This window comes from Vicia villosa, linkage group LG7 (assembly GCF_029867415.1).
Source record: "Vicia villosa cultivar HV-30 ecotype Madison, WI linkage group LG7, Vvil1.0, whole genome shotgun sequence".
In the NCBI taxonomy this organism is placed as follows: domain Eukaryota; kingdom Viridiplantae; phylum Streptophyta; class Magnoliopsida; order Fabales; family Fabaceae; genus Vicia; species Vicia villosa.
In genome coordinates, this window is record NC_081186.1 from 118,057,455 (window position 1) to 118,129,543 (window position 72,089).

General features: G+C 35.6%; 3 protein-coding genes across 7 annotated transcripts; 2 read left to right on the forward strand and 1 right to left on the reverse strand.

Annotated features, from left to right (window-relative positions):
• The first annotated feature begins 3,684 nt into the window (after window positions 1-3,684).
• On the forward strand, window positions 3,685-6,219 carry LOC131618402 (cytochrome P450 704C1-like). The gene is made up of 5 exons (XM_058889632.1): window positions 3,685-4,302; window positions 4,392-4,676; window positions 4,761-5,102; window positions 5,237-5,437; window positions 5,539-6,219. Exons 1-5 carry the CDS (start codon window positions 3,781-3,783, stop codon window positions 5,719-5,721), a joined length of 1,533 nt encoding a protein of 510 aa, XP_058745615.1. The 5' UTR covers window positions 3,685-3,780; the 3' UTR covers window positions 5,722-6,219.
• A 7,777-nt stretch (window positions 6,220-13,996) lies between these two features.
• On the forward strand, window positions 13,997-56,484 carry LOC131616703 (BEACH domain-containing protein C2-like). 5 transcript variants are annotated; one of them, XM_058888118.1, is made up of 32 exons: window positions 14,002-14,235; window positions 14,589-16,673; window positions 25,039-25,811; window positions 27,074-27,775; window positions 27,978-28,112; window positions 29,217-29,321; window positions 29,576-29,689; window positions 29,827-29,903; window positions 30,832-30,913; window positions 32,033-32,377; window positions 32,749-33,314; window positions 35,640-35,724; window positions 35,844-36,038; window positions 36,435-36,980; window positions 37,064-37,207; window positions 37,602-38,051; window positions 38,719-38,861; window positions 40,442-40,511; window positions 40,670-40,753; window positions 40,824-40,880; window positions 41,344-41,412; window positions 41,514-41,600; window positions 41,683-41,799; window positions 49,372-49,521; window positions 50,729-50,813; window positions 50,918-51,038; window positions 51,217-51,313; window positions 52,578-52,691; window positions 53,280-53,646; window positions 54,402-55,150; window positions 55,698-55,820; window positions 56,119-56,484. In XM_058888118.1, the coding sequence occupies exons 2-32, from the start codon at window positions 14,645-14,647 to the stop codon at window positions 56,161-56,163; spliced, it is 8,826 nt and encodes a 2,941-aa protein (XP_058744101.1). In that variant the 5' UTR covers window positions 14,002-14,235; window positions 14,589-14,644; the 3' UTR covers window positions 56,164-56,484. The 5 variants fall into 5 exon arrangements, 2 of the variants coding, with proteins under 2 accessions (XP_058744102.1, XP_058744101.1); XR_009288195.1 differs by lacking the exons at window positions 54,402-55,150; window positions 55,698-55,820; window positions 56,119-56,484 and having other exon boundaries at window positions 13,997-14,235; window positions 52,573-52,691; window positions 53,280-53,297; XR_009288196.1 differs by lacking the exons at window positions 51,217-51,313; window positions 52,578-52,691; window positions 53,280-53,646; ... (1 more) ...; window positions 55,698-55,820; window positions 56,119-56,484 and adding an exon at window positions 49,705-49,850 and having other exon boundaries at window positions 13,997-14,235; window positions 50,918-50,934.
• Window positions 56,485-56,560: 76 nt separating this feature from the next.
• LOC131616704 (cytochrome P450 704C1-like) lies at window positions 56,561-58,905 on the reverse strand. Its single transcript, XM_058888120.1, has 6 exons — window positions 58,467-58,905; window positions 57,964-58,179; window positions 57,582-57,872; window positions 57,149-57,469; window positions 56,874-57,077; window positions 56,561-56,781 (listed from the first exon to the last, which is right to left on the reverse strand). Exons 1-6 carry the CDS (start codon window positions 58,788-58,790, stop codon window positions 56,599-56,601), a joined length of 1,539 nt encoding a protein of 512 aa, XP_058744103.1. The 5' UTR covers window positions 58,791-58,905; the 3' UTR covers window positions 56,561-56,598.
• Window positions 58,906-72,089: the final 13,184 nt, after the last annotated feature.

Below are 72,089 nucleotides of genomic sequence, written 5' to 3' on the forward strand. Positions count from 1 at the left end.
CTACAGGTTTCGAGAAGGACATGGCAGCCATCCCACAACCTGGGTGGTTTACCTATAGAAACCCTAATGACTATATCTTTTCTAAACAAGGTTTTCTATATAAAACTAGGTTACAAAGGTTTCTATTTATAACCTATTCCCAATTGGACTTGGGCTTACAAATCGCAACACTCCCTGCTGTTACAAATCTACAGAAATCTTCTGCTACAATCAAGGTCTTTTTAATCATGAGTTTCCTAATTTATCTCCTAAATTAAAAACTGCTGAATCTTCAATCTTCTGATCTGATTCTTCAATATTCTTTTGACCTTTAAATTTGCGCCACATAGGATTACAAAATATTCTAAGAATATCCTGTATTTGTTGAGTAACAAACTGAATCTTCCTTCCAGTTCTGCAGGCGCGATGTCATGACATTCCATATAACATCTTGCATGTACCTGTTTTGTTCTTTTAATATTTGTAAGATTACACTTTGTATTATGTTTTACTGCTATTATGTTTTAGCCAAACATAGATGCCAATCAGCCAATAAAAGCACTAACATAATTCATAAGCTAAAACTAGAGAAATATTGTATGCCATGTAACAAGGTTTCAAAATATCAAAAATTAATTCAGAGTTTAAAATATATAATGACAATACGTTGGATTATGATCTATTCCATCATGTTATCTCTACATCCTTATCGCTTTTGACAACTCAACATTTTATAACAGCTTCGAGAATGTTCTCAAATTTGGATTTTGCTTCAGATGTTACGACTTCAACCAACATCTTTTGAAACTTGAGTCTATTGGGAATTAACAGTCGAGCATTTTCATGACACCACTCATTATATAAATTTATACCACACAATAAATAACAAATGGAATCCAAAGATTGAGCACTTATTGCGCTCATCTATAAAACATTATTAATCAACTAAAAAATCATAAAACTAACATAATTCACCTGAGAACTTAGTGATATTCAAATATTTAAGATTTAGATGACTCGTGTATGTAAATGGAGTTATAATCCTTTTACTATATTATATCGCACAACAAGTGGTTCACCACATTCAGATCATGCCATTTTGAATATGTTTATTCATAAGGTAAAACTAGAGAAATATTGTAATTCATGCTTCGGTTTCTCCCCATCTATCCTAAATGAATATCTGGGAAAGGGTAAACTCATAAAGCTAATTGTATCCCATCCCTCAAGACTATAGCACAAGAAATAATAGGAAATATTCATGATAATTGACTTGCTAAAGTTCTTTGTCAGCATCAAGTATACATATGAAATATGTTATACTCAACAAAATATGAGTGTCTAATGGGGGAATCTACCAACCATGCTTCAGGTATCCCTCCATCTCTTGCTAGTCTGATATATCAGATAGGAACAAATGTTGCATTTGATTTTCGTGAGTATGTCTTTGAACAAATTCTAAAATAGGTTGAATCTTTTGCTATAAAGCTGCCTATTACTCTCCTTTCCTTGATTACTAGTATAATGTTAAACAAAAACCAGATATTTTAACTGCTGAATATATTGTTGGAATTGCTCCTAGCCCTCTAAATTTCAGTTACAAATTGTTTGCAGAAAAACATGTCTCGGACATTGTTCTCCCCAATCTTCAAAACTTTGGTGAAGCATATTTTTTCAACAAGTTCCAATCTTCCTGAGGTCCCTCCCATGTCGGAAGTAGCTAGAGGACACATGTCGAATGAGCTTATGCGGATGTCCAAGACTCTACAAGAGATAATTGCTACGTCAACAACAAGGAAAAATAAGGTTGATGGTCTCATTCAAATAATGAATACCAAAATTTTTGTGGCTTTCACCTCTCAAGCTCTAGGTCTAGATATTGAGATGGTTGCTGAGACATCGGGTGTAGATGATGAACATGTCAGTGGTGAAGATGGTGAAAGAAATGGTGAAGATGTGGAGTACGAATATGTCTCAGATGGTGACTTGGAGTAACATATTATATTTTATATTTTGAATTTATTCTGCCAGTTGTGCATTATACTTGTCATACCGTTAGCTGCAAATTCGACGCTCTCCAAAAAAGGAAAATATTCAGAAGACAAAGGATTGAATATTAACTTCGACGAAAAGAGGTACATTTCGACAAGGTCATATGGCAAACAATTAGCCATCCTGATGAGTTTACTGTGTTATCTGAGACTTAGAAATATTTTTTAGTCATTGAACGTAAAGTTCGACAAGGATGAATTTCAAAATACGCAAATGGCGGGATTTTTGGCCTTGTCTGCTCCTTGAAAAAGACACGTGGAGGCTTGTAAGAGACAAAGCACATGCAAATGCGAAACGTGTCATCTTCGGAGTAGAATACCGTTGTAGTCGAATTAGTCTATATAGGGGTCTTAGTAAATAGATTTATGTGTGTTCAACTTTGTACAAATACTAAAATACATTCAAAGTATCTAGCGTATTGAGAAAAGAGTCACTATGAGAACGTACGTTTGAAACACCATTATTTTCAGTTATAAATCAGTTATTTACTTTTAAAGTCTTTTACAGTCTTTATCTTTTCTGTCAAAAACCCTTTGTTTTTCTTGTTTAAACTTTATCCTTTTCGACCTTTACTTTCAGGCACAAGCCTTTACAGTTTACACCCATTTATTCCTTTTTCTTTTAAGATTAGTTTTACATTTAGGCCTAAAAAATCTAAATTCATTGAAACATAACACATATGTCTTTTGGATCAATCTAATGGATCCTGCGAGTAGCCGAAATATTTAAATTCAGAAGACTAACGCTTATTTACCAAAATCAAAAATAAACACAAATATATTATCACAACATTGTGTCTAAACATCTTGTTATCCAAAGAACTGCATTTCATACCTTTTGAGAGATCTCTAATATTTTACAAATTTAAAGATTGAACCTCGAGCGAGATCAAATGAAATTGGCTGTAAAATGTGAAGGGCAACTTCAAATCAAAAGGGAAAATAGGGGTAAAGGAAGGCATACTCGAGAAGTGCGAAATAGGTAACTAAAGAACAAGCACGTTCGAAATATCAATATCAACTACCTCAAAAATGTATGAAAAAGTTTTTAGGAAGTTAAATTAGTCTTGCCTAATCATACACATGTGTCAAGCATGCAGACAACATTATTTAGTATAAATAAAGAGACTAGATCCCATAGCAAAAGGAGTTTTTTTTTTTTTTTTTTTTTTTTATAAAAAAAGAAACACTAATCATAAACATGTGAATATCAGTTCTATCAAGTTTCATGCATAAGAGACCATGGATATGAAGTACACAACTCAATCTTAATTGTCGTAATTCAGTTCATTTTTTTATTAGTAGTGATTTCAAAGCTTTTTTTCGAATAAAAATATTAGTACACTAATATTTCGTCATTACCAAAGATTCAATATTTAAGAGTTTTAATATTTAACGTGTTAAATTCCAAGAGGAGGACATGAAAATTAAGAGAACTTGGTATACTGCAAATAGATTATTCATTTTTCTAATGATGTATAATGAAAATAAACGTGAGTTACTAGGAAGTAGCATAGCAAATCCCAACTTTACTTTTCATTCATCATAGGAGAATCCTGTTTATTAACAATATTATTAGTTGCAAGAAAATTACATTAACAATATTTAATATAGGCTATTTGTCTTCAGCATATGGATGGTCCAAACATTCCTTGGAGCATGCTATTGTTAATTTGTTATAGAACTAACAAACCACAATTTCTATGATCACAAAATTCTTCTCTTCTAAAGAACTAAAACACAAGAAAAAATGGATGTTTTGTACACCATGTTGACTTTCATATCCTTCTCTTTTCTAGCTTTTTTCCTAGCCATTTCTTACATCATGATGACAATCTTCAAAGGAAAATCCATAGGGGATCCTAAATATGCACCTGTTAAAGGCACAGTCTTCAACCAACTTTTCTACTTTAAGAGACTCCATGATTACCATGCTAAAATGGCAAAAACTCATCCAACTATGAGGCTTCTTGCTCCATATCAAAGTGAGCTGTACACAATAGATGTGAGAAATATTGAACATGTATTGAAAACAAATTTCGATAAATATTCTAAAGGTAAGTATAATCAAGATATTGTGACTGATCTTTTGGGTGAGGGGATTTTTGTTGTTGATGGTGAAAAATGGAAGCAGCAGAGAAAAGTTGCTAGCTATGAATTCTCCACAAGAGTTCTTAGAGATTTTAGTTGTTCCGTGTTTAGAAAGAATGCTGCGAAATTAGTTAAAGTTATATCAAAATTTTCTCAAGAGGGTCTTCATTTTGATATGCAAGTGAGTAGATATATAAATTTTCTAAAATTTATGTTGAAGTTGTTTTGTTATTATATGATGTATATCCATTTTGTTCTTCTTTTCGATAGGACTTACAAATGAGATGTGCTTTGGACTCGATATTCAAAGTTGGGTTTGGAACAGAACTGAATTGCTTAGAGGAATCAAACAAAGAGGGAATTGAATTCATGAAAGCCTTTGATGAATCAAATGCTATAATTTACTGGCGCTACGTTGATCCTTTTTGGAGCCTTAAGAGGTTTCTAAACATTGGTGGTGAAGCGAAGCTTAAGCGCAATGTGAAATTGATAGATGAATTTGTGAATGGAGTCATAAAGACTAAAAAGGAACAATTGACTCTTCAGCAAGATTCTGTAAGTTGATCAGTTCCTTCTGGTTCTTGCTTTAACAGTTTCTACAATTAATGATATGAGTGATTTTTTTGTTTTGTTTTTCAGAATGTTAAAGAAGATATACTATCAAGGTTTTTAATGGAAAGCAAGAAAGGCGAAACAAATATAAGTGATAAGTATTTGAGGGATATAATTCTAAACTTTATGATAGCTGGAAAAGACACAACTGCGAACACGCTTTCGTGGTTCTTCTACATGCTATGCAAGAACCCTCTTGTTGAGCAAAAGATTGTTCAAGAAATAAAAGATGTGATTTGTTGTAGTGATGGAAGTGAAGTCAAGATAGATGAGTTTGTTGAGAATTTAACAGATGCAGTAGTTGATAAAATGCATTATCTTCATGCAGCTTTGACAGAAACATTGAGATTGTACCCTGTAGTGCCTGTGGTATGTACCTTGTATAGATTTGCTCATAATATTTTTTCCTTACTTGACAAATTTTTTATATTAGGATGGTTATTATGATCAGATGTTACTTGAATACTTAGATTTTGATAGTCTTCCCATGACTATTTTTGAAGGATGGAAGAACTGCAGATGCTCCTGATGTTCTTCCCACTGGACACAAACTCGAAAAGGGTGACGGTGTGTACTACTTGGCATATGCTATGGGTCGAATGACTTCAATTTGGGGGGAGGACGTGGAGGAATTTCGGCCTGAAAGATGGATTAATGAAGGAATTTTCCAACCGGAATCACCATTCAAATTTGTAGCATTTCATGTAATTAGTATATTTGTTTCCTTTCATTTTGCTTGCTTTAAAAGAATTGATATTACTTACGACCATTGCAGGTGGTCTAAAGTTTTCAAATTTGATTGTAGGGTGGACCTCGTATGTGTTTAGGGAAGGACTTTGCATACAGACAGATGAAAATAGTGGCAATGGCTCTTTTGCATTTCTTCAGATTTAAATTGGAAAATGGGACACAAAATGTGACATATAAGGTCATGTTTACTCTTCACTTGGACAAGGGTCTCCCTCTCAATGCAATTCCAAGATCATGATGACTAGTGAGTGAGATCACATGTGAAGTAAAACAAATCACTATGCATAGCAGTTTCTAAATTTTTATTTCTAAGAGATGTTCTATATAGATCATTGACCCTGCCATGATGTTAATATCTTTCGTTGTCTAATGTAAGTAGATTTTTCTATGGACATTTTATCAATTGCAAGGAATTGCAACATAAATGTTTTGGTATTCTTCTTTCTGAGTAGGTCAGCCTTCAATACAATTAACATACACGTCTAACATACACGCCTATTTGCCGTACGAAATCCAAAACTAAGGTCGTGCGTGTGTCTGGTTTTTTTATGAGTGTTCTAGAAGTTTCGCCAAAATCTCATACAAACGACTTCACTTGAGACTCGTATAGGCGATTTCATCAAATACATGCTGCAAATAATAGACCATTGTTTATTGTAAAAATCTTCAATTTCAACAAATAAATTTGATATGCCAATCTAAAATTTGAACTAGATCTTATTAGGTAGTTAGTTGATCGATGCACCATTGTTTGTTTATTTGTTGTATGGAAGTCACATAATTTGTAACCACTTCGAACAAATTGCCTTAAAACTTCTTTCCAGACACTGGCATGGAGGGTTTGATGGATTTTTTTTTTAATTTATAACCTCGTTCAACCATTTCAAGATACTTGGCCTTGTATTCAAAACCTTGAGGTTAAGCTTCTGCTATTTTTCGAGGAAGTTTAAATTTGAATATGGGATGTTATATTTTAGATACAATATGCCTTATAAAGCATAAATTATTTTATGTGTTTCATAATTGTCATTTTAAAATGCTATGTGTTCTGGACCGTTTGCACGACACAAGATAGAGCGGCATAATGATATAATAGAAACAGTCAAGTGCGCAGAACAAGTACATCCCTTCCTCCCTAAACATATGCTATTCATTCCACGAGAGACTTACCGACCGTTCAGATCTATCTTATGGTTGACTGGGATCCACGTGTCACTCCACGCTTTCAGTCAGCCATTTCTCCAATTTAAGAGAGAAAACGCGTCATTTTTTAGTTATTAAAATCAATTCTCATTTACACATCACTTTTTACTCTCTTACGAACTTGAGTGTATGAGTGTTAACCTTGCAGGTTGATAAGTGCAAAAATGTCGTTATTTTCATTATTGTTTCGTAGCACTTATTGATTCATTTGTATTGTATTCTTTGAATAAATTTCCCGTTTTTTTACATATTTTGTAATAGTTTACATATTATATATAATCGAGTTATTTGTGTAAATGATGTAACGTTTGATAGTTTTTATGTCTATTTGTATGTATTCATGCATGGTTGGAGCAATGAGTAATAAAGACCAAAGATTAAGCTTCAAGAATGCAATATTTAGCAATTCATCAAACAATAAGACTCAAAATAAGGATGATAAAAATCATCAATTTGGTTGTCATTTAGTCATTGTTAGTTAGAGCATTGGATAAGCTTTCCAACGCTTCGAACCGGACGCAAATCGAAGTTACGGTTCTCAGGTTATTGCAAAAACAAAATCTGTTTTTTTTTCATGACAGTAAAGTGCGCTAAGCGAGCTTTGCTATCGCTAAGCGAGATTCACGGGTTTCAAATTGTATAAATAGAGTTCCAAACACATTTTTTAGGACATGGGTTAGGTATTTTTGAATTCCAACACTATCATAACCATTTTTGAGTAGGGAAAGCTTGAAAACAACAATGAAGCTTTCATCTTGTTGATCCGGAATCAGATTGCTCATCAATTGGAGTTGAAAAACCGGGAGATTTGTGATTCTCCTTCTTTTATCTCTATGTATTATCTATTTGTTGGGTTTTTTTGTAAGTTTACTTTGAACCTATGTATATTTGTTACTCTATTGTTGTATAAAGTTTGCTTTACAAATCTTTGTCGGTGTTTTCTTGATCTTTTTGCTTAAGTGTTTTGGATTTGTGTTGTTATAGACATATAGCTCATGAATCTTGATTAGGGGGATATCTGTTAGCTTTAGATTCTAGAGATAGGTTTGAGATTAACATCCACATAATATTAGAGTTTAATGCCTCTATGTTGTTCGACCGGTTGAGACATCGTCGAAAAAACAATATGGTTGAACTCCCGTTGGTGTTTTAGAAATGGACATTGATGTGAGGGATATGTGGTGATTCTGACGAGTATTGTAAGTTGAGTGCAACTGAGTGATATGTTTAAGTTTGTGACGAGTAGTTTACATTTGTGCCGAATTAGTTTCTCCTCTCGAAAGTGCATTTATTTTCTGTTTATAATTTAATTTTCCACACTTTACTTTAAAACCCATTTAACTCGAACTCAAGAACTAAGAATCCGTCGAACGACAATTCTTTCCAACCAATCCCCATGGAGACGATAAATTCTCAGAATAATCTTTCCAAATCTTTTGTTGCTTGGCCTCTACCGCTTCAACACATGTCATGCCTCTCTCCACTGCATCAGAGGTTCATCATGTTAATCCTACATCATGTTAATCTGAAGAACATTATTGTGCAAGGCTACTTAAAACTGAATAGAGCCTACAACATGTTAATCCGAAGAACATTGTTGTGCAAGAAGCCTCCTCCCAAACAAATCAAACACTCGTTCAATAACCAACCTCTACTAGAGCAGTGACGATACAAAAAGAAGCGTCAAGGTCACCAAATCTCTGCCACCACCAAACACACCATAATCCTTCCCACTGAAACCCTTGAGTGGGTGCAAATACAAGGAATAGTATGCATTATCATCTGGTGTGAATGAAAATCCGACAGGATTGCATGGAGCAATATTTGTCAGATGTTTGTCGAAGTGGCGTCTATCAATATGATTAACCTCACATAAAATAGCTTTAGCCTGCTTCTATATTCTCCACAATACCATCATTTTTCTAGATGGTAATCCTTTGATGCATTGAACATGGCACAACCCCTATTCCATGGATCCATTCTCGACCCAACAATAGATTATAGTTAGCCTTCGATTCGAGAACCATGAACATGGTTGGCCTGGTGATTGTGCCAACTGTCAAATCGACCTGGATCACTGCTAATGGTGTGCCCATATTTCCTTCATAGTTGTATAATACCATGTTGTGAGCCTTTGTATCCATATCAGAATTCCCTATCTTTTTTAACATAAAATGTGGTTTCAATTGATTTGCTTATCACCATATTTTCGACCTTACCTCTGATGAAAAGAGGTTTCAAGTGATTCTTAATGGCTTCGTCAAGCCTTTCAAAGAAGGCGTTCTATTCTTCAACACAACCATTGTTCATGACATAGTCACAAACTAGCATGTGCCTGGCCATTTCAACGCTAGTGTTAACTTCTGGTTCTTCGACCTCAGTCACTAAATCATATTCTCTTGGGAGGACAGACACCACTTTGCAAGTAATGTCTAAAGATGGCTCTGACGCGATGTACAAATTTTCTGTCAACTAGTCATCTTTTGTCCATTGCTTTTCGAGCTTGTCTTCAAACTGCTTTGTGTGAAAGAGCTTCCTCCAAACATTTTTCTTTTCAAAATTCTTCTACTTATTCAAAGGCATGCTGCTACCGGATTCTGCGACCATTTTTGCCTTGGCCTCTCTCTGTTTTTCTCATTCTCTGCTCTCTGCGCCACTATAATCTAGTCATAGAATTTTTTCCCTTATAATTCTCTGACCTATAAGCCAACTACTTCGATGCCTGAAATTTGTTCCTGTAGGCTTTTGATAAGCCTCTATTTACTTCAAAATTCTGCCATTTTCCTTGGTCTCTTTCGCATTTCTCAGCAGGTCTCACCCACTTTCCCATAGGGGCGCCAGAAGTGGGTTTAAAGGTTGCTGGTTAGTTGCCACGAAGCCCTTGTCCTCCATGTTCTTGCCTCCTTGGTATTCCCTTTTTATTGAAGGTAAACCTACTGTTACTGTTTCTCTTATTCCTTATGTCTTTAGCCCATCGAAAGCCCTCAATATTCTCAACGCCGTTCTTATCGAACACCGAGCTGCACCTAGGGCACATCATTACTTCAGATATCTTCCTTTGGAACTTGTGAATAAATTCCACCAGGCTTTTGTCTTGCTTGGGAAATACCATTTTGTTATATTCCTCTTGTCTTTCGGCCTGCTCATTGATCTCCATTTCAGTTTTTTGGGATAACTAGACCATGTTCACCCCTAGACTAGCATCATCAGTAATGCATAAACATTGCAATTTCACCACATCACACTGTCAATTTGCATGAAACCTTCAGTAGTTTCAGTTGTTGTCATCATTTGAGTGGAATCCTTAGTGATTCCCTTGTTGGTGTCTCCAATTACTCCCTGGACGAAACCCTCGGTGGTTTCCTTGACGAAGCCTTCAACAACTTCGACCATTGCAAATTTGTTGGTGTAGTCTTCAGTAACTTCCACCATATTGACCATAAATGGATCAGAATAGTAGGCATCTTCCTCTTGGAGAGGATCAACATCAATTCTCATATGAGACTTTGATTTGTCTCCGAACTTGATCCTACCGTTCTTATTTCCACCCTAAACAAGATCAGTGAAAAGAAAACATTGAGAGGTTTTATGGCCTAAAAAGTTATGATACTTACAAAAAACCATCTTTTTCCTTTGTTCAAGAGGAGGAATTTTAGCACCAGGAGGTACTATCATCTGACCATTTTTGACTAATAAATCAAAAATTCGTCACACTTGGTGACGTCGAAAGTATAAGTTTTATTAGGGAAACGATCACCCTTATCTGGTTCGACTGGGTTTTTCCCATTCGAAGGTGTTAAGACTTTGCAAGAATAAGGTGATCCTTGTTTCGGTTCAAAGAGATAAGTTTCGCTTTCGTAGAAATCCAAAGGATCATTACACATCTCTTGATCGTCTTCGTCAAATTCGACATAGGCTATTCTTTCCTTTCTATTATTCTTATTCGCCCTAGCTTTTTCACTTTTCAGGCATTATATCTGTCGAACCCTATCAGTAAACTGGGCCATGTCCCTCAAGTGTTGACTTCTTCCTATTGGAATAGTCAAGGCCCCAACGGCCATTTCGACCAACTCATGCTCAGGAATTTACGTAAAACATCTGGCCTTAAGAAAACAAAATATATTTAAGTAATTATCTATTGGCTCAGTGAATTTTTCGTTTGGCACTTGCCAATTCCTCAAGAGTGATTTTTGTTTGTGCCATGTAGAATTGTTCATGGAACAGTCTTTCCATTTGAGCCCAATTATGTATCAAACTTGCTGGCAATATGGTAAACCATGTAAATGCATTTTTTGTAAGGGAACTTGGAAAATATTTTATCTTATTGTTCTCGTTATTGGCCATTTCGCTTGCCTCTATTAGGTATTTGGCCACATGTTCGATAGTGGACTCGGTAGTGTCCCCAGATTATTTAGTAAACTTGGAGACTTTCCATATAGGGGGTGCGTTTGATTATAAAATATACTCATTCAACGATAATGTATAACTTGGCCTGTGAAGACCCACATTCACATCATTTCGCGCCATGATTCTTTCGACCATGGCTGCTAGATTATTATCTGCTGCCACATCATCACATCGAATCTGATGTATAACTTCATCAACGTTTTGGTTCCTATTCACCATCACTACCCTTGGTTCTCTTTCCCTTGGAATCTGTGGCTCATGCCTAAGATGTTCGACTCTCGGTTGTTCGATTGTCATTCCTTGATTCCCCACATTCGCCTGGGATGGATTTCTTTGATTTTGTTGGACTTGGTTAATAGTGGGGTCTTCTTCGAGGACTACCCCTTGATTTTCTATCATCCATTCCCTCTGAGGATGTTGAGGGGGCTGTGGTACACCAAATAAATTGGCAATGCGCGCCATTTGTGCTATTATTTTTTGGTTTGCTTGAGTAGTGTTTTGGATCAAGGGTTTGAATATCGTACCCATTGTTTAGGCAAGAATCTGAGCCATTTCATGGTTACTTTCATCCATTTGTTGCCTTATGACTGCTGCAGAGTTATTGGTCAAATTGGATTGAAAATCCCATCCCTAAGGGTTGGCTAATTTGACCTAAATTGTTAACAGCACACCCAAAACCTTGTAATGGCGAAGTTATGTTCACTATCGGTTCTGCGAGTGTTGATGTGGCATTGTGCAAACCAGCCATAAACGAAGTTGGCATGCCATAAGGCTGTTCACGACCACCTAACGACATAGAGAATCCAAAAGGCATCTAAAGGCTCCGTGAAGCGTTCCCTACTGGCAGGGGGACACTGGTGGACCCTATGGCCCCATATAAGTCAAAATAGGTCCACTTTGGGAAATCAACTATACTGGTGTCTAACTTGCCGTGGTTGATATCAGTTCAGATATGGGCGCTGAAACCGTAGTTCCCCCTGTCGAAGATGACGAGGGTGGTACTCTATCATTGTTTGATGGATTTTGATTACTTGGCTGACTTTGATTCGCCATTCTCTTAATGTATCTTCTCTTTGACATTTCTCTGTTGTTTGTGGCTATTCTACCACTTCTTAGTCTCATGCAACCGAGTTTAACAGATAATGAAGAATTTTATACAATAATTTTCACAAAAAACAATATACTAATAAAAAAATCACTGTCCCACTGGGGGTGGCAATTTGGTTAGCGTGAAAATTGGTAAACAACCTATGGTCTCCAACAAAATGGTTAACTTACATGATCAACCAGTGAATCCTAGGACATGTGCTTATTTGTTTAGATTATATTTTCTTGGGTGTTGAACATTTCAACAGCATTCGTAGTTTAAAGATTGTTCGTTTAGAATGATATAACTTGGATAAATGTAAAGGAAAGACAATAAAGAGCACTTTTAAACGTAAACTGCAATCAAAGGTAACTTCTGGAAATGTAAAATAAACTGTAAATTAGAATGTAATATGATGTTTCTACACGTAAATTCTCAATGACTCTTTTCTCAATTCAGCAGATACTTTGAGTTTTGTGAGATTTTGTACAATGAATGAACACACACACACACACACACACACACACGTCTCTTTTTGAAACTGGATAAAGACAAAATACATTTATTCTATTCAAATTCAAACTGGAACTTCTCAACAAACTTTCCAGTCCAAAACCCAAAACATTTCCAAACATATTTCCTTTTTACACATCATATCAAATTAGCTTGGTGTCGAAACTCTCAGCTAACACTATGACGTCAGGTACATCAACATTGTGTTCAACATATATATATATATATATATATATATATATATATATATATATCAACTACCTTAAAACCCTTTAACATCTTCAATAAGCCTTAAAACATCTTGGTCATTATTCAGCGATCGAAGCCCACGAGAAAAGGAAAACTTAGGGCTCCAATACCAAAGACACTTTATATTCCCGTAACCTACACTTTTTTTATCATATTTTCTAGCTTCACATAGGAAATTAAGTATACATCCCAGTCCCAGTTCATTTCAGACAACGTTTCACCAATATACCATGTCATATGATGAGTTATCAATGATCTCTTATGGTGTATTCTAAGTCTGACAGTTTGAACAAGTGCAGACCTACAAAAAACATATATAAGAACAGTTGGACATAGATGATGAACCACAACTATGTGATAAAATAACAATTACACTTAAGGGACCACGTGTCAACAACAAATAAATAGTAAAAAATATAGTACATTTGGGACCACAACAAGTGGAAGCATTTACCTGGATACATACTATGATTTTTCCATTTCCAAATCTCACAGAGAACAAAGTGGATGCCAGAGGTTTAGTAATACGAAGGTGAACACAAATCTAGAAGAATAAGAAGACGAACAACAACATTGATGATAGTCGAACTACAACTCCACATTTTTTTTAATAAGCAATTTGTACCTAACAGGATTCGAACCTGAAACCTTGACACATAAACAATATATCTGCCACGTCATTAAACAATATATTTGCCACGTCATTAAAAAACACTCCCAAATTTAAAAGGGACTATATTACTCAAGATAACAAAATAAAAGAACTATAGGAACCGGTTTTTGAAAAAAAAATCATAATTAAAAAAAAATACATAATAGAGGAACTAAAGTTACATTTAAGTCAATTATATAAATAAAACTTGATGAATAATTGCTTTTATAAAAAGTTTCTTTGTAAAAATTTTTTTCGCAAAATTTAATAACACTATAAAAATCATTTTTAAAAAAGCCAAAACAAACGGGTCCTATATCTATCTTTTTTGGAGAAGTGATTTTGATTATGTTAGGTAAATTCGCCATTTGTCTAAGCTAAGAAAACACCAATTCACCCATTCACTAAACCATTGGTTACTCGATTTTTCATATTTTGACTAAGCAACACCACAGAAGCGGTAGCGGCAAATAACCAGTTAGTTATAATTTCGCCAAATTCCAATTCTACCCTCTTTCTCGCGCCTTATTCGCCTTCTCTCTCACTCTCACTCTTTCTCTCTCATTTCCATTCCAGCTTCCATCAAACCCTCTCTCAATCGAAACCAAACGTAACTCGACGCTGGATCGTTCCGAACGAAGGTATCGTGTTCAACCATTTCCTTTTCACCGTTCTTCATCTCAATTACACAATGCCGATCATTTCACGATCCTTGCGTTTTTAGAACTCTTTGTTAAAATGCTGAATCGCGCGCGTTTTTTATACGCTGAAAATTTCTCTGCTTCTGAGATGCGATTCGAGTTTTGGAGTTTTTTTTCTTCTGATTTAACTCTGTGATTGTCAACTAGTGTTGATTTGATGTTTTCATTGTTAATGTAGCTAATCACTTTGTGAAGTGCAATAGTTGTAGAGCTCGTAATTCTTTTGAAAATGTTAATATATTATAGTCTCTTGATATCCTTGATTTATTTGATTTTCGTTTTGTTACGTGTAGGTGGATTAGGATATTGTTATGAATGAATATATGTTGGTTTCCTTGGAAATTGTATAATGGAAGAAGAGGAAAAATCGAAAGAGATAAAAATATCCGGTGATGGATTGGTTAGGGATAGTCATGAAGTGATAGATAGTGTTGGAAAACAATTAGATGAGAGTAATCAGAAGGAAACTGTAAATGATAGTAGTGTCATTGGGGATAAACGGGAAGATGAGAGGGTAAGCTTACAAGGACATGAGATTGATTCTTCGATTACAGTTACGAACGACCAGTATGAGCAAGTATCCTTGAATGATCAAGAGAAGAGCAGCGGGTACGAGGAGTCAAACCATTCTTTTGGTTCAGATAATGTACAGCAGCGTATTGGTGGAAATGCAGGGGAATTTCAACATTCACCTGGGATGTACTCATCAGAGTGTAATACTTCGCCGGTTGTTGCAATGCAAAATGATCATATTTCTTACAGCCCTAGGTCAGGGGGACAATTTGGTCATACAAACAGGCAGTCTGCTTTGTCAATTGGTTTTGGTTCACCTGGTTTTTATCCTCTTTGTTCTTCACCAAAACCTAAGCAAAAAAATGCTATGCCAAATACGTCGGCAGAATTGCTGCATTTAGTTGATTCTGCAATCATGGGAAAACCTGAAGGTATGGAGAAACTGAAGAATATTGCAAGTGGTGTAGAAATTTTGGGGAGTGGTGAAGAAATGGAAAGCGTGTCTTTCTTAATTGTAGACTCACTTCTTGCAACCATGGGTGGTGTTGAATGTTTTGCAGAGGATGGAGATAATAATCCTCCTAGTGTAATGCTAAACTCCCGTGCAGCGATTGTAGCAGGTGAACTTATTCCTTGGCTTCCTTATGTAGGTGATTCTGACACTGTCATGTCTCCTAGGACACGGATGGTAAGGGGACTACTGGCCATATTACGGGCTTGCACAAGAAACAGGGCAATGTGCTCAATGGCTGGTCTGTTAGGTGTACTGTTAAAAACAGCAGACAAGATTTTTACTGTGGATGTTGGTTTAAATGGGCAAATAAGGTGGGATGGATCTCCTTTATGCCGATGCATACAATACTTGGCTGGGCATTCTCTTAGTGTTAGTGATCTACGTAGATGGTTTCAAGTCATTACAAGAACCCTTACCACAATCTGGGCTTCACGCTTAATGCTTGCAATGGAGAAAGCAATAAATGAAAAGGATTCAAGAGGGCCAGCTTGCACTTTTGAGTTTGATGGGGAAAGTTCGGGTTTGCTTGGTCCAGGTGAGAGTCGCTGGCCATTTATTGACGGGTATGCATTTGCAACTTGGATCTACATTGAATCATTTACTGACGCATTAAGTACTGCTACAGTTGCTGCTGCAATTGCTGCAGCGGCATCAGCCAAGTCAGGTAAATCATCCGCTGTGTCTGCTGCAGCAGCAGCTAGTGCACTTGCTGGTGAAGGTACAGCACACATGCCACGGTTATTCAGTTTTTTATCTTCCGATAATCTGGGTATAGAGGCTTATTTTCACGCTCAGTTTTTGGTTGTTGAAATTGGTAGTGGAAAGGGTAAAAGATCTGCGTTGCATTTTACTTATGCATTCAAACCACAATGTTGGTACTTCATTGGTCTTGAGCACATAAGCAATCATGGAGTAACGGGGAAAGCAGAAAATGAAGTTAGGCTATATGTAGATGGATCTCTATATGAAAGTCGTCCTTTTGAATTCCCTAAAATTTCCAAACCCCTTGCATTTTGCTGCATAGGAACTAACCCTCCTCCTACTATGGCTGGTTTGCAACGCCGTCGTCGTCAATGCCCTTTGTTTGCTGAAATGGGCCCTGTTTATATCTTCAAGGAACCAATTGGTGAAGAAAGGATGAGACGCTTGGCTTCTAGAGGAGGGGATATAGTGCCTTCTTTTGGCAATGCAGCTGGGCTACCATGGCTTGCAACAAATACCCAAATGCAGCACAAGGCAGAGGAAAGTGCTCTATTAGATGCAGAAATTGGAGGTTTCATACACCTACTCTATCATCCTAGTTTGCTTAGTGGGCGTTTCTGTCCAGACGCTTCACCTTCTGGTGCCACAGGTCAGATAATTTATGGGTATTGAATTTATAAATAGACAAAATTTTATGCTACTGATTAATCTATGTAATTTTTTATATTTAAAGATTCCTGATGCAGTTAAATAATCTTCCAAAGTTTTGTTTGTATATTTACACGCTGCTACTGAATTTTTTTTTACAACTTTTTAAGTTTTAATATAGCTGTCTAGTGCTTATGGTATTGAATGTTCCATGCACCCTACGTCACCTAACGAGAAAAAGCTTGATTGATGAGAAAAGGCTTGATTGTTTTTTGTTGTTGTTGGGTTGAAATGTTTTTTAAGTACCTTAAGGGTTGTCGTCTGGATACTTTCGGATGCAATTCTTCTTTTTTGTTCTCTATGTGTAAACGGCAACCTTCTTCTGGTTAACTTTTACAATATATGTTTCAACAACTATTTGGGTTTTGTGAATCACATGTGGAGTTTAGATTTGGAATTGAGTTATTCGTCCATGCATTGAATTTGAAGAGTGAGTTGAATTTATGGTTTTAAGTATAAAAATGGGTAGTTACTGTTTCTAATAAAACAGTTTCTGTTGGGAATGCCATTTAACTTCATCTTTATGCAGAGAACAATGGCAACAAAAATGCAAAAGGTTTAGTAGTTAATATTAATGGAATTATCGATTTAGTAAAATTTAGGTTGTCAATCTCGAGTTTCTAGGCAAACTCGTAGAGCCTAGGTAACAATTTGAATACATTTCACATATATACTTATATCAATACCTTGAAGACAATTATAATTCAACCTTTGAACTCCATAATAAAGAAAAATATCAAATCACCGCCATTGCTTTAATTTAACTGAAACAAATACAAAATATCTGCTAGAGATTGAATTAGAGTTATGAAAACTAAAAAATATGATGCTCTATTTATAGTCAGTGAAATGTGAATACAAGTAGGAGGTAGTAGGAAATTTGGTCTGAAATGGCATGTTTTGAAAATGGGGAGGCTTACCAAGAGCAAGACTGAATGACAAGATCTATAGTATCAGAGCCTGCCAAGATCTTTTGTCTATAAATGTGTCAAAGATGTTTTATTTAGCAATACCTCGATGGTCACTCCCTGTAATGACAACATCGTCTAACATACTCAACAAGTAAATAGTAATACAAACCTGTGGCTGAATGGTGACAGAAAGTCGAATGATCTGACTCACTTTGAATCATACCAAACTGCTCAACAACATTGCTAAATCTACTAAACCAAAGTCTAGAAGACTAAGGCAATATAAATTTTTTCATAGATGACATACCAGCTCTAAAGACTCCCCCCACCATCAATTGCACCTTCCTTGGTTATTTGCGGTTCGATAAGATTGCCGTCGTTGTTCTCCGTGTACTCATTGTTTCTATGTATTAGGCGATGTCACATTCTTTTAACATACTTTTTGTTCCCCACTTTCTCAAGAAGTGGTAACACAAGGGTCTCTCTCTCAAGCATATCCAATTCACTCTTATCTTCCTTTTATTCACGAGTTACCTTGTATCATAAGCACTAGAGTCTTCCATTCCTTTTGGTTCCTCCTTTTATTATCTATCAACTTTGTGCCCATCTTGTTCCAATGGAGGAAACTATCGTTGAAGAGACCGATGATTCATCTTTTGTTTTGATCCCTAAACCTACTTCGGCTCAACATGACTAACTTGTGGGCAAGCTGATAGCTCTTGCAAAGGTAATTGTCCTACTAGAAACCCCATCCCATTTACAATTTTTTGAGTTACCATTGCCTTTCTCCATCCCATCGTGCATTTGTGTGTGCTCTTTTCTTTGTGACCATCCCCAAATTATACCGGAAGCACTTTCTCATCCAGATGGAGACAGACTATGATTGATGAGATGACCGCTTTAGACTCCTAACTAGACTAAGGCTCTCGTGCTCTCCCCTCTAGGGAAATTTATAATTGGCTGTTATGGGTATTTACAGTCAAGGTAGGCCCAAATGGTTAGATTGATCACTTGAAAGCTCGTTATGTAACTAAAGATTAAACTCAAAATTTTAGCTTGGTGGGTGGATAGTTGGGTGGATGGCTCAAATGAATAGTTTCTGATACAATATTAGGTTTTTATATTGGGCGTAACTCATCTTTACAAAATCTACTTGTAAGGGTAGGTGTGTCACTCTATAAATTCTTTTAAAATTGTTGAGATATTGATATTTATTATAGTATGATTGGTTAGTATCCTTTGAGATTATGATATGATTAGAGTCCTATTTAATTTGTATCTCTCATGTATATAAATGGTTGTTGAAACTGTTAAATGTGCTTGGGATCTCATCCCCAAAAGTTAGCTCAAAAGGTGAGGTTACCCTCACACATTTATACATTCAATAGCCCGAGAACCTAATCAATGTGAGACTCCAAACAAACTACAAACAACTTCAATACCCACCCTCATGCCTAGCATGAGCCTGAGTCCAATTCCCACATAGCAGTCCTTAGCCCGACTATGATACCATGTTAGATGTGCTTCGATTTCATCCCTAAAAGTTCGCTCAAAGGGTGAGGTTGCCCTCACACATTTTTACATTCAACAGTCCACTAAACAATGTGAGACTCTAAACAAACTACAAAACAACTTCAATTAAAGCCTTTTCATATCAATAAGGAATATTCAAATTCAAGTTGGTGTACATAACATGATTCAAAAACCTAGTTTTCTCTTTGGATTCAGCCTCAGTCAAGGCTAGCCCTAGTTTAGTTGCAGGCTGTTCCAGGGACACTATCGTCTGGACCCAAACAGTCCAGAGCCTGCCGCTGCTGCTAGAGACTTTTTCCACTTCTATTTGGACCAAAGCAGTCCAGAGCCTGTAGCTACCACGCCGCCAGACTTTTCAACTTCTGTTTGCTACAGTTGTTTACACTTGATTTTCTTGGTTCATTGTTCGCTGACTGTTCAACAAATTTCATCCCCGTCCACCTTGTCTCATTTAAGTAATTCTATAGTGTTCCTATCTCACTATGTGGATCATAAAATTTAGATTCTGGTGCTTTTGATCATGTAGTTGGTAATCCCTCTCTTATTTCTCTCTTATTTCTAATTTGTCACCTCCTAGTTTGTATTTGAGTTGTGTTGGACTCTACTCCTTCCTCCTTCTCCTTTCATGAATCCTCTAGTTTGAGGCCTGGTTCGGTTTGTGTAGTTCCTGCTTCAATGGGGTTGGGTACAGGTTCAGGTTCAATATTTGAGGTCTGGTCCGGTACAGTTTGTGCAGGTTCGGTCGTCTCTGGTGTCGTAGGTTGGTATTCTAAAAATTTCAATTGGATATATGTATGGTTGTTCCCATTGGAAGCCAACTTTCCATAGTGTGGTAGATTTTTTATTTTGGGGGAGAGTAACACCTATATCCTTTTTGGTGAGGTGAGTATCCAAGAAAGATGATGGATTTTGGGTTTAGTTTACTACGGTGAGGGTTGAGGTTATGCACTAAAGCTGAGCATCCAAATGCTTTTAAAGGAATGGAGGAAAATTTTTTTCTGGTTGGGAATGAGGTCTGAAGTGTAGAAATAGGGGATTTAAAACCAAGGATACGAGAGGACATTTTGTTTTTGAGGTGTGTTGCTTAATTTTGGTCTAGTGACTTCTAGAAGATATCTATGAATAGCCTTCATATGCTCCACTTTGAAGGGAAGGGTTGAGAGATATTGATATTTATTGTTTAGACTTATTATAATATGATTTGTTAGTATCCTTTGGGTTATGATAGGATTACACTCCTATTTAGATTATATATATATATATATATATATATATATATATATATATATATATATATATATATATATATATATATATATATATATATATATATATATATATATATATATATATATATATATAAGTTGAAACAAATGAGAGAGAAATAATTCTCTATTGTGTATTTGAGCAGTAATATCTCTCTCTTAAATAGAGGTAGAGATAAAGTCCAAAATAATTACAGGGATCCTAAATTAATTATAGGATACTAACAATAAAAGGATTGCCTAAAAATAGAAAACTAAATAAAGAAATAATATATATATGATACAAGAATATTCACAAGAATATTTGTAAGAATATTCTGCAACACTCCCCCTCAAGCTGGCTTGAAGATGTCTTCCATGGACAGCTTGCTGGTTATGTTGTCAAACGGTTTCTTGGGTAATCCTTTGGTCAAGATATCTGCTAATTGCTCTGTAGTGGGAATATAGGTGATACATATCTGTCCCCTGTCAATTTTTTCTTTGATGAAGTGTTTGTCAACTTCCACATGTTTGGTCCGGTCATGTAGGACTGGATTGTGAGCAATAGATATTGCAGACTTGTTGTCACAATACAGTTTTGTAGGTGGAGAATTGTAAAACTTCAATTCTTGTAGTAGTTTTTCCACCCACAGTACCTCACAAATTCCATGGGCCACTGCTCTAAATTCAGCTTCTGCACTACTTCTTGCTACAACTGTTTGTTTCTTGCTTCTCCAACTAACCAAATTTCCCCCAACAAAGGTACAATAACCCGATGTTGATCTTCGATCAGCTATACTTCCCGCCCAATCTGCATCAGTGTAGGCTTCTATTTGAAGATCTCCACGGTTTCTATAGAGTAGTCCTTTCCCAGGTGACCCCTTCAAATATCTTATAATTCTGAAAACAGCCTCTTGATGTTCAGGTCCTGGTGCATGCATAAACTGGCTCACCAAACTGACAGCAAAGGCTATGTCTGGACGTGTATGAGATAGGTATATTAGCCGTCCTACCAGACGTTGATATCGTCCTTTATCTATTGTATTTCCAGCTTCAGCAGGCTGTAACTTTACGTTGGGTTCCATAGGTGTATCAGCAACTTTACATCCAAGTAATCCTGTTTCCTTTAAAAGATCCAGAATGTACTTTCGTTGATTCATAAAGATGCCTTCCTTTGATCTTGCAAACTCAATTCCAAGGAAGTATTTTAAAGGGCCAAGTTCCTTGATTTCAAAGACTTTAGCAAGTCTCTCCCTCAAGTTTTTTAGTTCCATGCTATCATCACCTGTTAATATAATATCATCTACATATACAATCAAAATAGCAATTTTATTAGTTGCTGAATGTTTATAAAACAAAGTATGATCCGCTTGGCTTTGGATATAACCAATTCCTTTTACCACAGTTCCAAACCTCTCAAACCATGCTCTTGGAGACTGTTTCAACCCATACAAAGACTTCTTTAGTCTACACACCTTATTTCTTCCTAATTCTTCCTCAAATCCAGGTGGAAGACTCATAAACACTTCTTCCTCTAGTTTCCCATTTAGAAAAGCATTCTTTACATCTAATTGATGTAATGGCCAGTTGAAATTGGCAGCAAGGGATAGAAGGACACGAATGGAATTAAGTTTAGCAACTGGAGCAAAAGTTTCTTGATAGTCTACACCATAAGTTTGAGTAAATCCCTTAGCTACCAATCTAGCTTTGTATCTCTCCACACTTCCATCTGCCTTGCATTTGATGGTAAAGACCCACTTACATCCTACCTTCCTTTTATCATGTGGTAGGTTCACAATTTCCCATGTTTCATTTTTCTTTAGTGCATTGAGCTCATCTAGGACTGCTAACTTCCAGTTTGGATTATCCAGTGCTTCTTCAATGTTTCTAGGCACAAACAAATCAGTAATTTTAGAGGTGAAGGCTCGGTGAGTTTTTGAGAGGTTTTTGTAGGTGACATAATTGGAAATAGGATGGCTTGTACTAGTTTTGAGTGACTTTTTTGTGCAGGTTCTGATGTTTTTCCTAAGGGCTATGGGTAGATCAATATTTAGGGTTGAGTTTTTTGAATTACCTGTTTGTTCTTGTGGTATCTCTGTTGAACCATCTTCCGGGGTTTCTGGTTGACTTGCTGCAGAAATGATGGACTGATTTTTGTTTCTTTGAGGAAATTTTCGAGCATAAACATGAAGCTCCTTTTTTGATTGTGGTATTTCTTCCTCCGTTTGGGCACCACCTAAGTCTGGGACAGGGTTCCCCTTATCAATTATAGGACTTGTTTCCACATGTTGTTCTATAAGTTCAGTTGTGTGTTTACTCAAGTCTATGTTCTCAATTGATAGAATAGGAGTTGGCAAAGGTTCATTTAAAAAATTGTCTTCCCTTACACTCTCCCCCTGAAGGGAATTTTTCTTATAGAAAGGTTGTAGTTCTAAGAATGTAACATCCATACTAACATGAAGTTTCTTTGTAGTAGGATTGTAACATCGATACCCCTTTTGGTTTGGAGAGTATCCAATAAAAATGCATTTTTCTGCTCTTGGATCTAATTTAGACCGACAGTTAGGGGTATGCATAAAAACAGTACAGCCAAATACTTTTATAGGTAAATCAGTATGTAATCTACATGCCGGAAAAAAGTTTTTGAAAACATCCAATGGTGTTAAATAATTTAACACACGAGTAGGCATCCTGTTTATGAGATATGATGCTGTTAGAACAGCATCCCCCCATAAAAATTTAGGAACATTGCTCTCAAACATAATGGCACGAGCTACCTCAAGGAGGTGTCTATTCTTTCTTTCAGCTGTGCCATTTTGTTGAGGCGTATTTGGGCATGTTGATTGTTGCTGAATACCTTTATGTTGGAGAAATTCTTTGAGGTTTTTATTGAAATATTCTGTACCATTGTCACTTCTCAAAATGGATATTTTTGTGTCAAATTGGGTTTCTATCATTTTTGAAAAACATTGGAATATATTTGGTACTTCAGATTTATCCCTCATAAGATAAACCCAACATAACCGCGTGTGGTCATCAATAAAAGTGACAAACCACCGTTTTCCAAATTGAGTTGTAATTTTAGATGGACCCCATACATCACTATGGATTAAATAAAAAGGTTTAGATGCATGGTAAGGTCGAGAGGAATAAGAAATTTTATGACTTTTAGCAAGAACACAACTTTCACATTTAAAAGAAGAACAATCAATTTTTTTGAACAAATCAGGAAACAAATGCCTAAGATATTGAAAATTAGGGTGACCTAGTCTATTATGCCAGAGCATTATTTGATCCCTCACTAAGGTAGAACTAATACCACTAAGGCCATGAGCGACTTTATTTTCGAAAACATCCTCAAAGTAATAGAGTCCATCCATCATTTTAGCACTGCCAATCATCTTCCCCGAAGTCCGGTCCTGAAAAATACAATGGGTGTTAAAGAAATTCACATTGCAATTGGAGTCTTTGCATATTTTACTAACAGAGAGGAGGTTACAAGAAAGTTTTGGTACATGTAGCACATTTTTTAAGTCAATGTGTTTAGATAAGGTAATTTTTCCCTCTCCTGCAATTGATGAAAAACTTCCATCTGCAATTCTAACCTTTTTATTTCCAGGACAAGGTGAATAAGTTTTAAATAAGGAAGACAAGCTGGTCATATGGTCAGAAGCACCTGAATCTATGATCCATGGTGCATACATGTTTGAGGTACAATTTAGAGAGGTAGGGATACTAAAATTACCTGTTTGTGCCAAAGAAACAGTAGGAATACCAGATAAAGAACTAGACTTTAACAACCTTATGAGCTCCTCAACTTGATCCTTGTTCAGCGTGGTTTTTTCCACCTCATTTGCTGTAGGAGCAGATCTCTGTGCCTGCGCCTCTGATTCACAATGGCTGGCAGTTCCCCAGTCAACAATGAAGTGGAGAATAATATTCCCAAAAACACTCTGCCTCCAAAGCAAGAGCAGAAAGGTGTTCATGGTGATTCTCATTCAATCCAAATCACCTCTTTCCGACTCAATGGGTCGAACTACTTTCGGTGGTCGCAATCTGTCCAGATGTATATCCGAGGCAGAGGTAAAATAGGATACCTCACCGGTGATCGAACTGAGCCAGATTTGAGTGATCCACAACATGATACGTGGGATGCTGAAAATTCCATGGTGATGACATGGTTAGTAAACTCCATGGAAGAAGAAATCAGTAGTAACTATATGTGTTATTCCACAGCAAAAGAACTGTGGGAAAGTTTGGAAGAGATGTATGCTCAAATACACAATAGAGAATTATTTCTCTCTCATTTGTTTCAACTTGGTATCAGAGCCTATCGATCGGACCATGGGCCGCCCACCATTAATATCCACGCACCAAGCCTAAAAAGAGTGCTGGGCGTGAGGGGGTGTATTAGGAAGATCCTAAAGTCCCACATTGGATAGAGATAGAGCTTTGGATAGAGATAGAGCTTTCAAAGAATATATATAGAGGGACACTCCTCACCTTACCAACCGGTTTTGTAAGGATGAGTTAGGTCAAACTCTAATAATATATATATATATATATAACATGTTTCATTATTGTCCATTCTTGTAATGGTTCCTTTATTATGATTCAGGAATGCTTCGACGTCCTGCTGAGGTTCTTGGGCAAGTCCATGTTGCTACCCGAGTACGACCTGTGGATGCCTTGTGGGCTGTGGCTTATGGTGGCCCATTGTCTTTGCTTCCCTTAGCAATAAGTAATATACAAGAAGATACTCTTGAACCACATCAAGGGAATTTTTCTGTGTCAGTAGCCACTACATCTCTTGCTGCTCCGATATTCCGAATTATATCCACGGCTATTCAGTATTCGAGGAACAGTGATGAGTTGAGTCGTTGCAGAGGGCCTGCAGTTCTTTCAAAGATTCTAAATTATCTTCTCCAAACCCTAGCTTCACTTGGTATTGGAAGAGATGATGGTGTAGGTGATGAAGAACTTGTTGCAGCAGTTGTCTCACTTTGTCTATCTCAGAAGATCAACCACACACTGAAAGTGCAGCTCTTCACCACACTGCTGCTTGATATAAAAATTTGGAGTTTATGTAATTATGGAATACAGAAGAAGCTTCTATCATCTCTTGCAGACATGGTTTTCACCGAATCTGCAGTGATGCGAGATGCCAATGCCATTCAGATGCTTCTTGATAGCTGCAGAAGATGCTACTGGACTGTTCCTGAAAAGGATTCAGTAGCTGGAGCAACAAGACCAGTGGGTGAAGTCAATGCTTTGGTTGATGAGCTCTTGGTGGTGATTGAGCTTCTAATAGTAGCAGCATCTCCTTCATTGGTCTCTGATGATGTCCGATGTTTACTTGGGTTCTTGGTTGACTGTCCACAACCTGGTCAGGTACGTAGTAAGATAGGATGCTTATATATTCTTTCTCTTTCTTTGTGTAGTATCCAAAAGTAATTCTCAGGAAAGATGCTATCACAAAGCACAGAGATACACAACATTCTTAAGAACATATTTTTAATAATAGAATATTCATGTATAATATTTCTATGATTCTTATGAGGTCTCCAATTGAGTTTTTTTGTTTTTTTGTTTTATGCTACCAATTTGAGTTTTCACTCTAGGAAAGGTTGTTATTTATTAAACCATAATTTTTCTATTTACAAATAAGACACATCCTGCTTCTCTTTGGTGTCCAGTTAGTTGTTGTTTTAGTATAAAAGTCCTTGTAACGTGAGGTAATCCAGATGCTACAGGCTCTGCATGTGCATTTCTTGTTTACATTGGGAGTCATCTTTTATTTCGTTTTCTTGTATTTAAGGATAGATTATACTTTTGTTCTACATACTTCCTCCGTTCCCTTTTTAATTGTCATTGCAGTAATTTTTTTGTTTCTATTTATTTATCGTTTTTAATGCAACCATATCTATTCCTTTGCCTATAATTCCCTTAACTGTTTATTGCAGAGAGATAAATAAGTGGTATCAAATAATAAATAGTTAAGGGTACTTTAGAAAAAGATAATTAATTTCATCATAACTAACAAAATTATTGGTTGTCTGGATATGTGTAAATAGTCTTTAAACGACAATTTTTAAAAAAAGGTGAGAGTGCTATTTATCTTATTTTTCATGATTGTGATTTCTTTTTGAGTTTTATTATAAGATATTTGTTATGTGATGAGAAAGAGGAAATTAAGAGAAGGTACGGAGGAATTTGTGTGTATCAAATAATGCATACTATTATACAATAATATTCATATCCGGAGTTATCAATTCCAGATATCGAAGCAACTGACCCAAAAAAATGGGATAACGGATAGCGGGATGGCCGGTATTTGATTTTTTTTTAGACAAATTACATGAATAGTAACTATAAATATATATTTAAAGTAAAATTAAACAAATAACTCAATACCCATAAAAGATTCACAAATCAAACAATCGAAGGAACAGAGGATTAAATATCAAGAAAAACATTCACTAAAAACCTCGATGTAAATGAATTTATTAGAAAATTGGTTTTCTGAGAGTTATATGTACTATTTGATCGATGTAGCGTCACCCCCTAATGGATAAGATTTGGTTGTTGTTGTATGTAGATGGTTACCTCCAATTCTAAAGAAAATTTTACTCATTATTTACTACATTTTCTAGATTTCCAGGGTACTGCATCTCTTCTACAGGTTGGTTGTTCATCCAAACACATCTAAAGCTCAAACATTTGTAGAAGCATTCCTAGCATGTGGTGGGATAGAAACTCTTCTTGTTCTTCTCCAAAGGGAGGCTAAAGCAGGAGAAATTGTTGTCCAGGAATCAGTTTCAAAGTTTTCTGGACTTCAAAAAAATGAAACTGATGCTAGCTTTGGGATCAGGAAAACATACCAGGATGATGGAGGGTCAGATTTAAAAAGTGAAGCCATTGAACAAGAGGATGATCAAGGTTCTGAATCTGTTGATAGTGGCAGCAACGTTGATCCTGGTTCTCCTGATCTGAATATTGAAAGAACGACATCCAACTCTGAAATTCCCCATATTAGGAATTTGGGAGGCATTAGTCTTTCCATCAGTGCTGACAGCGCAAGAAAAAATGTTTATAATGTTGATAAAAGTGATGGCGTAGTTGTTGGGATCATTGGTCTCTTAGGCGCTTTAGTAGTTTCTGGGCATTTGAAGTTTGGCTCTCGTGCTGTTCCCGAAACAACAAGCAACCTTCTGGGTGTTGGCTTGAATGATGGAGGTGGTACAATGTTTGATGATAAGGTTTCTCTTCTTCTTTTTTCCTTACAGAAGGCTTTCCAAGCTGCACCCAACAGGCTAATGACTGACAATGTTTATACGGCTTTATTGTCTGCTTCGGTATGATTAGTTCCCTATTTAAACCCTACTCTATGGTCTATATACCAATCGAAACACTTGTTATGTTATGAAACTGCTGTTTGCCAATGTCATTGCATGCCATGATTTATTTGGTATAAATTATTTTTAGGGCCATCAAAAGCTTATAGGTTTTTATTCTTTTTGATCAATACATTTCATGGTTTTATTTCTACCGTTTTAGATAAATGCTTCGTCAAGAGAGAATGGGATGAACTTCCATGATTCAGGTCATCGCTTTGAGCATTCACAACTTTTATTGGTGCTGTTGCATTCCCTTCCATTTGCACCCAGGCCTCTTCAGAGTAGAGCATTACAGGTATTAGCTTAACAAACCTCATTTCCAACAATATATTATTATTTTCAGTGTCTTGTTTTTGCACTTTCTTGATTTATGCATTAGTTTTTCCGTTCCAAATTTTTCAACAAATGATAATAGTTTCATAATTGCGCTTGATTTTATCTTAGATTCAATTGGAGTTTCTTAGGTTATCAGCTTGTACATGATAAAGTAGAGGGGTAAAATATGTTTATTCCTATAAAATCGAAAAATATATTGATTTTAGCCCCTAGAAAGAACTTGTATGTTTAGTCCCTAAATATGCAAAAGTTGAGTGTTTTTAGACCCTGATGAGGGGCATGTTTAGAATAAAAAGATTTTTTTTATTAAACGCAGGGAGTAAAATCATAAAAGTTATGGGCACTAAAACTTTTAACACTATTCAAACTCAATAAGGGACCAAAAAATAGTTAACCCTAATAGATTATGGATTGGGCCTAAACCATTATTACAAAACCAACTTGTTTTTAAGGTGTGGGGGTGATGTTCTTTATAAACTCTTTTCAACCGTATCTCTTTTCAATGTCAGACTAGAGTTTTTTTCCAATAAACGACTTCACACTCTACAATATTGTGAAAATGAGAAAAACTAGAATGTATATGGTAGGTATGTAAAATGCTAAAATGGCCGTGAGGCAAGGTCAAAATAATATCATTTTGTTAATCAGGAAATAATCCTTGTATTTATTGTGAATAATTTACTTTCATAGAATAGGAAATTAGTCATTACGAGTTGTAATTAGTCATTATGAATTGTAATTACCGACACTATTATATATAGTATCAAATACAATGAGAAAGACATCAAGCCAATTTTCCTGACACATTTGACAATATAAACTCTCTTCATTCATTTCTTTCTAGTCTCATAAAAGAAGTTCTGACTATTCCATGTCTTGACCCTAAGCACTTGTTGTGTTAGTCAAGGAATGCAGAGCATGCTTGTCCCACTACTACTATATAGAATGCCTCTCTATGGAATTTATTGGGATTAAGTAAGAGTTCTAGTTATGGATATGTTTTCTGATGGAAAACTTGTTTTGTGGCCCTAGTTTTAAGCCCCCCCTTTGTGTACAATTTCAGGATCTTCTATTTTTGACTTGCAGTCATCCAGAAAACAGAGGCAGACTAACAAATATGGAAGAATGGCCTGAATGGATTCTCGAGATTATGATTTCAAACTATGAGGTAATAATTTGTGCAGCTTAATTCTTCTTAATATCCCCATTCTTTACTTTCTTTTATTTCTCGTTAAAATAAATATTGTCCATATATGTAAACAATGTATACAAAATGCATGTTTAAAAAATACATAAATATAGTTGTCTTTTAGTGAATACATGTTAACTTTTTATGTTAAGTTATTATTTTATGGTATAATATTTAAGTTATTTTACTAATGCATAATTTAACTATGCTACTTCCCTTTTTTGCTCTGACAGTTGGGTCCAAGCAAACCATCTGACACGACAAGCCTAGGAGACATAGAGGACCTTTTACATGACTTCCTTATCAACGTTCTAGAGCATTCAATGCGTCAAAAGGATGGATGGAAGGTTGCTATTTTTTTTGAATTATTAACTTTCGCTTACTTAGCCTATGCACGATCATGATGTTTTATCTGCAACCTACTCGCACAATAATTTGTTTCACGAGGTTCGTTCATACTTTGTTGTATTTCTCAATATTGTAGGATATTGAAGCAACCATTCATTGTGCAGACTGGCTCTCGATTATTGGTGGATCTAGCACAGGAGAACAGCGAATTAGGTAAGTTTGTAGATCTGCTTTGGGCAATCATAATTTTTCCCTCTCCCTTACCACTACCATGCTTCTAGTTGTCTATCATGGTATCATGTTTCTTCTCGACTTTGTTTCTGAACTAAACATTAAACTATTTCCTACTATGAGAGCATCCTCCTGAGGCCACCAGAAGCTTTGATAACAACTAGATTTCTATAAATTTAGATGGGAGGAATAATTTTTGAAGCTATGCATTTGTCCAATTTCATGGTTTTCAGTGAAACATACTGTAGATTATATTTTCTCAAAGTACATTATTTGGAATTGATACATTGCACACACAATATATCACGAATTCATCTTGGTGTGATATTACAGATCTAGGTGTTCTTAAGTTAGAGCTATTTCACTAAGTTTAGATAAGGCGTAAGTTCTAATATTGGTTAGAAGTCTCATACATTCGATGAGGAAATATGAAAAGCAGTAGGGATCCATGTTCTTCGTTTATTTACAGGGAACCCATAGTGGAACATTTATTTTTGTCCGTGGCTGGGTTGAATAAATTGCATCAAGTGATATTAATGAATATGAACATGTGGTACTTTGAACAAGTGTAGAAAGTATTCCATTATTTCAGAGTATGTTTATTACAATGAAGATGTGCTCCTTTTATAGGAGAGTACATAACAAAATTCCACAAATTAAGGAGTGATTTAAGGAATTAAAATAGAATACTCCCTCCGTCCTTTATTCTCTCAACCAATTATTTCTCTCAAAATAAATTTCTATGATCATGTCTAGACTTTAGAAAAAGGATTATGAAGAATTTTGGGGAAGACTTCTAATTTTGCTATACCACCATATTATCTTGTTGTCTTGATATTTTCTTGTTCCATATTTAACTTTTTGTCTTCATGATTTACATAATCATTCTTCCTTTGTTAATGTCTTGAAGACGTGAAGAATCATTACCTATATTTAAGAGAAGACTCTTAGGTGGCCTGATGGACTTCGCTGCCAGAGAGTTGCAGGCCCAGGTACATATTGTTTTCTATATTATTGGTAATTCTGTCCTATTTGTCTACTGATTTACTTTTTCCCAAAAGTTAATTTTGGTTATCAACATCGCCTTTCATTTAGAAAAATAAAATCTTTCCACCTTAGAAATTAAAATATGTATGACTTGAGACTGTTTGGTGCTGAATAGCTTAAGAGATTAGTTCTCAATGTTTGTATTTATAATGACGACTGTTCAAAAGGTATTCCGTGATTATAAGGCTTAAAATCTATCCTATGTCAATCTGATGATTACATTAGAGATATATCATATATGCATGGAAATAGGGAATATTTATGCAGAAGAAAAATAAGAAAGAAAAACACTTTAGTAATTATAAATCAAATATTCTAATTGTAGAAAGAGAGAAGTAATATGAATAATCAAAAGATACCCTACAATATGTAGTTACCCTAATATTTTTATTAATATGTTAAAAGAGTAATACATAAGAAAGATAAATGGATCAAACCCATATACATAATACTAATAATAGTAAACTCTAGTAATATATTATTATAATATAATAACTCTCCTCAAGCTGGAGCATAGTGAATATTAATGATGCCCAGCTTGTTACAAATGAAATCACTAGACCCATTCTTTGCCTTTGTAAATAAATTTGCTAGTTGATCTCCTATCCTAACATATGAAGTAAATATGAGATTTTCTTGAACCTTCTCTTTGATAAAGTGATTGTCTAAACTTAAATTCATAAGCATAACTCACTAGTAAGATCATTGAAACCTAAATCACACTTCAAATACTAATATAATTTTAAATTCAGTCATAAGCATAATCGCATAAATGTTTCAAAGATTGTAAGATTATGCAATTCAACGATTAACTTTAGGGATTCTACCAGATTCCACCAAAATAGGATTATGTGTATACTCTTAATCGCCGAGGAGGGCAAGTATAATCTCAAATCGTGGGATTTTTCAGTTAAATCTGGATTTTGACTACCATGATTAAGCCATATCGAAACACTGTGTATAAGAATAAATACAAATGAAATTATTTATATTTCTCATTGTTTGTTTTAAAGAAGGAAATTAAAATGGGATTTATGTCTACATTCATGTTTTCCTTACTGCAGACACAAGTTATTGCTGTGGCAGCTGCTGGTGTTGCAGCCGAGGGTTTGTCTGCAGATGATGCTAAGGCAGAGGCAGAGAATGCTGCTCAACTGTCTGTGGTCTTAGTAGAAAATGCTATTGTGATACTTATGCTTGTTGAGGATCATTTACGGTTCCAGAGCAAACAATCCTCTTCTTTGCGTGCTGCAGATGGCTCTCCATCTCCTCTTTCTCTCTTTTATCCAGTCAATAATAACTCAACAACAATAACCAGAGAATCTACAGAAGTTATGGGTGATCGTACATCATCATCTAGAAATTCTGGGGGCACCTCAACTAGAAATTCTGGGGGAATCTCTCTCGATGTGAGCATACAGTAATTTTAAGAGTATAAATGCTCTCTTATGCTTTTCCTTCTTACCTGCAAAACTCATGGAATTGCATGCCATCCTATTCTTTATAAGCATTTTCTAAAAAAGAATACTAATATGTTGCATATATAAATTTAAAATTGTATTTTTACAATGCTTTATCTTATGTCTCCTTAAATATCCAACTCTTAGGCATGCCCTTTGTATTTAAGTATCCTTTTTTGTTCTTGCCTTCTTTTAGTTTATTTGCATTCTTGTTTGTATAACTTCGTTAGCCCCTATCACCCTCTTCTCTCTTTCTCTCTCCATAGTTTTTTGTATGTTCATTTTTACATGGACCACACTTATGCTGTAAAATATTTTAGGTCCTTTCTTCAATGGCTGATGCATATGGTCAGATCTCTACTTCAGTTATGGAAAGGCTTGCTGCAGCTGCTGCAGCTGAGCCTTATGAGTCTGTTTCTTGTGCTTTTGTATCATATGGGTCTTGTGCTAAGGATTTAGCTAATGGATGGAAATTTAGGAGCCGTTTATGGTATGGTGTTGGCCTTCCTTCAAATATAGCTTCATTTGGTGGTGGTGGGAGTGGATGGAATGTTTGGAAGTCTTCTTTGGAGAAAGATGCCAGTGGCAACTGGATTGAGCTTTCTTTGGTGAAGAAGTCCGTGGCAATGCTCCAATCATTGTTGCTAGATGATTCTGGGCTTGGTGGGGGTCTTGGTATAGGTAGAGGATCAGGAACCGGAATGGGTGCAATGGGTGCTTTATACCAGTTATTAGACAGTGACCAACCATTCTTGTGCATGCTTCGGATGGTTCTTCTATCAATGAGGGAAGGGGATGGTGAGGAAAAAAATATGCTGATCAGGACTACGAATATAGAGGATGTGATATCCGAAGGAGAGAAACCATGCTCGGCACTTTTGTGGAGGTAAACCAATTTCCATGATCTGACTTGCATCAAACTCATTTTTCCCCTTTATTGATAAATTACCCTTGGAAAATTCCATACAAGAACAGCTACATTAACATTTGCTCATATTTCTGTAAGTCAGCAAATACTTAGATGTTAAATGTATCTTTTTACTCCCTAATGTAACTAAAGAAAAAGAGTTTGAAAATAATTAGTTCAAAAATCACAACACTTCACTGTTTAATCTATAGTTTGGTAATAGATTCAAAAGAAGTAAAGTTCATATAATTGATGCAGTGATGCTCCACTTGCTTAGATTCATTGTGTAATTTGAATAATTTAGAATGAACGACATGCGTTACCCAATGAGTATGTGTGTGTGTGTGTGCATATATATATATATATATATATATATATATATATATATATATATATATATATATATATATATATATATATATATATATATATATATATAATAAAGGGAGCAAACATCCCAACTTAGTTGACACTTCTGAATCCACACCCAAACTGCTTGACTCTAACCAGTATTTTTAAAAGAAAAAAGTTTGGTTGACTAGGCCAAAACCCAAGGTAACAACAATGCATACCAGAATGATTGGTCAACTGCCTTATTAAAAACCTTATCAAGGGAAATCTAGTGGAATAACAATTTGATGAAGGGAAAAAGATGGCAATTTGAATAAAAAAAAAAGCCATTGCTTAAATCTAAACTCAAGAAGGCCAAGCCTATTAGAATTCTAAACTTCAAAAACATCATTAGGAACTTGCTCCCATCAAATGAAACTAGATGGGAGGCAATCTTGTCCTCACATTAGTTACCTTCCCTATAAATATGAGAAACCACAGATGTTTGAGAAACTCTAAACAGTTAAGTCATCTAGAAGTGAGATTCCATTGAGCAATTGCATTGTTCTTAAATGCCAAAATAAGGAAAAGTAGTAAACTAAGAAAACTATATCTACAATAATAAATGGAGAGAATAATCTTAATTATGACTATAATCAACATCCCCACCCCTCTCAAGTTGGAACGATGCATATCAGCAAACCAATTGTTGGATTTCACTGAAGAGGTTCTAATAATGCCACAAAGGATCTTCTTTTTTATAAAGTGGCAATCAACGTCTATGTGCTTAATCCACTTATATGAAAGAAAGGGTTTGAAGAAAGATACACTGTCTGGTTATCACAAATAGGTTCATTACATGTTTAACAATTTTAGACGCTTGTGAGATTTGACTTAAAAAATGTAAAAGATATGTTGAACTAAAGAATAAAAACAAATTACTTTTGAAAGGCTTTTCTGAATTGTCTAACACGTGTTGTATGAGTGTCATACGGGCGTCGAACACCGATTCAAAGAGTGCAAAGGAAAAAAAATCATTTTTTGGTGACACTTGTTTGACTTTTCCGACACGTGTCGTACAGGTGTCATACAAATATGGAACATCGACGCGTGTCGGACAGGGTGACATGCCAACTCCTAGAGATGTCCATGCTTCACAGATTGAGAGCATATTCTCTTTGACATAACAATGCTTGCCTATGACCAGGCTACATCAATCCCAAGAAAATAACGCAATCAACATAAACCTTTATGAAGTGGGTGGATAAATATTGTTTTAGATATTCAATGCGTTCTTCATCATATCATATAAATATTAAAATGATGTATTTGTAACAAGCATTAAGTTAAGTAATGTTTAACGGGAGGGGGATTGTTTACATACAGGAAACATATCATATAAATATGGGCTAGTGTTAGTACTTGGTATAAAAATAGCCTAGTGTTTATTTTTCTGTAATAACATCTTACATATAATTCAATTTCAGATCATATCAATATAGTTTCATTCTTGAGTATTCCTTTTCCTCTATACAACAACAACCCACTTTATCCTGCTAGGTGGGATCAACTACATGGATAAAAAAGTGCCATGATGTTCTATTATATGCTATATGATTTATATTTCTATCTGTCTCTGTTGTTTTGTACAATGGATCCAAGATATTTAAATAATGTATTGCCTTTTTTTTTTTGGATCATATCTTGTTTGGGACCTTATTTTATTCTCAGGGATTTTATCTTATCTTGATTAAGTTATTTGTTTCCTCATTTCACTATGGTTAGAAGTCCAGTTTCAATCCTTAATCCTATTATACTTAGGTGTTAATGTTTTGTCCACTGTATCCTCACATCACAATACACCATATATTAATTTAATATCCTACTATTCTGAGTCTCCATTCTGCCTCTTCACCTTTGCTTACCTAAACCTGATAGATGATTGATGTCCTCTTTATTTGTTCTTTTCAACAGTGTTCTATCACCTGTTCTGAACATGCCGGTTTCTGATTCTAAGAGACAACGGGTCTTGGCAGCATCATGTGTGCTGTATTCCGAGGTTAGTATTTTCTTTTTCTAAAACTTCCAATTTTTCTTTCCGTGTTATCCGTAGTATTTGCGATCTGTCTTTCTTTTGTGCACAACCATTGTAATTACTATAGGACAATATATGGTCAGGTATACCATGCTGTTAGCATAGACCAAAAGCCTCTTCGTAAAAAGTACCTTGAGGCTATTTTACCACCATTTGCTGCTGTCTTAAGAAAGTGGCGACCCCTTTTGGCGGGAATTCATGAACTTGCAACAGCTGATGGTTTCAACCCTCTTAATGTGGATGATAATGTACTGGCAGCTGAGACCCAGCCAATTGAGGTATTTCAATGTACATGTGCTTTTCCATGCTTACATGTTGAAATAAATATAAATGCATGCATAATTGCATGTAGCCTATATGCCTATGCATGAATTGTTCTCACTCTTGCCATTTTAGAATGTGATGAAATTCGTCTACTACTAGTTTGGCTTTCTCTCTATGTTAACACTTTTCTCGAAACATTCTGCTACCAATTGTGAGTACGGGGATTTTCACTGAGTGCTAACTTTTTAAAGTGGAATAATTTTGGTATTGTTTGCTTGTCACTGCAATAATACATGTACAAGATAGTTCAAATTGTCTGCTACTAAAGAGCTTCTTTATAAGCTAATATTCTATTCATTCATAAGATTTTCATCTATTAACTTAATTGTGCATTCTGACATTTCTTCCAGGCTGCTCTTGCTATGATATCTCCTGCATGGGCTGCTGCTTTTGCATCTCCACCTGCTGCAATGGCATTGGCTATGATTGCAGCTGGTACTTCGAGTGGTGAAAGTAACGCACCTTCAACAAGTGTCCAGCTTAGGCGTGATACCTCATTAATGGAACGCAAACAGGCTAGGCTTCATACATTTTCAAGCTTTCAAAAACCTTTAGAAGTCCCCAGTAAAACACCACCCCTACCAAAGAACAAAGCTGCAACAAAAGCAGCAGCATTTGCAGCTGCTCGTGATCGACAACGATTTTCAAGGATTGGTTCTGGAAGAGGCCTTAGTGCTGTTGCAATGGCTACATCGGCACAGAGAAGGAATGAGAGTGATATGGAGCGAGTTAAGAGGTGGACTATTACTGAAGCAATGGAAGTTGCATGGACAGAGTGTTTACAGCCAGTTGATACAAAGTCGGTTTATGAGAAAGATTTTAATGCACTTTCTTATAAATTTATTGCTGTTCTTGTTGCCAGTTTTGCCTCAGCAAGGAATATACAACGGGCTGAGGTTTGTTAACTAATTGATACTAGGGTTTTTGGATTATATTGAGTTGAGATACTGTTTGTTGTTAAGTATCTCTTTGTTACCAGGTTGACAGGCGTGCTCATGTAGATTTATTAAATCGGCGTCGAATCAGTACTGGAATTCGTGCATGGTGCAAACTTGTTCACCAGTTAATTGAGATGAGAAGTCTTTTTGGGCCTTTTGCAGATCACTTATACAGCCCGCTCCGTGTATGCTCTGATATATCTGTCTAAGTTGTTACCGAACTTGCATTCTTTGTAGCTTCTAGTCTCTTTCTGTCCCTAGTTTTTCTTTGATTAGTATGATAATGAACTCTAGGAAGATGTGTATTGATTTTTGTTATTCGGTGTATACAAAATCCTAAAACTCAAACAGGATGAATTTTCTAATTTGACCTCTATGCTTGGGGCTTTTGGTTTTGCAAAAAATAACTGGCTTCTCTTTTGAGATGAAGCTCTGTTTTCTGTTTATGTTTTCTTTTTCTACACGCTATTTTTGGAGGATATTCTATCTGCCCAACTGATGCTCTCTAATATTAAAATGTTATCTAGATAATTTTTTTAATGCGTGATTTCACCACAATAATTACTTTATAATGTTCAGGTTTTCTGGAAGCTAGACTTTATGGAAAGTTCTTCTCGGATGAGAAGATATATGAAGAGGAATTACCAAGGATCTGATCATTTAGGTTGTGCAGCTAACTATGAGGATTATTCAGGCGATACAAATTATCAGAGGACTCCAGTTTTGTCTGCAGAAGCAATCTCAATAGAGGCTATCAATAAAGATGAAGAACGAGTGGAAACTGAGAATTCGGATACTAAGGTCAATAATATTGTAGAGAATCAGCCTAGATTTTCTGATTCCGCGGAAAAGACGGCGCAAATATCTTTAGAATCCAATGGTATTCAGCTTCAAAGTCAGAAAGGCGATAATCAGAGTTCTTCAGCCTTTGCACCTGGGCGTGTTCCGAGTGAGCGCGATGAAAGAATTGTTCTCGAGCTACCATCATCAATGGTCCAGCCACTTCGGGTTGTACAGGGAACTTTCCAAGTAAGTTAATGATCTAATTTAAAAGTAAATTTGAAACATTTTTGATGATATTGCTTATATATAAATATAGATTTTTTTATATCTGTGTCTTATGTTCTATTGTATTTTCAGAAGGTTGTGTTGGTAGAGACAAGAGCAAAAGTTAACTTGAAAAACAAGTGGAAAGGAAAATAACATTATCACATTTTTTATTGTTAACTTCTGCCAAGTCCATGAAAGCCATCATAAAATGTTGGTCCTTGGGACTAGGACATACCTAATATTTACCAAAAAGGATCCAACATAAAGTAGCAGAATAGGTTAGAAACAGATGTGGAATTGGTCCTGAGCCAGTGAACTTCATAACAAAAATAAGGAAAAATGGCCTTATTCAACATACAAACCTGCAAAATATCATAAGTAAAATTACACAGAAGGATTATGAGATCCAATTAATGTTTTGTTTGGTAAATTTTCTGGCCAATGATAAATGGGGTTTTGTTACTCTTTCTTCTTTTACCCATGGGTTTGTAGTTTTGGTTGCTTCCTGGAACCAAAATACACGGAAATTTGTTGGAGGTCCTTAAAGCCTTGAGTTGTAGATTTGCATGGATTTTCATCATAGAAAAGATGCATCAAGAATTTGAAGTAGTTTCTTTGCTTAGGCATTGCAATTATCTTATTGTAGGTAACCAGTAGGAGGATAAATTTTATAGTTGATAACAATGAGACTAGCCCTCCTTTGGATGGTTCGAATTTCAATGCAGTTTGGGACCAAGGAAAGGATCGCAGCTGGTTGATGTCATCTCTTCATCAAGTTTATAGCCGAAGGTGAATCCATTTTATGTTTTTTTTCCCTTGATTTAGAATTGAGTTATCTATCCCTATAAATAGAGATTAATATTTAGTCTTTAACTTCCAAGTAAGTATCAGTAATATTCAAGGTTCTTACTATTCTCTCTCGATTTTTATCTCAAATCTCAAAACTTCAAAAAGCTCATTTATTAAATGGCGTTAATTTTGACGTATTTCAATGAAATATAAAATGATTTCAGATATACCTACAAATTTATAGAAAGGATCTATATGGTATAAATTTTAAATCAAATATCAGGTTTAGTAATATGTATCCAATAAAAATTTATTGAGACGTATAACACTACTAAGTATTATATTCGTATAATTTAATCCCTATTACATTAGTTAGTATATTTACTTCATGTGTAATAGAAAAACATGGATTCCCCATTTGCTTTCTCGTTTTTCCTCCTTTTTAAAGCGGTATCAAAGCCTAATGAGAGGAAATCCTTATCCGTGCCTCTCAATTAGACCCATAGTCTATTAATGCAATTATGTTTCTTTTTTATAAACAATGTTTCTCATCCACTTTCTACCACTATGGTCCAGTTTCACTCACATGTCCTTTTCCATCTCTGTCTTCTCCTCTGCCGATTTCCACCATTAGTAATTATTTATTGCGAGAGAACCATCATTCAAAGCTCTGCCACCTTTTTTCAAAAACAAAAATGACATGTAGAGACATCACATTTATGCAACAAATCCCAGTAAAAAGTTGTCTCGTCATCAAATCCACTAGTAGTCCAGTTGAGTAGTTTAGAATGATTAACTTGTATTTCACAACGAGTTTATGCAAATATATATACCAAAGAGAATAATCAACACTCCTTCTCAAGCTGGAACATATATATCATATGCTTCCAGCTTGTTACATGTGTAATCAATCGGCAGTCTCCCTAAAAGGGAGATAATCAATGGTAAATGTTAGAACCCTTGAGGATGTTGTAACCGTGATACTACTTGGGGGGATGAATTTATTAAGGTCAATTTCCAAAATTCAGCCTTGAGGACAAGGCTGGGCTCTCAAAGGAGGGCAATGTCAGAGGCCGTGAGGATGATTTTACTGCAGAAACTAGTAGTGTTCTTGTAACATATGGGCTATGTATCATATGTCAAAAGTATGAAGAGTCTACTCTAGGAAACATTGTTTATGACCACTGTTATTTATACCAGTTTTTCTGTTCTAGAAATTCTAACAGTTTCCCTCTCTCTAGAAGTTGCTTCTGAACATATTCTTAGCTTCTTCAGGTTTTCTGCTTGCTGGTTTCTGTTATTATGCTTATAGATATGCTATTTGTTTCGTACCATTTATGTCGTGAAATGCAAGAATTAACAAGTGTAAGGTTTTAAAAAGCTAACATTCACTAAACCGTTATTTGGCGGAAAACAAGTATGATATTGATGGAATCAACCAATCATATTCTTTTGTAGATTTTATTGCGGCTATCTTTAAAAAGAACCAACATTTTCCTTGTGCTTATTGTCCATACTGTATATTTGAAAACAAATTAAAATGTTTTCTGTTGTTTGTCAGTAATGGGTTCCTGTTACAGATATCTTCTTAGAAGAAGTGCACTGGAGCTGTTTATGGTGGACCGTTTGAACTTCTTCTTTGACTTTGGGGTATTAGTTTTTAATTTTTCTACTATAATTGTTTTAGTATCGAGGAATAAGTTTTTCTTGGATTTGAAATTGTATAGTTCCGAAATTTTACCAATGATTGTTAAGTTATGCAAACATAAATTCTAATAATTATTTCCTTTACTAAAACTCCTTATCAGAGTAGTGAAGGGCGGAGAAATGCATATCGAGCAATCGTTCATGCACGGCCTCCTCATTTAAACAATATATATTTAGCAACACAGGTATTATCTTTCAGAGAATTTTAAATTTATCTTCATTTGCACATAAAATAACAAAAATTTATTTCTGTAGAAACCTGAACAACTTTTAAAAAGAACTCAGCTTATGGAGAGGTGGGCTAGGTGGGAGGTAAGCAGTGTGCCTCAACTCTTTAAACGATATTATTTAATGTTTGGATTGTTTAAGTATATGTTTAGTTCAAACCATAAAAGTTTTCAATATTTTTTTCTCATTAAAATACAGCGCTTTTTCCCCATGAAAGCTACACAGTACACACATTAGAAATATTGTCTTATATTATTTCAATTTTTTTCAAAGATAATTTGTTTACCTCAGCCAAACAACATTTTCATTCATTCCATATCTCATTTGATAAATTAATGCATAATTTGATTCTTAATACAATAATAAACTATATCTTTAAAGTGATACAGAGTCAACATTTCTAAACATAATCTAGTTTTCGTAATTGATCATCTTGAAAGTATTTTTAACATAATATTCTAGCAACTAGCCAATCAGACACTAAGTTTCTAATATAATTTAAACACTTGTGGCTTATGTATATAGATTTTATGATGCCGTTGTGCAGATCAGTAATTTTGAGTATTTAATGCAACTCAATACACTGGCTGGGCGTAGTTATAATGATATAACACAGGTAGTCTTTCTTCTTAATTTGTTGCTTTCTATCATTAAAATTAAACTCTTCAATCCTATGTTCATGTTATTTACTTCATGAATATTATTTCTTTTTTGCAGTATCCAGTTTTCCCCTGGATTCTTTCTGATTACACTTCAGAGAACTTGGATCTTTCTAACCCTTCTTCTTACCGGGATCTTTCAAAGGTTATCGTGGATGTGCTTCAATCAATTCATAGGAAAATAGTTGTATGTTCTTCAAATAATTAATGCTTTTGGTACCGTGCAGCCTGTTGGTGCATTAAACCCAGATCGTCTGAAAACGTTTCAAGAGAGATACACTAGCTTTGACGATCCTATCATCCCTAAATTCCATTATGGGTCACACTACTCAAGTGCAGGAACAGTGGGTTTGCCCTCTTTTTACTTGCCTTCTTTTTTTCATAAAAGTAACTTGGTTTTTTCTTTATTATAGTACTTCATTATCATTCAAGACAATTATGCATGAGGACTATTGATGTTGATTGTCGCTTTTTTTGTTTTACTTCATCAATTTATTTATCAAATCAATGCTCTCTAAGAAGGCTTGATTTGTATGGAGCGTTTTCTTGATTTTTTCTGTAGTATGGTAGTTCGTCAGCATTCTAGACAATGATGCATGGAGACTTGTGATGTTTAGTGTTTTCCTTTTTATTTTACTTCCTCAATTTATTTACCAGAGCAGTGTTCTCCAAAAGGTTTGATTTGTATGAAGCTTTTTCTTGAGTGGTTAACTTAGAGTTGATGCAACCATGGGGGCTATTTACTTGTTATGTAGTGATGGAGTAATATCAGAGGGATAAAATATATCTTAACACGGTCTTAAGTGATTTGGAGATGTATGATAGAGTGTCAAGAGAGACTTTGTAGAAAGCCATAGAAAAAAAAGAGGTTTAGATCGTCTATTTTTGAGATATCAATGATATGAGAGAGGAGATAAATGTGGGGTTAGAGACTTGGATGTACTTCAGAGCATATTCAAGAATCGGTACTGAGATGCATGCTTTTTGTAGGTCATACATATCAATTGGGAGAGATGAGAGAGGAGATAAATGTGGGGTTAGAGACTTGGAGGCAAGTTTTAGAAGCATATGGCTTTCTTTCGAGTATAAGTAAGATAATATATGAATTGTAAGCTTAGATTTCTTTTGAGTATAATTAAGATAAGGGTCATGCTAACATGTGCCCTAAGGGCACATGTTAAGGATACTATAATAAGAAAAAGTTAAATATAATTAAATGCAATAAAGTCATATTTAAAGTTTCGATTCGTTGAATGTACAAGTTACAAGAAAAAATTTCTATAAATATTTCATTAACTTGTGCCCTTGGGGCACATGTTAGCTTTTCCCTTAAGATAATATGTGAAATGTAAGCTTAGAAAAAGGAGAAGCACACCTAGTTTAGATGTTGAAGATTAGCACATATCAAATCATAATCATTTGATTCTGATTTGTCAAGCTGTTACAAAACAGTGGTGTAAATAGATTTATTATATTATTGTCATTTCCTTATTTAGGTAGCAGCAATTATAGGAAATTATTTCTCTGTTTAATAGCATATTAGTGTACTGTATTCTATATATACCTCACAATGTAACAGTTCCAAAATCAATGAAATATACAACATATTTCTATATGGTATCAGAGCACAAGATCTGAACCATCTCTAAGCCTTGAGCACCACCCATGGCAGATACTAAAGCAGAAAATTCAGCCAACAGTTTGGCTGAAGGACATGCTCTTCCTATCACTGGTCACAAATTGAATGGCCAGAATTATAATCAATGGGTGCGCTCAGTCAAAATCTACCTTCAAGGAAAAGGGAAGGAAGGTTATATCATAGGAGACTCCAAGTGTCCAAAAAAGGGGGATTCCAACCTTGAAAAATGGCAACTAGAAAACAGTCTAGTAATGTCATGGCTGCTAAACACCATGACAAATGAAATTGGAGAAAATTTCTTGTACTATGACACTGCCAAAGAGATGTGGGATGCCGTAAAGGAAACCTACTCTAATGTCGACAATACATCTGCAATTTTTGAAATCAAGAGCATACTCCATGACTTGCGCCAAGATGACCGCTCAGTCACAGAGTATTTTAATACTCTCAATCGTCACTGGCAGCAACTGGATGTATATGATGAAGTTGAATGGAGCTGCACAGAGGATAAAAAGAAGTACAAAGAATTGGTGGAGAAAGATAGAGTCTACAAATTTCTATTAGGTTTGAACACAGAACTTGATGAAGTTCGTGGGAGAATCCTTGGAACCAAACCTCTTCCAAAAATTCGAGAAGCATTCTCGGAAATACGAAGAGAGGAGAGCAGGAGAAAAGTGATGCTTGGAAAATCCAGTGCAGCCCCATCTATAGAAGGATCTGCAATGGCAGCAAGGGGAGATCAACGATCTTTCCAAAAGAAAACTCGCCCTTGGTGTGACCACTGCAAGAAACAGGGTCATACCAAGGACACATGCTGGATCATTCATGGAAAGCCATCAGAGCTAAAATGGACCAAAAACCGGGACAGCAGAGGGAACACAGCTAAGGTAAATTCTCACTCATCACCATTCAACAAGGAGCAAATGGAAGCCTTACAAAAAATGCTTCAACAAACAATTGGTACAGCTACTGTGGCACAAAAAGGTAATTTTTTGCATGCTCTAAACACTAGCAGGGGAAAACAAAAATCATGGATTATTGACTCAGGAGCATCTGATCACATGACTGGAGATTTGACTGTCTTTGATAGCTATTCTCCATGTCAAAATAATTCGACTGTTCGAATTGCTGATGGTACCCTTTCTAAGGTCATGGGTAAAGGTTCAGTCATTATTTCGCAAAATATTACTCTTAGTTCAGTACTGTATGTGCCTAAACTTGATTGTAACTTGCTGTCCATCAGTAAACTTACAAAGGATTTGAAGTGTATCACTAAATTCTTTCCTAACCTGTGTGAATTTCAGATTTTGGAGTCGGGGAGGACGATTGGCAATGCTAAAGAATGTGCTGGACTCTATATCCTTCAGGCTGAAGCATTTAAACCAGAATCCGAGGCAACCTCTTGCGCTGTAGTTTCTGCATGTAGTGAAAATTCTGCAATGTTGTGGCACTATAGACTAGGCCACCCAAATTTTATGTACTTGGAAAAAATGCTTCCTAAACTATTCAATAAAAATCAGAAGTTGTTTCAATGTGAAATTTGTCAATTGTCCAAACATACACGCAACCCCCACCCTCCTCAACCCTATAAACCTTCCCAACCTTTTTATGTTATTCATAGTGATGTATGGGGACCATCGCGGGTCAGAAATGTAACTGGATCAAGATGGTTTGTAACCTTTATTGATGACCACACACGGATCACTTGGGTCTACCTTATGAAAGACAAATCGGAAGTTGGTAGGATATTTGAATGTTTCCATACCATGGTGCAAACACAATTTCAAAGCAAAATTAGAGTGCTTAGGAGTGATAATGGTCGTGAGTACTACAATTCTGCACTAAGCTCATACTTTACGCAACATGGAATAATACACCAAACCTCATGTGTGGATACACCTCAGCAGAACGGGGTTGCCGAGAGAAAGAATAGACACCTCCTAGAAGTAACCCGATCTCTCATGCTAGCTACAAATGTACCTAACCAGTTTTGGGGAGAAGCTGTCCTCTCTGCAACTTATCTAATAAACAGAATGCCTTCCCGGATCCTTAACTTTCATACGCCCTACTCCACTCTCCAAACCTTATACCCAACCAATCGTATCCTTACATCTATTCCTTTGAAAATATTTGGATGCACAACCTTTGTCCATAATCTTGATCCCCAACGCAGTAAACTTGACCCGAAATCCATTAAATGCATATTCCTCGGCTACTCTCCTCACCAAAAGGGATACAAATGTTATTCACCTCAAAACAAAAAATTCTACCACACCATGGATGTAACCTTTTTTGAGAATCAGCCATATTACCCCAAAGTTGGCATTCAGGGGGAGAACACCTATCCAATTGAAGTGGTAGAATCCCAACTTTTGGAACTTGAGCTAACTGAACCCAAACTCACTGTAGAAGCATCAAAACCTACACCTGAACCAAATAAAAATGCAACAGAAACTGCAGAACCTACATGTGAACCACAAGAAACTACGTCAGAAAATGTAGAGGAAATTGCAGTAGAAACTGCAGCCCCTACAACAGAAACAGCACCAGGAAACAATGTGAAAGTGTACTCTAGGAAGAGCAAGAAGGGAATAGAGTCCGGCACAGCTCCAAGGCAGAACCAAGAAACCTCCAAGACTCTAGAAAATGGCGTTCCCTCAGGTAATACTGCTCCTAACTCTGTGAATGTTGATGATATTGATATTCCTATTGCTTTGAGAAAAAATGTAAGATCCTGTACCAAACATCCCATTGAAAGATTTGTATCTTATGGAAAATTGTCCCAAAGTTACAAGACTTTTGTAACAGCTCTTGACAATACACATATTCCAAGCAACATCCATGAGGCACTCCAAAATTCTGAATGGGCAGCAGCCGTAACGGAAGAAGTTCAGGCCTTAATTAAGAATGGCACTTGGGAGATCACAAGCCTACCTGCAGGGAAGAAGCCGGTAGGATGCAAATGGATATTCTCCATGAAGTATAATGCAGATGGGAGTGTAAATCGGTACAAAGCTCGACTTGTAGCAAAGGGATTTACTCAATCATATGGAGTAGATTATGAAGAGACTTTTGCACCGGTGGCAAAACTAAACTCCGTTAGAGTTATTCTCTCTTTGGCTGCAAATTTAGATTGGCCACTTCATCAACTAGACATCAAGAATGCCTTCTTAAATTGTGACCTAGAAGAGGAAGTTTATATGCATATTCCTCCTGGACTTGAATCATCCAGCACCGCAAATATGGTGTGCAGGCTCCGAAAATCCCTTTATGGCCTCAAGCAGTCTCCAAGGGCATGGTTTGATAGATTGACTCGAGTTGTCAAGAAAGACGGGTTCAACCAATGCCAATCAGATCACACTATGTTTGCTAAACACTCCATGGAAGGAAAGGTAGCTTTGTTTATTGTTTATGTTGATGATATTGTTATTACAGGAAATGATTATGATCAAATTGATCATTTAAAGGGACTCTTGGCAAAGGAATTTGAAGTTAAGGACTTGGGACAACTTAAGTATTTTTTAGGGATGGAAGTTGCTCGAACAAAGGATGGTATCTATGTATCACAAAGGAAATACACCCTTGACTTACTTCGAGAAACTGGAATGCTTGGGTGCAAGGCAGCTAATACACCAATAGAACAAATAAAAGGAAGAGAAGATGAAAGTCCACCAGCCGACAAAGATAGATATCAAAGTCTAGTTGGGAAACTAATCTACCTATCTCACACTAGGCCCGACATTGGGTTCGCTGTAAGCTTGGCTAGTCGCTACATGTCAAATCCAACCGAGTCTAACATGAAAATGGCGAATAGAATCCTCCAATACCTCAAAGGCACACCAGGCCGAGGCCTTCACTTCAAGAAGAATTTAAACAGGGACGTTGAAGTTTATACATATTCAGATTGGGCAGGATGCTCCACAGACAGAAAATCGACTACAGGTTATTGTTCATTTGTGTGGGGGAACTTAGTAACTTGGCGAAGCAAGAAACAATCTGTAGTGGCGAGGAGTAGTGCAGAAGCTGAATTTAGAGCTATGGCCCTAGGTATTTGTGAAGGAATGTGGCTTAAGAGCATGCTAGATGAAATCAAAATTCAAGTGAACCATACTGTGAGGTTACTATGTGATAACAAAGCTGCTATAAGCATTGCAAAGAACCCAGTCCAACATGATAGAACAAAACATGTGGAAATTGACCGACACTTCATTAAAGAAAAAATTGATAATAAGATTATAAGTATTGATCATGTCCCATCATGCAAGCAAACTGCGGATATCTTAACCAAGGCTCTTCCAAGGAATACTTATGAAAATATCAAATCCAATCTGGGTATGATAGACATCTACCACCCAGATTGAGGGGGAGTGTTGAAGATTAGCACATATCAAATCATAATCATTTGATTCTGATTTGTCAAGCTGTTACAAAACAGTGGTGTAAATAGATTTATTATATTATTGTCATTTCCTTATTTAGGTAGCAGCAATTATAGGAAATTATTTCTCTGTTTAATAGCATATTAGTGTACTGTATTCTATATATACCTCACAATGTAACAGTTCCAAAATCAATGAAATATACAACATATTTCTATATTAGAGATGAAAGTCAATACACTATCAATAATCTCCGGCAGCCCCTTCATCTAACCCAACTCAAGGTTGAGTTGTTGGCACCAGTCACAAATGACCTGTCCCACTTAAGTTAAGTTTTGTTTAGTCTTGTTGTCCAACTATCATCACTGTTGATTTACCGGTAACGATCACACATTTAAATTGGTTGTTTCAAGTTAAGGACATCATCTGACCTCATATCATAGCAAGCAACTTTGTTTCAATGCAGTTCTTGAAAACTCATTGTGGCTCTAATATTGTTTTGGTTTGGTATTTTCTTTTAAAAGCTGTACTTGTAACACGCTTAAAGTTTAGTAGGCTTTATCTTGAGCGGGAATGTTAAGACGTGTATTAGAATTAAAATATAGGTTGTTGAATAAATATCTCTGATTTTTTAAACAAAAAAAGTTAAAGGGATGCAAAAGATGAAGGCACCTACATCCTAACTAAGTTGGCTCCCTTGCACCTACATTCAAACTGGTCAACTCTAATAAAATATTATTACGATAAAAAAGAAAAAGCTTGGGGGACTAGGTCAAAATCCTAGTTAACTACAATGCAAATCAAAATGATTGGCCAACTGCCTCATTAAAAACTTTATCAAGAAAAATTCAGTGGTTTAAAATCTTGATGAAGGGAAAAAGAGTGCAGTTTAATAAATTATCTATGATTGGTCAACTGCATCTATGATTAGGTTAGTTGTTATCTTAGATTAGTTGTTGTCATCTCAAAACCCAAAAAATTGAGAAAGCACAAACATATGTTTGAGAATCTCTAAACAGTTAAGCCATCTAGTAATGATATTCTTTGGAACAATTCATTGTTCTTGAATGCCAAGTTTATGAGTTTAGAATCATATTCTAATCAAAGAAGCTTCCAACCTTTCTTATAAGTCAGTTCATTAGCTAGCATGGCACTAACCAACTCTTGCAAGAAGTGGTGTTGAAATGCCATTATAAGATGCAAAGTAGTCTAAAGCCTCAACATTACTATTTTTGAAAATACCACCACAAGCTGCATGTCGAGGGCTCCCTCTTGGGGAGGATGCCAATTAACCTCAATGATCTGAGTAGCTCTAGTAGGATGACATTCAATCATGAAAGCCATGAGGATCAGAAAGTCGTGAATTGAAGTAGTGTCCCTAGTGTGATTGCCAATTAGGAAAATGTTGGTAATAGTCATATTGATAGCTTGCTGGTAAGGAAAGATTTTGTTGTCAAACCTCCTCCTATTTCTACAAAACTAAATATTAGCAATGCGCAAAATAACAACTAAAATGATAGTTTTATGCTGCTTGGAGAAAGGCAAGGAGCATAATTGCAGAAGAGTCAAAGGAGAGCTTCTACCAATTTGTAAATGAGTGATTTGACTAAATCAATCCCAAACTTGAGAGGGAAAAGCACATATGTTGAGCCTATAAATTGTTCGATGTGAGATTCTTAACAATAATCATAACCATATTTTAAATTATTTATTTTCTCTCCTCTTTTTATCTCAAACACCAAAACTTCAACTATCTATTACAATATGTGATGTTTTTTTTTGTTTTTTTTTAAAGTGGCAAAAGAAGCAATGATCCATGTGTAAATGTTTTCATATAATATGTTGGTGTTTATGTTGCTGATTTTGGCATAGTTAATGGTTATTATCTTCTTTTACAGGTTTTGTATTATCTTGTTAGGGTTGAGCCATTCACTACCCTATCAATCAAACTACAAGGTGGAAAATTTGATCATGCAGATCGGATGTTTTCTGACATTTCTGCTACTTGGAATGGAGTTCTTGAAGACATGAGTGATGTTAAGGAATTGGTATTTTTTTTATCATCTTCAACTAAATGATTGATTAATACTTAAAATACCTAGTAGGTACTCTTGAGATAATATAAATGAATAGACATGGAAATATTTGTGTTTAAATCAAGAGAGGAACTATATTATTGAATACAAATAAAAATAACAATATATTCCTATGTTGTTAATATTGGATAGCAGCATGGAGCACCAGACTGAAAACTGCTTAAGCAACATAAAGAGGGTGACAGACGCTATAGTAGACTACATACTGTATACAGACTAAACATAAATTCCAATAGCATACAAAAAGGTTAAAAAATACAAAATTACTCAAAATTAAAGAGGTACTTGTACTTAATTATTATAATTATGCTTTGTGATTTGTCACTAATATTCAAAACTATTGATATTTAAATTAAATAGTGTTGTTTAGGAAATAATCTTTGCATTTATTGTGAATAATTTACTTTCATAGATTAAGAAATTAGTCATTACGAGTTGTAATTAGTCATTATGAATTGTAACTACCTGTAATTACTGACACTATTATTTATAGTATCGAATGCAATAACAAAGGCAACATATCAGTAATAACTGATTAGTTATTTACCTTGCCAACTTTATTTGACAGCTGTGTTTTTCTGTTAGACCTAACACATGCATAGGATTAGAGTCAGTTATGGGAATGTAAGGAATAATCTAGAATTCTAGATTCTGTTGGATATAACCTGTGCTCTGTGCACAGGATTAGAGTGGCAGTGATGGTCGAAAATGACTAGTCTAGCCAGATGGATGGGACAGCAGCAGAGATTGGAAACTAGACATTGAACAGTTGTTTTAAAATAAGGGTCTTACATGGTGGGCAGTGGGTCAACCAGATATTAATGATTAGAGTTGCCTTTTGTCAGGCTCTAGATGCCAAATTGAGAGAATAGAGTGAGAGATGTGGATAAATCTGTGCAAACTACATATCAGAGGTATATTACAAAGATGACTAATAACAATACAATGCCTTACAATCATTTTAATTATTCTAATTACATAATACTATACAATGCCTAGTTAACCTATTTACAATATTTCTAATAAATACTTCCGTGTCTTTTTATAAGTTTAAGCATTAACATGCTTGGAATTTTTTTAGAACTAATATCACAAATAATTATCATAGTCTTATCGAAACATCTTAAGTTTTTTTCCCTTTTCAATCACAACTTATTAGGTTCCAGAGTTATTTTATCTCCCTGAGGTCCTCACAAATGAAAATTCAATTGATTTTGGGACAACACAGTTGGGAGAAAAGCTTGGTATGCTCATTAAGGTTTTCAGCAAATAGTTATTTCAGAAGACGCTGTTTTATACTCACATGCATATTGTAGCTCTTGTTTGTCATTTATTTCTACATTACCAGATACTGTAAAACTTCCTGCTTGGGCTGAGAATCCAGTTGATTTTGTGCATAAGCATAGGATGGCTCTGGAAAGTGAGTACGTGTCGGCTCATTTGCATGAGTGGATTGACCTCATATTTGGGTAGGTTGTTTTTCATACGCTTCAGTTTCTCCTATTGCTTTTGGATTGACCTCGTGATTTTCTTTTTTCACAAGTTTGTACTATCAATACAGAGATGTATAACATTCCTTTTCAACTTTTCACTATTATTGTTCATAACAATTTATTCCTGATTAAATTAATGACTTGGAACATACAGGTATAAGCAACAGGGCAAAGAGGCTATTGCAGCAAATAATGTTTTCTTTTATATTACTTATGAAGGGACAGTGGATATTGATAAAATTTCAGACCCGGTATGTATCCTATTCTTCATATTTAAAATTTAATTGGTTGTTTGAGTAACACACAATCTCAACTCCCAAAAAATAGAGAGAATAGATAAGAATATTCCACATGAGTTATGAGAATTAATTTCTTCGGCTAAAAAATTGAAATATTAAGTGCTAATTATAGCAATTTGTACATACTTAATCGGTGAAGAAAGAAGAAAACGAGAATTTATGAGAGAATCCGTGTTTTTACACAACAGATCTAGGTGTCATCTAGGCCTCATTATTTAAACACTCATTGTATCAGAGTAATCACAAATATGTTGAAAGTCTAATATAAAATTATAAATTAGGCCCCATTTGTACATATTAAGATTTTTAAACACGGGAGTGCTTTTACTAGAAAATATGATCCCTAATTTTGTCAATATAACTTCGTATCAGTGCAAGTTGCAGAAAACTGAGACAGGTGCAGAAAAGATGAGATAAAAGCCTTTTTTTTTTTGTGAAAGGGAAAAGTCCTTTAAATTCCTCTTCCCTAGCAGATTAAATTTATTTTATAGTGTTAGGTTTGTATTAGGTTTTGAATTGGACCTAACTCATCCTTATTAAACCGACTTGTAAGGCAACAAGTGTCACTCTTTATAAATTGTATTCAAGTCATATGTAAGACTTGAGTTTTTCCGATAGACTGTCTCATGCCAAACATTATTGGGCTTGGTGTGTGGTTAAAATGATCAGTGGTCCAAGATGTCATTCTTTATAAAAAAAAATCAGGCTTTATCTCTTTTCAATGTGGTATTTGATTTTTTTATTCCAAGAGATGAACTAAATTATTCTAGAATCTCAATGGAGAAACTACACAGTTGTAATCTATTTTAAGTTTGGATTCTAATTTATTCTTATTAATACTCCCATTTATATCCATAAACTTGCTTTAGGATAGAGTTGTTTTCCACTAGGGATTATTCTGGTGTCTAACATGTGATTGCTTTGAGGGAGTCATCTTGGTAGACATGTGGATTGAAGAATTCTCATCTGAATGTTTATTTGCTTTGTGTATTTTTTTTCTTCCAGTTCCTGTGTCTGAGATTCTGAACTTATCTCATCCTCTTTTCACTGCAGTCCTTCTCTTTATCTTCTGAGAATCTATTTTTCATTTCAATTAGGCTATAATTAACTGATCACCCCTTGCTAGACCGGTAGCTTTTCTGGGGTGTGTGATATATTACTCTACATCTTACCTTTTCTGCAACTTCTTAATTTCTTTCATGTGTGACAAGTAAAGGCACAACAGCGGGCTACACAAGATCAGATTGCTTATTTTGGACAAACACCATCTCAACTTCTGAAAGTTCCTCACTTGAAGAAGATACCTGTAACTGAAGTTCTGCATTTGCAGGTAATTATTGACTGGCTTAGTTTGACACAAACATCTAAGTATGCTTCCCTTGCCTGCTTCTAATTCTTGTGTTTTTTGCATAATCAAGCAGCAGCCTTTTGAAAATTCTCAATTTGCTTAACTTTTCTAGCATTGCAAACCACGATCTTGTTGGAAAACATACAATTTTCAAAACGCAGGAAATTGACGATGTATCTTTGATGGATGAAAAAAGGGTTTACCCTAACTTTGAATGTGTTTGTGTGTGAAATGTTATGTTTCAAAATTGAATGTGTTTGGGTGTATAACATTATTTGAGGACAAATTTGTTTTTTTGGCAATATAATGGGGTATCTATTTGGGTAATATAATGGTATATAGTTCAGATGGTAAAGTTTACTTCAGTTTTGCAAGGATTGGGTGTTGGGATCAAATTCCACTTTCACTCCTCTATAAATAAAAGGTTTCTCTTTATGTTTCAAGATTTGTCCAAAACATTTGTGCTGATGAAGTGTACTTGAAATGCCCTTCTATGTTTCCTTGACTTTTGAGGATGAGAGCATGTGATGTGATAACAATAATTGTGCATATATTTCTTTGCATGTCAAGACAATATTCCGCAACCCAAAAGTAGTCCAACCATATGTTGTTCCATCTCCTGAAAACTGCAATCTACCTGCGGCTGCCATTCAAGCATCTTCAGATATGATAGTGGTTGTTGATTGGAGTGCACCAGCAGCTCATGTTGCAAAACACAAGTGGCAACCCAATACACCTGATGGCCATGGTACTCCATTCCTCTTTCAACATGGAAAAGCTGCATCCGGCTCTGGTGGCGGAACACTAATGCGCATGTTCAAAGGGCCTTCAGGATCTGGTGAAGAGTGGCAATATCCTCAAGCATTGGCATTTGGTGTTTCCGGAATTAGAAGCCAGGCTATCATCTCAATAACTTGTGACCAAGAAATTATAACTGGTAAGTCTAGACAAGCTAGGATTTTTCAGATATGCTTCCTATAGTATTATTTTGAGAAATGATCTCTTATCAAATTACTTAACAAGTTAGTAAGTATTGGAGTGACTCATGGCTTGCTACAATGGATAATTAGATCACACACCATTTATCAATTTTAAGGATTTTGTTTCTCAAAGCGATGAATGTGTGGGGGTTTCTTGATGTTAAACAGTACCTGTGTGGAATTATCTTTTCCATTTTTTCTAGTATAATACTAGAAAAGGAAGAAAATTATATGTAACATCACATTTTTACAATTACACCTTTTTATATATAAAAAATTATATTTAAACAGTCCCAACCTCTTTGAGTATTTGCAGGATGTTAGAATTAAATAAAACTTGATATTCTACATTAGTTGTTAGTATTCATTGAGTATACAACTTCCTAGTATAATGCTTATTCATTATACATTAAATGTATTTATTGTAATACCATTATAAATATTATAAATACAAGGAGTGTGATCTAAGTATAGTCACACAGAATTTACACCTTTACACAGGAAAATACCTATTAATTGAAGCAGTGGCAAAACAAATTGAGCACTTATTGCAGCATCCTGTATATTAATTTTAGCCACATTTTTAAACAGATACTTCAACTATGCGGCCATTTTGGCAAAGTTGATTTTTCATTTGTGAGCGGTACTTGCTAATTATACTGGGACTGGCTAGGTATTTTGTTTCTAACCTGAAAAATTGTTTTTTGATTAGGTGGGCATGCTGATAATAGTATTAGAGTGATATCCTCTGATGGAGCCAAAACCTTGGAAACAGCCAATGCGCACTGTGCTCCAGTAACTTGCCTTGGCCTTTCATCCGATAGTAACTACCTGGTGTCAGGATCCCGAGATACAACAATATTACTCTGGAGAATACATAAATCACTTGCATCTCACTCAAGTGTCATATCAGAATCTCCGTCAACCAGCAGTAACTCTTCATCTCATTTTATAGAAAAGAACCGTAGACGTCGTATTGAGGGTCCATTACAGGTACTTCAGGGGCACCAAAGTGAAATACTCAGTTGTTGTGTTAGCTCAGATCTTGGAATAGTGGTTTCTTGCTCCGACACATCAGATGTTCTCGTGCACTCTATAAGAACGGGACGTTTAGTTCGAAGGCTGGATGGTGTGCTAGCCCATGCTGTTTGCCTTTCCTCTGAAGGGGTTATCATGACTTGGAATGAATTGCAGCATGCTCTCAGTACCTTTACTGTTAATGGTCTTTTAATAGCTAAAACAGAATTATCTTTCTCTACCAGCATTAGTTGCATGGAGATTTCTCATGATGGGAGGAATGCTTTGATTGGAATTAATGGTGGGGCCGATGGTGGGAATTTGCAGTCAAGTCAGTCAACTGCTGCCGATTTTCATTCAGAACAAGAAGATACTCAGGAAAGTAACAACATAATAAATATTCCAACACCAGCAATTTGCTTCCTGGATTTGCAGACTCTAGAGGTACAATATAAAGATGTTTAAAATGAAATGCCACAAATAAATTAAGAACCAGCCTTTCTTTTCTATTTTTTCCCGTTGAATCGTCGTAAAAAACGTCTATAAATTTGAGTTTACAAATGACATAGCTGACTTCAGAAAGTAATGTGAAGCTTTTTCTTTTTCATCAAAGTTAGATATTTTCTGTATATTCATCATTTCACTCCCATTCAGAAAACATTCTTTCTATGGACCAAAAACTAAAGTGTGTGTAGCAAATCTTATTTAGAAGGTGAGCCTCAGACCAAAAGAAAGGTTGTATGCTGACTTGTGACTCGTAGGTCACAGATTCAAATCCTAGAGACAACCTTTCCGCTTGCGGGGTAAGGTTGCATACATCTTCCCTTTCTGGTGTGAGACTCATGCAATAGGCCACCGTTTTCTGTAAGCCGACATAATCTAGCAATTTTTTTGAGCAGGAGAAGGGGTTTTGCATTCTGAATCTTGTAAACCTCTAGAATCCAGAGTCACTGTGTGTTAGCTAACTACTCTACCATACTATTTTCTGTAGGTTTTCCATGTATTGAAACTGAAAGAAGGACAAGATATTACAGCTCTTGCTCTAAATAAGGATAACACAAATCTTTTGGTTTCAACTTCAGATAAAAAATTGGTTATCTTCACTGATCCAGCTGTAAGTTGAATTACTGTCGATAAAGATCCTGGTCAAATATCAATTATAGCCTACATTGAATCACTGTTTTTCTATATTCACAGCATGCCCTCAGAATGAGTATTCCATGATTATTTGTACAATCCAACATAGTAATATTCACTGTTTTTATACATATATTTTGTTAAATCTTATTTGAAAAACCATGATTATTCCTTTAATCCACCATAATAACACTACTAACAATACCTTCAGCATATATTTTAGTAAATCTTACTTTATATACCATGGCTGTAACTCTTAAGCTTATTGGTTGCAGTTAAGCTTGAAAGTGGTGGATCAAATGCTCAAACTTGGTTGGTAAGAGGATGGACTTAGGCACCTCATAAAGTCAGCTTTTAGAGTATCCAAAAGTGATGTACAGATCTTTTATACATAACAACTACTAGGAATGTCATAATGGGGATGTTGCACTCCTTTTTGTAAGCAACTTTGTTACGTTTTTATGGTTTAGAAATGTCTTGTAACATATGTAACAACTAACTCTTACCAAAAAAATATTCGGCTCTTAGGTATAGCTTTAGAATAAGGTTAGTCTGCTCTCCCAGTTGTGCTTAAGTGTAAATATTTTACAAGCTTCTATCTGAGGTTTGGGCCAATAATTTTTACCCCAGAATTTTTATTATCATAGTCAATTGAAAAACAGGGTTAAATAGTTTTTCTCTCTTCATTTTTCATATTGATGAATATAGCCAACCATCACCATAAAAATAAGTATATTTTATTGAACAATTTCCTTCTAATCCCTGGGTGATGCTTTGATTTCAAGACCTCCATCAATATGAAGATTTATCATTGTCTTATAAGTCACATTTTTCTTCTCATCATTCAATTTGAAACGAAAACAACCTAATAAAACAGCTGAGAATATCTTCATCTGTCTATAAGCAAACTCTTTCCCAAGGCATATCCGAGGACCAGCCTGCATATGAATCAAAATTCATTTTAGCATATGCTTTTGCAAAGGAACAAATTTGAATAAATGTTACTTGTCCATTATAAAATTCTACTAACCTGAAAAGCAGTAAACTTGAAAGGGCTTTCTGGCTGAAAAATGCCATTCTCATCAAGCCATCTTTCTGGTCTAAATTCCTCTGCATCATCACCCCATATGAACTTCATCCTCCCCATTGCATAAGGTTGGTAACACACCATGTCTCCTTTTCTTACACTATATCCATCTGGTAATGTATCATCAGAAAAGCAAATCTTTGCATCCTGCAGCATGAAAATAATCTTGATAATCACATTCATACTATAGGCCAAGTAATATTCAAATTTTATCTTACCACCGGAACTGCAGGATAAAGTCTGAGAGTTTCTGTGAGTGCTGCATAGAGATAATTCATCTTTTCAATAGCTTCATCTGTTACCCTTGAAACAAACTCAGTGCAGCTACTAATTGTTTTTGTGTTTGTTGCTTCTCTCACTTCTTCTGCAACTTTTTCTTGTACTGCAGGATACTTGCATAGCATGTAAATGAACCAAGAAAGTGTAGCGGCCGTCGTGTCTTTCCCGGCAATAACAAAGTTCAGAATTATATCTCTTAAGTATGTTGTATCATATTCCTTCACTAGCAGAAACCTCGAGAGAATATCTCCACTTTTCCTCTACATCGAACATGCAAAAGTGAAAAATACATTGTTCATGATAAATACCTAAGAAACATTGACACAGATAATAGTTTGAGAAAATTTTCATAGTTGCAAAAAGTAGGCTTACAATAGAATCACCCTTTGAATTCTTCATTTGCTGAATTCTGGTGTTGATTAGCTTAATAACGAATTCATTTAAGACTCGAGTGTTTTTCTTTAATTCTGCCTCTGCTCCAATATTGAGAAACTTCTTTATCTTCCAGAAGACATCAACATAACGATAAAGCGTTAACTCGCTTGCAGAATCGAATGCATTGGCGAAAATTGTCCCTTCTTCATTTGTTCCACACATGCTGTCAAGTTCAGTTCCAAATGCAACTTTGAAAATTGAATCCAGTGTTGATTTCATGAAAAGATCCTAGATAAATTATTTTATCGAGTTAACATGCTAACATAACAAATAAAAAAAAGGTATATGGTAACATCTTTCAAATAGTTTATTTACTCACTTGAATTTCTAACTTAGTATTAGAAGTTGCCGCTTCAGACACAATATTTGCAACTTTTGCTGCATTCTTTCTGAATATTAAAGTACTGAAATCTCTTAACATCTTGGTGGAGAATTCATGACTTGATATCTTCCTCTGTTCACGCCATTTCTCGCCATCAACCGTGAAAATCCCATCTCCTAGTAAATCCTTCAAATTGTGGTAGTTGTACAACCCCTACACAGAAATTGAAGATATTAAAGCATACATCATCCATCTAAGAAGAATCAATTCTACTTTAGAAGAATCAAACATCTCAAAATCACTCAAGAATGAATTCTACATCTCAAGAATTGCTTTTGCCTCTTCCGAAAGTCAAACCAAACATATAAGTAGAAACTTTCTAAATCTACAAATGCATATATAAGTGGAAACTTTCCAAATCTAATTCAACTCTAAACAACCAAAATGTTCATTCGTAAACCATAGTAAAATTCAATGAGAATTATGACCAATCTACTAACCTTTCCATAATTGTCAAAATTGGTTTTGAGTATATACTCAACATTGTTTGGTTCTGCAGTATAAACTTCATTTCTGAAAGGGTTAAGCAACCTGTATGTCTTGTATTTCCTTGCAAGATCAGTCATATAATGATGAAGTGTGTTGAAGTTCATCAACTGATTGAATACAGTTCCAGCAACAGGATGATACTTCTTATGAATCTTATTGTTATTGTTCAATTTTTTGAATGGAAATTGAAGCACTAAAAGAGTTAAAGATGCAGAGAAAATAGCAAAAAGATAAGGATTTGATAGAATATCCATGGATGGTAATGGAAATGTCATGGTTTGTGAGTTTAGGGAAGAAGATAATGTTATTGCAGAGTCAGAGATTATGTTATTTTGTAATGATTTTAATGTTAACAATCAGCCAACTATATAAATGCAACCGATTCTATTGATATTAATGATAGCAATCAGCCAACTATCATTAATTTATTATTAGTTAGTCCCTCTCATAAAAAAATGTCTTATTTGAGTAATAGTGAAAATTCATTCTTTAAAAATAACAAAAAGAGATTTCGCTATTCGAACCCAAATTTAAGAAGAACTTACATGTCACCCCTTTTTTTATACATGTCACCTATAAGGTGGAGTTTTTACCATATTACCCCTACAAAATACCAAATTTTTTGAAATTTTCAGTTCTGTATCGGAAATTTCGCAAATGTACCGGATATTTGGTAAGATTTACCAAATTACTGCGCATGATGATCCATACCGGAGATATAAAATTTTCGGTACTAGATATTTGAAATTTGCGGTATGCATCACCAGTTAATATTAATACCGTAAATTTGAAATATTCGATATCGGAAATTTGAAATATCCGATACCGGAAATTTTACCGGATATTTCAAATTTCCGGTATGAATTCAGTGAATAAAACTACCGGAAATTTGAAATATCCGGTACCGAAAATTTTACCGGATATTTTAAATTTCCGATATGATTTCAGTGTATAAAATGACAAGAAATTTTAAATTTTTGGTAAAAGAAAAATACCAGAAATTTCAAATTTCGGATAATACTGGGAATTAATTTTTTTAAACTTGAATAACACAAATAGAATAAATATCAACAGTTTTAATATATAACCGTCTTAATATATAAATAGAATAAATGCCATACATATCTATCATTACAACATCACAATAGTTTTTGCATCCATAGAAACATTCTTTCCTATGTCTAACTTTCCAGCCAGTTCTTCCTAGTGTCTGAACCAACCCGCATATGCTGATTCTCATGCTTTGCATTATTAGAACAATTTTTACTCTAACGATCAGTGACGGGAGGCAGTGGTCAATCGGGTCTCAACTATATCTGAACCCAATGATTACCCTTGACAAAACCAACAACAATGATCGTATGTCGACTAGTGTATGGGGGTGGAGCTATGAGAAGCGGGAAAAATGTTATGTTCATTAACATGGAAAGAGAAACAAATACAACACTGTATTTAGAAGCAATAGGGTAACCAATATCGGGAATCGTCATCCATTTCTCCTTACCCTGAAGACCCAAGTGTTTTACGAGTAATGAATTACTAACATCAGAGACGGTGTTATAGAACAACTTGGAAAACAAATATGCGTGTTGCTGGGTTTGAGTATGCAACTGTCTTCGAACATCATAACATGCATCTTCCCCATCCTAATGCAGATGAAATACAACGAAAACCACAATTTTCATCCGGTTCAACATCAACAATGTCATCGATGTATGGATGATAGAAAGCAGAAAACTGTAACAAGTACTTGACTTTTGCAGAATTGATAGAAGGTTGCTTACCAATTGTCATGGTTGACGATTGACACCCACTTGATTGTGTGCATGATCTCTTTGTAGTCTGACTCCTTTGCGAAGCATCAACATATTCTCACTGACTTGGATCACGATGCACATCACTTTCTTTCCATTTTCTACTCTTCTTAACTCCTCTCTTTGGCTTGTATTTCACCGGCGGTGGACACATTGAAGATGTGGATGGATAGGCAATATCACGAACTTTTTTCTTCAACGCCCTTTGAACCACAATATCCATAGTACTGAATTGTCGCTTCAACTCTTTGCACTCCTCTTCTAAATCTCACTTTCCCTCGTCAGGACTCACCTCATATTTTGAAGTTTGCAATTTTGTCCAAAACACATGGATAGATTCCAAAGGTATAGGTATGCCTAAAATCTAGTAGCCGGCGAGCTGACACGCACACGGTAACTCATGTGTTGTTCTAATGTAACAACAACACCTCTGCTTGCTCGCACTAATAAATTTGACTCTTTCTAGTTCCTTTCCAATGATTTGTATACATTGTCTTGAAACAAAATTATGCAATTTAGAATAGAATGGAGTGTTATACCGATGCTCAATGTTGACGATAATTTTTTGAAACGACGCTCTTATGGAACTTAGCTGCAACTTCAACATTGTGGTCACAGCCTCCCAGCTTGCACATAAATCACCACGACTTGTCGTCAACATGTTCTTCAGTCTCCAATGTGCAAACTCCACCTTAGAAATCATAGACACATTAAATAAACAACTCACAAATAGAAAACATAAACATACTTTCTTTTAGAATGTAACTGTTTGTTGCTGTGCTCCCTATATGAGTGACTCTGTTAGTCCATGCAGCAACAAATCTTTCCTTATATGGTGTTAACCATGTTTCTTTCACATACTAAACAAATGATGGAATATCACCACATACACTCTCGAAGTGGTTGAGATGTACATCAAATTCGTCTTCTATATTTGAATACATCATGTTGTTCCATTGATCCATGACATGTTCTTGTCTTTCTGATTTTACATACTCTTTACATTTCATGCTAACATTTTTTGAAATATGAACCGTACACAACAAATGAGACGCATTTGGATACACAGAATTAATGACATTCATTAATGCAAGTTCCTGGTCCGTCACCATGACATCTGATAGCAACTTCTCAGAATAGAACAACTCCTTGAGCCTCTTTAGTGCCCATGTGAAGTTCTCCTCTCTTTCGTGTTCCAAATATGCAAAAGCAACTGAAAACGTCAATTTTATTGATGTAACACCAACAATCTCAAGCAGTGGTAGCCGATACCTGCACGATTAAAAAACACATCCATAAACTAGATCACTCTACATATTTTTAAGATGTGAGAAATTAATATTAATATTCTGACCTGTTTGTCTTGTACGTGCAATCAAAAATCAACACCAGAGGAAACATATGTTAGAACAAGATTTGTTCTGATCAATTATCTTAGTTTTGATGATAACAATAATATGAATTTTGCTTAAGATAATATGGTACTCTAATCCAATGCAATTTCCTTTTCAGGAAATATATAAAGAGTATGCATAATTCAGCGCTCAGAAGCTTTGTCTCAAAGGGTTCAGCATGCAACATCAGAACATGGTCTGGCGAGACATCAGAAGATGGTCGAAGCAGAATCAGAACATGGGTCTATGGAAGCATCAGAAGAACAAGAGAACAGAAGCACTGAAGTACTGATGGTATCACGCTCAGAAGCACTTCAAGGTCAGAAGATCAGAAGATGCTTTGCACCAAGCTGTTTGACTCTGATGATATTCAAACGTTGTATTCACAAACATCAGATCAGAAGGAAGTACAAGTGGCAAGCTACGCTGACTGACAAAAGGAACGTTAAAAGCTACTAAAGGCTACGTCAGTAGACACAGCGTGAACAAGGCTCGAGGTAGTTGACAAAAGCGTATAACATTAAATGCGATGCTGTACGGAACACGCAAAGCATTAAATGCACTCAACGGTCATCTTCTCCAACGCCTATAAATATGAAGTTCTGATGAGAAGCAAGGTTAACGATTCGGCACTAAAACAACTCAAATCAACTTGCTTAAACTCTGTCCAAATCAAAGCTCAGAATCTTCATCTTCATCAAAGCTCACTACATTGCTGTTGTAATATATTAGTGAGATTAAGCTTAAACGTTAAGAGAAATATCACAGTTTGTGATTATCGCTTTTAAGAAGCAATTGTAATACTCTTAGAATTGATTACATTAAGTTGTAAGGAACTAGAGTGATCGTGTGGATCAGAATACTCTAGGAAGTCTTAGAGGTTATCTAAGCAGGTTGTAACTAGAGTGATCGTGTGGATCAGTAGACTCTAGAAAAGTCTTAGAGGGTATCTAAGCAGTTGTTCCTGGAGTGATCAGTGTGTGATCAGAAGACTCTGGAAGACTTAGTTGCTGACTAAGTGGAGAACCATTGTAATCCGTGCGATTAGTGGATTAAATCCTCAGTTGAGGTAAATCATCTCTGCGGGGGTGGACTGGAGTAGTTTAGTTAACAACGAACCAGGATAAAAATAACTGTGCAATTTATTTTTATCTGTCAAGTTTTTAAAGCTACACTTATTCAAACCCCCCCCCCCCCCCTTTCTAAGTGTTTTTCTATCCTTCAACATATTCAACAACTTGACAGAGTCAGGGTGTGTCCAGAAGATATCAACCATAATATCTGAATTCTCCTTATCTATAGACCAACACATGTATTTCTCTTGGTGAATAAGGCTCAATAACATTTGCATTTCTGTCTGTGCACCTCTCTTGCCCAGTTTGTATGTTGCTCTAGCTCGGTAAATATGGGTAGTACTCGTGAGATTTTCTGGGTCTTTGTCTTTTAAAATAGACGCGATGTACCTTGGTGCCATATTGTACTTCGTCATGTCATTCACAAAATTTCTTTCACCATCTTTTAGACGCCCCAAGATATCATGACCTAACATATCCTTATCTAGTCTATGATTATGCATCCCACATTTAACCACCACCTTCCAACCAAGACCACTCGGAGCAGATCTCAGCCTAAATGGGCATCTAAGCCTCATGGTAGAATTTCTATCAGAAGGGGCCGCAACTTCATTTTTTTGTAATTTCCTCCTCGGTCACAGCCCATAATCAATTTATCCTTCCTCCCTCATATTCCATTGCCAAAATCGGATCGGATTGTAACAACAATAACACCACGAGTTCTTCCAATAACACGTGCCCATTCTAGAACCTTATCTCGTGATTCAAAAATCTGACAATCACAAAAAACGTACAATCACATAACTGCATTAATTTATAAATAAAAAATGTGTATGAATAAGGTTAACATACCTTATTTGTCATGAAGTACTGCGTAAGATCACTGCAAGAATCCGTAGAAGAAGCTGAAGCTGCCGGTTCAAGACCGCAAAGATATAAAACTTCATTTGCCATACCGAAAATCTCAGGTTTAACGAAATCTCTGGTAGCGGGTTATATACCAGAAATTTGGAAAATTTTCCGGTATGGGATAATGAGTTTCGTAAAAGTACCAGAAATTTAAAATCCCCAGTAAATCGCACCGGATATTTGGAATTTCAAGTAAATAGATACTGGAAATTTGTTAAAATTAAATAATTTTCAGTATAGCACAAATAAGGATACAAAAAATTTGCTAAAGGGTACCAAAAATTTATTTTTGACTAATTTCTTCAGCAATAATTTTTTTTCAAAAATAGTAAAAATTTTGAATTAATATTATCAGAGGTAGGGGTGGCATGCCCTTTTTTTCGTGGGCTTTTGCGGGGCGGGCCTAAACGGGGCGGGCATGCCCGTTTGCCACCCCTAGGCAAAACGGACCCGGCTCGCAGGGAAATCCCGTTTTGTCCGCACTTTTACGCGGGGCAGGGCAAGGTTTTAGGCCCGCTCCCTTTAATGTGCCCGCCCCGGTTTTTTGCGGGCATTAGTTTTTTCATACAATTTTACTATTTTTAGGCCTAAAAAGTTCAATGCCCGCGGGCTTTCCCCGCCCCACCCTCACTTTTTTGCGGGGCGAAGTTTTAGACCCGCACATTCAAATATGCTCGCCCCGCCCCGTTTTTTCGCGGGCTTTTGCGGGGTGGACCTAAACGGGGCGGACATACCCGTTTGTCACCCTTAATCAGAGATATTTTAGAAATATCGAAAATTAGAAGGTGACAAATATAAAGAAGAGGTGGCATGTAGATTCTTCCAAACTTTGCCTTTAAAAATTGAGAATTTCTTTATTGACCCCCTATGGGGGTGACCCCAGCGAAATTCCCAACTTACCCCTGCTTCGGAGATGTATCTCCGAAGTATTTTTTTAAAGATTTTTTCAGACTTCGAAAATGCATCTCTAAAATCTCTAAAAAAATTGGTGTTTTCGGAGATGCATTTCCGAAATGCATGAAATTTCAAAAAATACGTTGGTTTTAATAGTCAGCTATTGTTTCGGAAGTACATTTCCCAAATAATGTGTTCATATACCATTTTCCCTCCTTCACTATTTCATCATTTTTCTCCAAAACAAACCCAAACCCTCTCCAAAACTTCCATCAATATCAATCCATTTTTCGTCTCAAAATCAAGTTTCAAACCGTTGATCCCGTTAAAGGGAGCATAGAAAACTACAATTTGAGGTAAACATCTCTCATTTCATCCCCTATTTCACTACATTGTTGCTGATTTCTGTGATGAAAACTCCGTCAGTTCGGAAGTTCATTTCCGAAATAAGTCACCTAACAGATTTCGGATATTTACTTCCGAAATAATGCCTAGCAATATTAAAAAAACAGTTTTGACCATTTTTGCTAATTTTTGCATATGTTAGGTATGGTGCATCCGGACAACATTGTCGCCGATGACGTAGTAGTTCCGGAAGATGTCAACGTTAATAACTATCTGGTTAACGATGTTAAATCCATGATCGATGCGGTGGATGTACGACAACAATTTACAAATGATCGAAGCTTCGCTTGTCGTGAACAATTGCTTGATTGAGTTCGTAGTGAAGCTTGGAAACTTGGATTTGGCATTGTTATTTTAAGGTCCGACAATGGAAATAGTAGACGGAAAGCTTTTGTTGTTTTGAATTACGAGAGGGGTGGGAGTTATGTACCAACAAACCGGGTGTTAAAACACGAAGACACGAGATCGAGAAAGTGTGGGTGTCCGTTTAAGTTGCGCGTGACTCGGAAAATTAATGATTTGTGGCGTTTAAGCGTCATTTGTGGATTTCATAATCATGCCTTGGATGCCAAGCTACACGGGCATCCAATGGCGTGTCGGTTGTCCCGCGAAGAGAAGAATGTTATTTCGGATTTATCGATAATCAAAGTGGCGCCGAGAAACATACTTGCCGATTTGAAGCGAAAAAAACTGGATAGCGTTTCAAATATCAAGCAAGTATACAATGAACGACACAATCTTAAAGTCTTGAAAATGGGCCCTCGGTCAGAAATGCAAAAACTTTTGAAACTATTAGGCGATAACCAATACGTGTCAAGCTTCCGAACGTGCGAGAACTAAGTTACGGTACGTGACATTTTTTGGACCCATCCTGAAAGTATCAAAATGTTCAACACATTTCCAACCGTTCTTGTGATGGATTCGACGTACAAGACCAACAAGTATAGGCTTTCGTTTCTAGAGATTGTTGGTGTGACCTCGACGGACAAGACATTTTCAGTCGGATTTGCTTTTTTGGAATGTGAAAAAGAAGATAACTTTACATGGGTTTTGGGAATATGAAAGTCATTGTTGGTTGATCAAAAGAATATGCCAAGTGTCATTGTAACCGACAGAGACAATACTTTGATGAATGCGGTCGATACCGTCTTCCCGACATCGACCGCATTACTTTGGCGGTATCACATAACGTGCAACGTGAGAAGTAAGCTCAAACTCGCGGTTGGCACGAAAGATAGGCTGAATGAAAACGGTAAAATCATCAAAGCCAGTGTTGTGGTGGATAGGATTATGGCCGCATGGAGGGAGATTTTAGATGCACATTCCGAAGAGTTGTATACCGAGAAATTGGTACACTTTAGGTCTTTGTGCGTTTCTATTATGACTTTTTGTCATTATGTCGAATCCACTATCCTTGACAAAGTAAAGGAAAAAGTTGTTTGTGCTTGGACGGGTCGAGTAAGACATCTTAGTTCCACTACAACTAACAGAGTTGAATCTGCACATGCGGCGTTGAAGAGATGGTTGGGTGATAGCAAGGGGGTTTGTGTCGGGGATGGGACACCTTGAACCAAATGCTTGAAAATCAACACAATGAAATTCAAACATCTTTCGGTCGGAGCAAGACGGTTATAGAACACCGATTTAAGGGCCAAAATCTATTCTCGCAATTGATTTACAACATATCCCGTTTGGGATTGAATTTTATGTTTCATGAAGCGAAGCGGGCGGAGACAACGGGTCCGAATAGTTCTAAATGCGGGTGCACAATTAGAAAACATACGGGCTTCGATGTTCTTGTATACTTTCTAAAAAGATGAATTTGAATTCACCGATACGCATGGATGAAGTAATCGACCATTGGAAGAAGCTCTGTTTTAATGATTTTGAGCCGCCGAAAGAAAATGATTCCAAAATCACCATCTCCGACGAGTTGGAAGTGATAATGGATAAGTTTGCTAAAGCGGACGACACAATGAAAATGCACATAAAAGAACAATTGCGAAAAATTGCATTTCCGGAGACCACCGATTTGAAACCGCCATCTCAACCGGTTAAAACGAAAGGTGCACCGAAAAAACCGAAAAATACCCTAGAAGACACATCAACCAAACGATCTCCTTCCTACTTTAAACATGTTGATGCATTGATCCCGGATTCACCAACACCAAGGTCCAAGTGTAGTGGTAACAAAGGAGCGTGTATTTCAAAGCTGCCTCGCACACCTCTGATAAAAAAATCTCCCATGATCTACATTGATGAGATGCCACTTTTTATGCACAAATATATTGATAACATAGTTGATGTTGGCATCTACGACAATTGTGGATATCAGGCCGTTGCGGGTTTACTCGGAAAAGAAGAAGAAAATCACATTCTAATTCGACGGGCACTTATTTCGGAGTTGACTTCGCATAGGGACATCTACGCCCGACTCTATGAAAATCAAGAAAACTTTGAGAAACTTCATGATTCACTTGTTCCATCACTAAGCGTTATCGCCCCAGTTTCGAAGTGGATGTCATTCCCCGATATGGGCCATCTCATAGCAAGTGCGTACGATCGTGTGTGTGTGTCAATTTGACGAGATTTGGATTATGTGAGACATTCTTTCCACTTCATAGCCGACCGCCTTTGGACGCGTCGAGCCGCATCATATGTATTGGGTATCTAAGATCGCGCCACTTCGTGCAAGTTTTTTTGAAACTGGGGTGTCTTATACCGGCTACTTCTTGTCAGTGGACGACACATCATACAAATGAGGCGGAGACTTGGTCGGATCCTTTCGTTGAAAGAATGATGGAGTTTGAAGAAATGATGAAGCAAGAGCGTGAGGAAAATAGAGAGCGGTCGAAGAACATACCGATTTTAGATCTAAGCGCCACTGATTGGTTCGACGAATTTTAGTTTTAACCGGACCGTTTTTTTTGTAATGACCGGTGCGTGTCATTTTTTGTATCTATTGTCGTTTAACATGTAAAATCAAACCGATTCAATACATATATAATATAAGTATGTTTAATGTTGTCATTGTTTATGTTGTGCCTATCTTGTACTAATATTATGTGTATTTGTTATGGTTATCTCAAAACAGAATGCAATGCACAAAATTTGGTTTTTCACCTCTGTTTCTGCTAAATTCGGAAGTTCATTTCCGAAATATAGTTGTTTTTGGATTTATTTCGGAAGTTCATTTCCAAAACATCCACTGAATGCAAGATAAGGTTTGTTGGGTCATTATTACTCCAATAAGTCTATAAATACAACACAATCTTTTTCATCCTCATCACACCACAAAACACCAATGACACAAACCTACCCCCACCTACACCAGTGGCTACCCGATGTCGTTCCAATTCTGCTTCTCGCGCGACACGCCGTTTGCGGAATTGATAACGTCGCTCAACACGCTATTGCAATATCTGGAAAATCGGAAGGTTGTCAAGCTTGAGTACCGCTCGCCATCGCTAAACGACGAGGGAGACGTTCAATTCACCCCATTTGAAGTCAAGAACGACGAAGATTTGGCGGTTTTGTGGACAACTTTCGACCGATTTTCTTCGAAGGGTCCGATCGAGTTGGATGCGAAACTTCAAAGATCAGGGGCCGACGTTATCAAAATGTTGACTCATCCTCACCTACCCGTGTTTAACAATATGTAACTTTAATCTTATAATGTGATCTTTGTAATCTTCATCCTTTAAATAAATCGAATCGTTGTTGTTTGTTATTTTTCTTCTGTATCAGACCTTATTTCGGAAGTACATTTCCGAATTATTCCAAGTGGGTGAATTCAGAGATGCACTTCCGAATTCATCTATTTTTTGAAAAAAACATTATTTCGGATGTACATTTCCGAAATTATGTTTTTTAATAAAAAAAACATATTTTCGAAAGTACATTTCCGAAACCACATTTTTTCTCATAAAAAAATGACTTCAAAAATATCCTTCTCAAATAAAAATATATTTTGAAGTTTTTGCTACGGATGACAAAAAGATATGGGATTCAATAAAAAAATTCTCTAAAAATTCTGCACAACTATAACGCGCAAACCCGTAATCTTATATGCAAGCTAATCTATCGGCGTCATAATAATGATTGACAGATGTCGTTACAAAACAAGCCATGTTATTCAGCCGTCCTTTTTTATAACTTTCCTGTTTAGGCAACTCAAGAAAGAAATACGTCTTTTCGACCTTGTACCTCAAAACCGACACTTATCATTTTTTTAAAATTATTTTCAACTTTTACTCATGCTAGCTTTACACTTAACTTATGTTTCATTTTTCATATAATCTTAATTATGTTTTTTTAATTTAGTGTAATGCTAATTTGTGGCACTAGAACACAAATTAAGAATTAATTGAAAAAAAAAACTTAAGAATTGTGTACTAGTTTTAACGAAAATACAAAATTAATTTTATTATTATTGTTTTTTTCAAAATAAAATTTTAATAAGTAAGTTTCACTTGTGTCATTGGTACATAAATTAGCATTATCTTTTCATTTTTATATAAAAATGAAATCATGCATTGATATTGATTAGTTTTGTAAAACTAATTTTTATTTGAAAAATAATAAAATTTGACGGTAATTTGGTTTTATAAAATTATTCACTACTTATGAGTTTTAAAAATAAAAATATTAAAATAGGTTTAAAATATTAAACTGTGAAGAGGAAAAATAAATAAAAAATTTGTATAATTTGTGTTATCAAAAGTGAACTATGCCAAACAAAATTTTGGACAGCACTTTTTTGACTTTAGACCGCGTTTTAAAGCGCTGTCTATTTCAGCGCTGTTGTAGGTAAAGACAACGTTTTTTCTTTAAAGTGAAAGCGCTGCTAAAGATTTAGGCAGTCATATAATGATATGGCGAAATGTGTTGAAATTCATCAACTGATTGAATACAGTTCCAGCAACATGATGATATTTCTTATTGCTTATGTTCAATTCTCTGAATAGAAATTGAAGCATTAAAATAGTTATGGATGCAGACAAAATTGCAAAAAGATAAGGATTTGATGGAATATCCATGGTTGGTTGAAACTGAAGTTTGTGTTGTTGCAGAATCAAAGGGTTACTTAAGTTGTTATGTAGTGGTCCAAAAGTTTATTTTGACGGTGATAGTTATTAAATACGTAGACAAAACAAATTGGATAACTGGTCACATGCCATATTAAATTTTAATGATGGAACCAATAATTCAATTGACACTCCATTCTATTTTGGGATGAAAGAGACAGCTGTCCCGCAAAAATAGATTAAAAGAAAGGAAAATGCTAATCTCAACTTAAGTGTGAAAAAAATACCATATCAAAAACCGAAAACTCTTCCATTCTCAATCAATATTTTCACTACAAAACTTCGATCTTGTGTTTTATCACATTAAAAGCAGGAGAAGAAGTTAAAATTTAAGGTAAAGACCATTTATTTCAATCCTCATCGCTCACATTATGCTTGTTTTATAGGTGGAAAAAGTTATGTTGTGTCCGAAAGAGAATTTTCGGTGTCAGACTGTTTTCATTTTCAAATTGTCTTTCAATCTTTTATGTTAATGTTGGCATTAGATATGATGCCCCCTCTAAAAAAAAACTTATTGGACAAACCTTGCAAAATAAAGATTCCATCAAATTTGACCCTGATCAATTTTTTTTTGCCAAGATTCTTAGAATCTTGCCTACATGGCATTTTTGGGATTGCTAACTGTACAGCACATAAGCAATGTGGCACAGTCATCACTGCCACGTGAAATTTAAATTTTTTTTTTTAAAAAAATTTTTTATTGATTTTTTTTAATTTTTTTTGTTGATTTTTTTATTTAATTTTTTTAAAAAAAAATAATATTTTTTTTACGTTTTTAAATTTTTTTTTTTCAATTTAATATTTTTCCAATTTTTTTAATTATTATTTAAAATTTATTTTTATTATATATAAATTCCAGGTATTTTTAAATCCGTAGCTAAATCTACAGGTATTGTCAAATCCGTAGGTAAATCCGCAAGTATTGTCAAATTCGCAGGTATTTTTAAAGGTAAATCCCCAGGTATTGTCAAATTTGTAGGTAAATCCGCAGGTATTGTCAAATCCGTAGGTGAATCCGCAGGTATTGTCAAATTCGCAGGTAAATCCGCATGTATTTTTAAAGGTAAATCCGTAGGTAATTTTAAATTCGTAGGTAAATCCGTAAGTAAATCCGTATGTAAATCCGCAGGTATTGTCAAATCCGCAGGTATTTTTAAATCCGTAGGTAAATCTGCAGGTATTGTCAAATTTGTAGGTAAATCCGCAGGTAAATTCGCAGGTAAATCCGCAGGTATTGTCAAATTCGCAGGTATTTTTAAAGGTAAATCCCCAGGTATTGTCAAATTTGTAGGTAAATCCGCAGGTATTGTCAAATCCGTAGGTGAATCCGCAGGTATTTTTAAATCCGTAGGTAAACTCGCGAGTATTGTCAAATCCGTAGGTGAATCCGCAGGTATTTTTAAATCCGTATGTAAATCCGCAGGTACTGTCAAATATTTTTTAAAAACGTAAAAAAATATTAAATTTTTTTTTTAAAAAAAATATTAATTTTTTTTTAAAAAAAATCAACAAAAAAATATAAAAAATTAAAAAATTTAAAAAATTATTAAATTCCACGTGGCAGTGCTGACTGTGCCACATTGCTTATGTGCTGTACAGTCAGCACTACCAAAAATGCCATGTAGGCAAGATTCTAAGAATCTTGGTCAAAAAAATTGATCAGGGTCAAATTTGATGGAATCTTTATTTTGGAAGGTTTGTCTAATAAGTTTTTTTTAGAGGGGGGTAAATCGAATCTCGCCTATATCGTAGGGGGGTAAAGTAGTATTAACCCTAATATTAATAAAGTAAAATATATACATTTTCAAATATTTCAATAAAGGTTATATTTCTGTCTTTTGCTGAATTTGATTATGTGTTGGATGGTTCCGAAAATACATCTTCGGAAAACATAATAGGGTTGTACATGAAATGCATCTCCGGAACGTCCCCTGGTACAAGTAGGGGTGGCAAATGGGCATGTTCGTCCCGTTTAGGCCTACCCTATAAAAGCCCGCA

What these genes read in the sequence shown, in the direction of transcription:
- LOC131616704 (XM_058888120.1), bottom strand. Translation starts at nt 58,790, where the DNA reads ATGACATTTCCATTACCATCCATGGATATTCTATCAAATCCTTATCTT. An exon ending in ATACTAAGTTAGAAATTCAA is followed by an intron (nt 57,873 to 57,963) that starts GTGAGTAAATAA and finishes TAATTTATCTAG; the next exon opens with GATCTTTTCATGAAATCAAC. An exon ending in TCAAGTTTACTGCTTTTCAG is followed by an intron (nt 56,782 to 56,873) that starts GTTAGTAGAATT and finishes ATTCATATGCAG; the next exon opens with GCTGGTCCTCGGATATGCCT.
- LOC131618402 (XM_058889632.1), top strand. Translation starts at nt 3,781, where the DNA reads ATGGATGTTTTGTACACCATGTTGACTTTCATATCCTTCTCTTTTCTA. An exon ending in GTCTTCATTTTGATATGCAA is followed by an intron (nt 4,303 to 4,391) that starts GTGAGTAGATAT and finishes TCTTTTCGATAG; the next exon opens with GACTTACAAATGAGATGTGC. An exon ending in TGACTCTTCAGCAAGATTCT is followed by an intron (nt 4,677 to 4,760) that starts GTAAGTTGATCA and finishes TTTGTTTTTCAG; the next exon opens with AATGTTAAAGAAGATATACT.
- LOC131616703 (XM_058888118.1), top strand. Translation starts at nt 14,645, where the DNA reads ATGGAAGAAGAGGAAAAATCGAAAGAGATAAAAATATCCGGTGATGGA. An exon ending in TTCAGAGTAGAGCATTACAG is followed by an intron (nt 28,113 to 29,216) that starts GTATTAGCTTAA and finishes GTACAATTTCAG; the next exon opens with GATCTTCTATTTTTGACTTG. An exon ending in GTCAAAAGGATGGATGGAAG is followed by an intron (nt 29,690 to 29,826) that starts GTTGCTATTTTT and finishes TCAATATTGTAG; the next exon opens with GATATTGAAGCAACCATTCA.